The sequence below is a fragment of the Camellia sinensis genome, chromosome 7 (genome assembly GCF_055761805.1).
Source record: "Camellia sinensis isolate YWXY chromosome 7, ASM5576180v1, whole genome shotgun sequence".
In the NCBI taxonomy this organism is placed as follows: domain Eukaryota; kingdom Viridiplantae; phylum Streptophyta; class Magnoliopsida; order Ericales; family Theaceae; genus Camellia; species Camellia sinensis.
In genome coordinates this window covers 84,174,029-84,246,117 of record NC_138967.1, presented here as the reverse complement: position 1 = coordinate 84,246,117, position 72,089 = coordinate 84,174,029, and the positions used below count along the sequence as shown (strand labels likewise).

Sequence of the window (72,089 nt, the reverse complement as noted above, 5' to 3'; positions counted from 1 at the left end):
CCCAGGATGTTTAGGCTTGAAAAACTGTTGCTTTGGTCCAAAGACAAGGCAAGAGATGGGTAGGGTTTTGAGGCTCAAAGTTAAGGCATTCTGCTGAGGACTTCGCGCACTTGACAAGCATATACAAATTCATCATTGGGTGCGCAATCGATGGCGCCCAAGTAGTAAGGGCTGTCAAAAATAGGGTGTCTACAAACCCCTTTGCCTTTTGTTGTCCCTTATATCCCTCTAAACATTCTAGCTCCTCTACCTGAAGCTCCTCATCTACTTTTCCTCAATCTGAATCATGGTCTCTAAGTGAGCCACCGCCTTTATTAGGTGATTGTAATCCTTAATCATAGACCCAACTACCTTGAAAAGGAGCCCGATCCTCAATCTTTTCTCGAAATCAATGCAACAACATTCCTATGTCACAACGAGTTCCGATGCAAACCTCAAAAGACTTGTGAAAGCCACTTCAAACTCAACCATTGGTGTGTTCAACTGTTTGAGCTTCAAGAATTGCTCTCTCAATTTCTTCTTAGTTGTGGATGGAAAAAACTTATCTTGGAAGGCATTGACAAAAAACTCCCAAGTCATCCCAATATGACCCCTTGCATACTTTTACTATTGACCTACGTCGCCTTTAAGTTGGAAGGATGCTGAGGTCACCCTTAAATCGTCGCCGTCGATGCCAAGCATCTCAAACATCTTCACCATCTACTCTAGCCATTCATTAGCCTTTAATGGCTCTTTCGGATCCCCCATAAACTCATTCGAATTAGACCGAAAGAACTCCCTCTTCAAAAATGATGGCCCTGTCTCAACAACATGGGCCTGGACTTGATTCTCAGCCCTGAGAATGTCCATGGATTCCTGCAAGGCTCCTGTCATCTCTTAGGCTAAAGCGCCCATGGTTTGCTGACTTGTTGGCTCGGCCACGTTGGCCTGACCAACTCCCTCCTTGGTTTGCCACCTAGACCTTCCACGCCTACCACGTCCCAACATTGTAATAAAGGTAACACAATAATTTTGCACATTTAAAAATGTGCCGAAGCTAATTCACTCACGTCCTAATGCAATAGACAATGTAATAATTCATTCCACATAAGAACCGAGTCATATAATCTCAAATGAATTTCCTTTCAAGATAATAATTGTTTCGCGGCATTGCCAGAGTTCTAGTTAAAACTAGCAGTGATCAAGTGCTCTTCTAACTAAACATCTTGAAACTCGTAGACACAATCAATATCTAAGAAACTAAATTTCATACTTATTTAGCCACATAAACATGTTATCACAGAGCTTACAAGGTCAACTTTTACTACTATTTAGCGAGATGAACCCATTACGGTAAAAACCACATCCCACAATCTCAAAGTATTCAAACCCGGTTGCGCTAATACAAGTTGTAACGCCCCAAAAATTGTAATAACTCACTTCATAGTATTCAAAGAATAAAACAAAACTTATACAAAATTAACCCTTCTTTAATTCTCTTTTCTCATACAAAAGATGACATATGCATTTATATGTTCATAAATCTTAAATCTTGAATCTATGGCATATGCCATGATGATATAATGTGAAACAAAAGGAAGCAAGTGTGAGTTTATGCCCTAATGGCTACATCTTTCCAAGTCAATGCTTGGGTATAACAAAAGTGAGTTAAAATTAATACATAGAAAGCCCAAGGCTTGTACATAAAGTAATTACACCAAAGAAACAAAAAGAAGCTCTCAGCTCCAAGTCCTCCCAAGCTACATCCTTGGTGGAGGCATGTCATCAGCACTTGAAAGTTGTTTTCCACATAGGGTGAGCTAAAGCTCAGTAGAGACATTTTAACATAATACATGATACTTAACCAAGTCATATGGTAAATGCCCATGCATGCCTTTACCAAAACGTTTAACTTCCTTCTTCTCAAACAATGCCATGACATGATTATAATCAATTCATAAAACAATATCTTTAAAATAGAAAACAGGGCAGTGGATACATAACACTGGAAATCTCTAGGCACGTGTCTGCTAATAGACTATACGAACACTACCAAAGCCATTTTAACGGTACTAACCGGAAGGAACGACATTTAACCATGCGGGTTTTTGGACTTTCACCAAGGACACACCGGCCAACATAATAAAACCACAACTACACCCCCTAACCAGATTCACTAAGGTATTCACCTATTTTTCTCAAAAAAATAATACATTTCCAAAATATGTATGTAAAAAATGCTCAATGCAATGTGTATGAATAAAAAGTTTTCAATTAACTTATTCCTCATGAAATTTCTACAACAATCAAAGCTATCTTCCACCGATAGCCCAAAACATATATTTCTAAACAAAAGATAAATTTTCCAACAACAAGAAAAATCTCATTATTTCAATGTAGGAGTGATATTACATACTCAACTCCATCCTCATCATCATGTATATATATTCTCATTCTCACTTCAAATTTCAACCACTTTTCCTTGTTTTTAGTTTCCAAAATTCAATAATTTCCCAACCAAAGATCGATTCCTTTCAATAATGCATTTTAAGAAGAGATTTTCAAAATTTCAACACCATTAACATTTTAACCATCTCCACAACATTCCCCATGAATCAATTTGAAAACCCCTTTTTTATATTTCCAAAAATAACCCAAATCAAAACCCTAGGTTCAACCCATAACTCCCAAATCACTAGACCTTTTTAAAGAACAAACAACCAAGCTAAGAATCATACAAAAGGTTGAAGAAATCCTTACATCAGGTTTAGAAGAAGAGAAGAGCAAAAGTTGAAGTTTGACGGAGTCGAAAAAAGATCTTCTTCGATTAAAATGAACCCCTCTATGAGCTCTATCATTTTCTCCAAGGAACTATGGTGGAGAAATCAATGGATTTGAGTGGATGGAGGTGTTTATATAAGAACTAAAGAGAGAGAGAGTGAAGAAATTAGGGTTTGGAGTGTTTTAGAGAGAGAAATAAATGAAAAAGTGACTTAAAAATGCCCTTCCCCGATCTGACATATGCATAGACCACTCGAGCGACCAATCCATCGCTCAAGCTTAAGACACAAAAATGGAAGACCGCTCGAGCGACCAAACCACTACTCGAGTGCACAATGACCAATTCCTAAAAGTTTTGTAGACCTGCAAAAATACTAGGAGGTCTCAAAGACCGCTCGAGCGACCAAAGTATAACGAACAACAACTCACTTGAAAAACTAACTCCTAACCTGTTTCAAACACAACCAACAACTCCTAACAACCAAACTCAACTAACAACAAGATGAAGAGGATACAAACAACAACTAAAGATATGAAATTCTGGATCTAAGAAAATGAAAAATGGTTAGGTCTAAACCGGAACCATTATAAGTAGTGTGGTGGTATTAGTTAGTTGGGATTAAATCTATGAAATTATGTAAAAACCCTTATTGCATAAAAAAGATATTTTATTGTGTTTGATAAATAGAGGGCAAAATAGACATTTTGCTTCAATCCAAGGGGATTGGATTAGCAATCCTACCCCATCCAAGAGAATGCTAATCTTACCCCAAGTAGGATTGATAGTCCCTTAGCATATAGCACAACCAAACATGGGTTTGATGGAACCCACATGATTATGAACCCGATCCCACCACCTAAGAGGCCAAACAAACATGGCCTTAATTTATTACCTCTCATCATTATCGTTATTTCCTTCACCACTAAGTTATTAGCCATCTTTATAGATGCGATGAAAGAGAGGAAAAAGATGGGTATGGTAATAAAAGAAAATAAGAAAAGTATAGAGAGAAAAGAGTAAGCTAAATATGATAGCATGTTCGAAATTATGATATGCCAGAATGGAATCCAATTGAATCAACCACCAACGAATGCTTACGAATCCTTCCATGGACAATGATGATTAGTGTTTAGAGAAGGATTCACAGGTACTTGTTTTGAGCTTGATTCCAATGGATGGTACTTGTTTTGGGTTTGATTCAAATGGATTCCATTATGGTAAATCATAACATCAACAGATTATCAGTGTTCACAAAAGGATTCATAAGTACTTGTTTTGGGCATGATTCCAATGAATTACATTCTGGCAAATCATCAATGTCCAGAGAAGGATTCACAAATCAATAGTGTCCAGAAAAATACTCAAAGGTACTTGTATTGGGCATGATTTCAATTAAATCCATTTTGGTAGATCATCCGTGTTTAAAGAAAGATCCACATATACTTGTTTTGAATTTTTGAATTATAAAAGTTTGTTTTGCATGTTTTGAAATTATAAAAATGTAAAATAGATGAAAATATAAAATTAAATTTTTTTAAGTATAATGAAAAAAAAATTGATGTGAAAAAACACGAAAGTGGATGTTAATGAAACCTTTTAAATCACCACCTTCCTATAAAGCCCCCAAATCTTCAACTCATTTCAATCTCTCTTTCTCTCTCTCTCTCTTTCTCTTTCCTCACTCTTCTAACCCTCCAAACCCTTCTCTGATTTTCACTCTTTGTTTGAACTCGAAATTTTTTCAAGAATGGACTTAGAAGAATAGTACGATCCAAGCTATAACAATGAAGATGAAGATAGACGCTTGGGCATTAATCAGTGCTTATTTCGAAGAGAAGGGTCTGGTCTATCAACATTTCGATTCCTTTGATGACTTCATTCACAATGTAAGAAATTGTTGATGAGTCAGCCGACATCGAGATTCGACCTGAGTCCCAGCACAACTCTAGTCACAAGGGTGATTTCACTGAGATTCTACTATTAAATCACTAGGTTTATGTGTTCTATAGTTGAAAACCCAATTGGAAAAAATTGGAAATCGAATCAGATGAAATTGAAACAAAGCATTTATTATAGTTGATTACTGAGCATGATTGGATGAAGAAAAATAAATTTTTGAGTAAATCAACTTATGTGATTCTGTTGTTGATTGATTATCTGTAGTATAGGGTACAGAGTTTTTTGCCTTGTTTTTTGGAAGGGGGATTTACAATAGTTTTGTGATAGTTTGGCTGAAGTTGAACTCAAAATCAAAGTTTTATTGTGGTTTTGGAGGTAGTAGAGTTATTGGTTAGCAGCTGCAATAGGGTGGTGAAAATAAAGTTTTGTGATAATTTGATTGAAGCAGCAACTGAAGATTGAGGTATTTGTCATAATTTGGGTGGTTAGTGAAGATCAAATTTTGTTTTAATTTTGTTGAAATCGGCAAGTTAAAGTTTACTTTGATTTATGTTTTGTGTTCTTGGTTTCTTAATTTTGATTGCTGAAGATTGAAACACCAAATGGCATTGGTCTTATCAAAAAACCTCGTGGAAAGAATTGGTAATTGCTTGAATGAACTTTTTTTTTGGGTAAATAAGTCATAAGATAAAACAAGAAAATTTACAAGATTTTGAGGGGCATACCCCATGCCCTACCAAAGCTATACAAAGAAAACCAAATAAAACAAAACAGCTACAAAATAAAGAGGTTGGACCATACTAACGGAAACTAGGAGACAAAATAAAGAGGATGGACCATACAACCTGTTCCATGTCCATATTTAAACCCAAAATAGGGAGAATAAACAAGTTCAAAACCCCAAAACCATGCTCCGCAAACAAGCTTGCCTCCATAAACCATGCTTAGCAGCACACAAAAAGAACAAACCTATCCTTGTTATGTTTTCCATAGCAGCACATGCATATAGTCCCTACCCAAAGATAATATTTCCCTACACAACTTGTAGGGATAGGGAATCAAAACCAACAGCTACAATCATCTAGGACTACACAGCAAAAGACTCAATACAAATAAAAAAGAAAGGAACTATTACAATATTTAAACGAAAGACAAAGTATTTTCCAATTGGAGATTTTCCACTTAGACTGGCGCAACAGTGCAGCCTGGTCTTTGTGTCTCCATCACTCCCCGAAGCCTCCAGCTGGCCAGAACAAAGTTGCTATCCATGAGACTTCTTTCCCAACACAGATTAGAGTAACCTGGAAGTAACAATAGTACACATGTGAAACAAACAAATAAGCAACACCCATAACACAGATTATAACAAAGCTCACAGTTTAGGAGGGCTGAATCACTCAACCCACAATATTCACACACTTCAACAAAGAATAACAGTGTTAGGGGCTTGTTTAAAATCATGGTACAATGAGTGAAAAAAAAATTCTACATCAACACTCCAACAATTTATAACGCCCCTCACTCATCCCTCACCAACAACATCCCCTGTCACCAGCAATTATATAAACCTGCAATAGCACACAAGAAAAAACAATTACATTAGCACTCAATTTCTGGCTGCCATCACTTAACCCACTTTTGGAGAACTTGCAACTCTGATTTATGGGCTTCATCATTCTATACTTGCAAAACAGAGACACATTAACTAGAACAATCAAAACCATCTCACTATTGAAGCTCACCACACTCAACCCTAAATAGATGCTCACCTTACCTTGACCCACAGAAGGTACCACTCCCCTCAATGTTTAAGGATGGTTGTAGGCAACCTTCACTCTTGAAAAAACTAGCTATCAGTCTGAGACTGTTTGATATTTTTAGGGGCAAGAGCCCTATATCTGACCATACCAATAATGCTCTGTAGAATAACCTCTTCAGGTTTTCTCTCATTGCTAAATATTTTGCTATTTCTCTCCATCCAGATCTGGTACACAGTGCAACAGAAGCCAAGTCTCTTGATGATTGTAGCTAGAGATTTGCCCAAGCAATCTCTAGCCACAACCTCAATAAGACCCAACCAATTTGTGCTCTTCCAATTAGCAGTGCACTTGGTAAGCACAGCAGTCCAAACCTTAGAGGAGAAAGGGCATTGGAAGAACAGTTGATCATGGTCCTCCCCATTAGCACCACATAAGGGACAGACAGGGTTGGGGGTTAGTGCCAAATAAAGCAAGTCTGTCACCAGTGGTCAATCTCCCCCAAATAGCCATCTAAACAATGAAACCCACCCTAGGTGTAGTGTAAGGGCCCCACACTAGATTAGACCACTGGACAGTGGGCATTTAGATCTCCAAATATTCTAAGCAGAACCAATGCTGAATTTCCCATCCTTAGATGGGAGCCAAATAGTGTTATATTTACCCCCAAAAAATGGTTTAAGCTCAGGAGGTGTATGGGCTATGATCTCCCTCACCTCCCAGAAGAAACATTAGGCCAATTCCAGTCCCTCTCCCCCACAACAGAAACCACCTTGGCTTGCCCATTTAAAGCAGTGTCAACATGAGACTATTACCATACCTAGACCATAAGGACCTAAAAGAATGCCAATTATCATACCATGAAAAAATCCCTTCACCATTGCCAATCTTGCACTGAATTAATTGAAACAGGGACTCTCTTAAGGACAAAAGTTTCATCTAGACCCAAGAAGGGTTGCATGGTGTTTTAACTGCCCAAAAGCTATGGCCTTTTAACAAATAGGATTTAACCCACTGACACCACATGGATTGTTCCCCACCAACCACAAGAAACTAGATGTGTTTAGACACAGCAGCTTTATTCCATATTTCTATAGATTTGAAGCCTAAGCCCCCTTCACTCCTAGGAGCACAAACTCTATCCTAAGCAACCTTAGCCCCAGCTTTCTTAAGCTCTGGACCAGACCAAAGGAAAGATCTACAAAGAGCTTCAATCTCCTTAATGACTCTTTTGGGAACGATAAATAAGGAAGACCAGTGGACTTGCATGGAGAAAAGAATAGTACTGATCAGCTGGGCCCTCCCACCATAAGACAAAGCTTTATTAGTCTAAGAATTGATCCTATTAGTGATCCTAGTAACAAGAATATTACAATCAGTGGCTTTGAGTCTAGTGGTAATAAGAGGAACACCTAAGTACCTCACAAGTAGATGACCCTCCTGAAACTGAGTAATCCCCAAAATATCAAACCTAAGAGAGTAATCACATCCAGAGAAAAAGATATGACTCTTGTGAGGGTTTGGAGCTAACCCAGATAAAGTCTAAAATTCCATAAGGCCATCCTTAATAAGCCTAACAGAAGGAATATGCCCTTACAGAAAACCATGAGGTCGTCAGCAAAACAAAGATTGACAATCTTATTTTTCCCACATCTCCAATGGAATTTGAATTGAGGATCCTGGGATTTCTCATTAAGGATCCTAGCAAGCACTTCCATAACAATGACAAGAGATAAAGGGACAAAGGGTCACCCTGTCTCAGCCCCCTAGCCCCTGGGAAATACCCATGAAGACTACCATTAATGTAGATAGAGAAAGTAGCAGAAGAGACACAAGCTTGAATCCAACTGATCATTCTAGAAGGAAAGGACATAGCTTTAAGCATATCAAAGAGGAAATCCCACCTAACATTGTCATAAGCTTTCATAAGATCAACTTTCATAGTGCACTTAGGAGAGGGGGACATTTTATGGTACCCCCGCAAAAGCTCCTGAGAAAGGAAAATCTTATCAATAATTCTTCTCCTTTGGACAAAGGCAAATTGGACAGGATCAATAACACTAGGAAGCACACCTTTGATTCTATTAGCAATAATTTTGGCAATGCACTTGTAGATGGTGTTACAACACGATATGGGCCTATAGTTCCCTACTTTGGAAGGATTGGGGACTTTAGGCACCAAAGCAATGGTGGTACTATTAATCTCCTTAAGAAGCTCCCCAGAATTAAAGAAGGATTTAATGGCAAGGGTAACTTCAGAACCAACAACATCCCAAGCATTCTGAAAAAAAACTAGCAGAGTACCCATCAGGACCAAGAGCTTTGTTAGGATTAAGGGATTTGAAGACAGCTTTGATCTCCTCAATAGTCATATCTTTGGCCAAAGAATCAATTTCATCACTGGACAATCTCTTATTAATTAAGGAGTTAACTCTCTCAAACCTAGAATCCTCATGAGGGGGCCCAAACAAGTTGGAGAAATTGGTGACAAAAGCAGTATGAATATCAGGAGGATTAGTGAGCCTAACACCATTATCAAGGGTAACCCCACTGATTCTACCATTGTTCTGGTTATTTCTCATAGATCTGAAGAAGAAACTACTATTCCTATCTCTAAGGCTGAGTCATTGGATCCTAGATTTTTGGTGAGCTAAACTCTCTTCAGCTTTACACAGATCAATGTACTTCTTGCAAAGGGTTCTTTCAGAGGCTTGAAGACCAGGGTTCAAAGGGTCCCTATCAAGTTTGATTTGGGCACTCTCTAAATCAGATTTAGCACACAAGACCCTAGAGGATAGGTCACTAAACTCCCGCTTATTCAAACCTTTCAACAGAGGCTTCAGGGACCTAGGTTTACAGCAGATTCTAAACATAGGGAAACACTTCACATACTTGCACCAAACACCTCTAACCACAGGGATGAACTCCTTATGGTCAGCCCAAAAGTTAACAAACTTGAAAGGCTTCCTATAACTAGTCCCCTTAGGAGTAATACACAGGATAGCAGGGGAATGGTCAGAAAGCCCAGCAGGGCAGAAATTGACATGGGACGAAGGAAATGATTTAAACCAGCAATCATTCCCTAAGACTCTATCAATCTTAGAAGGAGTGCCAATCAGTTTGTTTATTGGCCCAAGTGAATTGACAACCACTGTAAGAAATGTCATCTAAAGAGGATTGGATAATAGAATGATTACACAACTCTTTGGCACTGGACCAAGTGTTAACACCCCCTATCTTCTTAGAAGGGTATCTAATAGCATTGAAGTCCCCAAGCCAGACAGTAGGAACATTGGACATATGGGAAGCAAGCTCAAAAAATTTGTCAAAAAGAGGGATTCTCAAAATATGTTCATTTTCAGCATACACAAAACCAGCAACAAAAGATGTATCATTTTCTAACAGGTCAATTTAGCAAAACATTGATTGATTAGATTAATATAACGAGTTAATAGCACAAAAAGTGGGATTCCAACACACCCAGATACGACTAGTGGAAACCATGTTGGAATTAGTTACAAAAGCCCAATTATTCTTAAAGACCTTCCCAAAAATACTTTGTTCATTAACATGTTTAACCTTAGTTTTCAAAATACCTAGGATTTTTAAATCTTCCTTTAAAACAAAATTCCTAATTTCTTTGTGTTTTAGAGGGCCATTTAACCCTCTAATGTTCCAAGATGAAATTTTAAAATCCATAGCAAAGTATGAAGGTCGCTATTAACCCAAAAAATCAATCTTTACATGTATTTCTTCCTCTGACTCCCAGAGGCTTTGCCTGCTACTTTCTTCTTTTTACTGCTTGATGCCATTGGTGTGAGATTTTGCACTTCTATTATTGTCACTGATTCCCCATCCTCGCCTGGAATTTCTTCAGCCATGGTTTCTCTTTCTACGTCTTCAATGATTTGACTAGCTTTAGGGCTAAGAACATTTGTTAGTCCCAAGACTCCATTATGCAGCTCCTTAATTGGGGCTTCTCGATCGACTCCTCGAGTAAGGCTTTCCCTCAGAGGTGGAATTGCTGGTGGATTTGGGTCCATTACCTGGTTGACTTCTGTGCGAAAACCCTCCATCTAAGATAGAAGATCTTGTTGATTGGGGTCTACGGCTAGGGTTTCCCCAATTTTCTTTTTACCTTTGGCCTTGACTGTTTGCCAATCATCCTCCTGTAAATTTTCTGCCTTTTGTTGCATCTGAACCAGGTGAGCCACCTAGTTAGCTACACATTTCTTAGTGTCATGTCCAAAAACTTTACAGTGCTCACATTTCACAGAAATGCCTTGGTATTCTACTTTGATCTCTACCACTTCATCCTCACACCTTACAAGAAAATTTTGTGAAAGAGCAGATTCCACATTCACCTCCACATAAACTCTAGCAAAAGATACCCTGGTACCAGTCGAAGTTAGGTGATCCATGAACAGGGGAATTCTTGTTTTACTGGCTATCCTACTAAGCCCTTCAAAGTCCTAATATTCCATAAGAACATTGTACAATTTTACCCACATAGGAATCTGGGATACATACTCCTTTGTTAGCTTCATTATTCTCTTCCACCTCTTTAGGAGTAGCAACTGGTTGCCCATGTACTAGGGTCCCCCTTCTAAGACTCTCTCACAAGAATCAGCATTGTCAAACATGAAAAACATAAAACCATCCCTATTTGCCAAGACTTCCTTCAAACCCATATTATTCCATTGGTTGGAGGCACTATTTCGAATATAGTTGAATGGCAGCTTTTTATCCAGAAAATAACCCACTAAGCAAGACTCCCATTTCTCCAAACCCTTACTACGTGAAGGCAAATCTACAACATTAGGGTTATCAGAAGGAGGAGGAGGAATATACCTCAATTTGATTGGTGATCTACTCGGTGTAGTGGCTACTTCAACCTAGCAGGCCTATGAGATGCTGCCTCAGTAGGGTTGCCCCTTCTCTCAGATTGATTCGGGGGAGCATTATAACCCCTACCTCCTCTACCACGACCACCACAACAGGCTCCGTAACCTCTTCTACCTCGATTATCTCTATTCGGTTGGCCTTGATCCTCCCCACTAACCATACGAACTTGGATGTCCTGAAACCCAAACGAAACAGGGTTACTAGACCCAGCCATTTGTGGAGCAAGCCCAGATAGATCTATCCCCTCAAGGCATGTTTACAGTTGCTCACTAACTGGAAGATAGCCCTCATGGGAAGACTAGATAAACCTCCGATCTTCAAAAGAGGACTGCCATCTGTCACTTCTTCAGAGCAGTGACCCACAGGTTCATCTTCAACCACATCACTCCATCTCCGGTTGCCTATATGGCTCAGAGAGGTATTAATAGCCTCCCCTGTTGTGGTACCCAGTGCCAATCCCACTCCAGATACGTCACGACTATATTTCTCCTTCATAAGGTGAAGACAATTTGTTAGATCTGCAATAGAAAATAGATCTTTATCATCCAAACCACTACTACGCTTAGCAATATCAACTAGATTGATGAGGTCGTGCTCTGAAATTTGTTTACCAGCCATGTTGCTTTGCCGTAAATTGCTTTCACCACCTGATTTAGGGATTGCAAAGCCCTGCCCCTCAGTTCCCGATAACTGGGTACCTAACTGGTGCAAAGAAGCCCCATCTTCCAACTTAGCTCCCGATAAACTAGCAGTGACAATTGCCATTTCAATGAGCTGATTGAAACCCTAGAAACAAGATGTTTCTAAAGAGAAGCCAGAGTTTCTCTCACTAACCCATGTGGAGCTCTAGTCTTTGGTTGAATGAACTCATTATTAAACATTTATCATAGTTAGATACTTACTTATTTTACATGGCTGGTAACGAGTAAGTTTTGTAATTGTATGATTGAGAGTTTGAGACATGAAAAGGCAGTATTTTAGGTGATTCTTGTGTGGATTAGTTGTTCATAATCATGGATTGATATGGTTGAAAGAAGAATTTGGGGCAATTTTTATGACTTTGTTACGATTGAACTTTGCTCTTGGATTGTAGTAATTACAAATTTACTTGTAGACCATTTATAAGATCAACTTTGGTCAGATTTACTTGAGCAAGTCAATGATGACCTAGTCGGATGGAGAAACTGCAACTTTGTTTCTGAAAACTGCGAGATTGAGGAATCTAACATATTCATCTTGCTTGCATGTGGACATGACAAAGAGAGTTATAAAAAAAGGACATGATAGTGAAGAAGTTACTGAAACTTAGGATTTCACTAAAGTTTTCATGGGGAAGGTATATGAATTGAACACCAAATCGATGAATTGATTATTTGAATTCCATAAATTGGCACTTCTGCTTCTTTGTTGACTTATGTTTTAAGGTTCCTATAATGCTCCGGTCAAATTATTGCACACTATATCAGAATTCAGAGAAGGATTTGACGGAGCTTGGAGAGTGTCCTTATGATCAAGGTGGGTACTTCTTCATCAATGGAAGTGAAAAGGTTCTAATTGCTCAAGAGAAGATGAGCACCAATCATGTCTATGTGTTTAAGAAGAGGCAGCCAAATTGGGAGAAGTTCAGTCAATGGCAGAGTCCCAAAATAGGCCACCTAGTACCATGTTTGTGTGGATGCTCTCTCGAACTAGTGTAAAAGGGGTAATGGCATCAAAAATGGTATTTGTGTGTGAATCCAGCGGCGCTCGACTCGTTTAATAAACGAGCCTAAAATTCAAGTTCAAATTTATTTATTTGTTTAATAAATCGAGTTGAGTTGAGTTCCTAACCAGCAGAGCCGCCAACAAGTTAAGCCGAGCTCACTGTAAGCAACCCTATCTCCATCAAAAATAGGGTGAATTAAAATAACAGTTCCTATAATTTGGCACTCATGTCACTTTAATCTCTGACTTTTCAATTGTGACACCTTTGACTATGAATTTTGAATCTTATTCTAAATAAGGACAATTGAAGATACCATTACTCAATTTCAAGGGCAAAATTGTCAATTTGATAAAATATAAAGTAATTTGATAAAAATAAATGTCAAAATAATATTTTAAATTTTTAAAAATTATTTCTACCCACCAAAGATAAAATTATGTAAAATTGATAAATCTTTTGCATATTTATTTTTTTACTAAATTAATTTTTATTATGTGTTTGGATGATGATCATATAATGGGTGGTTGTTTTTGTTGATACTTTTTATAGTTATCATGTAATAGATGGTTGTATTTGTTATTAAGAGATAATTTTGAATGATTATCATGTAATGGATGATTATTAGGCTTTTAATGTGTAATCGATATATTTAATATATAAAATATTTTTAATTTTGGATTTTTTAATTGATTGGATTGGCTTAATAATGATTTCAAAGTTGTCGTCATACTTGATTTTTGAAAAAATATAAACTAATTTAATAAAAAAAAACGCCCATTACATGATCATCATCCAAACATATAGTAAAAATTAATTTAGTAAAAAATAATAATAATAAAATGTAAAAATTTATCAATTTTACATAATTTTATTTTTGATGGATAAAAATAATTTTTAAAATTTTAAAAATATTTTTTTGGTATTTATTTTTGTCAAATTAATTTATATTTTATCAAATTGATGACTTTACTCTTGAAATTAAGCAATGATATTTTTAATTATCCTTATTTAAAATAATATTTAAAATTCAAAATCAAATATATTATAATTAAAAAATTAAAAACTAAAATAACACGAACCTCAAACTATACTCACCATTAATATAAAGGAAACTTACCAATAAGTCCCATATACAAAGTTCACAACCTATCTCATCCCAAAAAAATTTGCTTGTACCAATTAGTCCTATATATTTTTAATTGTTACAATTTTTTTTTTTTTTTACAGATGCTGTTACATCTCACTACCGTCGAACTTCCGTCAGACGGTCACTAGAGACTTGCTGGAATGTTCAACATCACCGAGAAGTTGCCGGAGTATCGCTGAAAGTCGCTAGAGTATCGCCGGGAAGTTGCCGGAAGTTCACCGGACTATTATGAACGCCAATGAAAGTCACCAGAATATCCAGAACGTTCACTGGACGTTAAAAACATCATTGGAGACTCACTAGAATGTCTAGAATATTGTCCGAAAAAAAAGAATAAATGGAGAAATTAGAGGGAAAAAACATAACAAAATGTGCTAAATATTGATAAACTAAAAGAAAAAAAAAATGTAATGACAAAAAATAACAATAATGGGAAAAACATATGTTATTTTTCAATTTATGTAGGGTTTAAGCAAATAATCTCCAATATTAATCAAATTGAAAAGCAAGTTTTGAAACTGTAAAATGTTATAGTTTCAGAGTAAAAATCTATTAAGTATTTATCCTTATTAATCAAACTGAAAAACATGTTACGAAATTGCAAAATTTTACAGTTCTAAAGAATGTTATGAAACTACAAAAGTTTACAGTTCTAAAGAATGTTATCAAACTGTAAAATTTTGCAGTTTGAAACCATGATTTATTCCAGCACAAAAAAAAATTGCAACTGTAAAATTTTACAATTTTCACCGCCTGTAACTAATACTCGAAAACAACTTATTCAGAATTTGAAAATTTTCTCCATTAAAAGAGAAAAATAGACTTGTATAGCAGAGAAAAGGTAGAAAATTTGAGAAATTGAAGGAAAGAATAGATTTAGAGATAATATTGTACTCCGGTAACTTTTTTTGGTTTAGATTTAGTCGGATCTCATGTAGACCTACTCATCAGATTTGAGTAGATCTAGTCATCTTCTTCACCGTTGGTGAGGATGAAGCCACGAGTTGATGTCGATGGTTGGTGGTTGCCAATGAACCCCAATCAATGGTGGTCGTCGGTCACTGGTGACTATATATTAGAAAGAATAAGAAATGTGTGATCACCAATCGTCGTCCATGACAAAGAAAATGAGAGGAAAACGCAGGGGGAAAAAAAAGAGAGGAAAACTTAAAGAATGAGGCAAAAAGCAGAAAGAGAGAGGAAAAATAATACTTTTGAATCTACTCAAAAAATTATTAGATCAAATAATATACACATATTTCAAACAGGAGCTATGGGTAATTTGCCCCTAATATAAGTCGCCCTTCAAAATATAAATAGATGTCATAGTTATTGATTTGGGGGAGTGTAACAAGCCCGCGGGGGACCTCGCTACAGCTCGGACTCGACTTTTGTCAGTCACGGTTCTAAGTCTGAACCAAAGAGTCCAAATCCGGCAAATCGTTTTGAGAAAAACAGATTTTGAAAGAAGTGCCAAACATGGACTGCTTTGCCAGATACAGAGTCGCCACCTAAATGTTTTTTAATGGGAAATTTAGGAAACCCTGACTCGTTGCCTAAGGCCACGTGTCCGTCATCACCAAAGTTGCCTCGGCTCGGGAACTTGGGTACGATTGGGGAAGGTCACTTCGTGAGCACCCCCGCTCGCCCGGTCATAGACCGGCCTCTACTAACCATGATATCAATTTTTGAAAACATTGTGAGTCCTTATTCCGGTTATTAGCCTAGGTTACTATGTGATGCGCACAGCATACAAGTATAGACTGGATCGCCTGAATTGGAACAAAACATTTCATGTTCGTTTTTTGAAAATGGTTTGCTACCCGCAGGTAGGCTTGAAACATTTGGTATTTATTCCAATCCAACTAACCCAACCTTCACCCACAGGCATTCAGGCAGTTATATCACATAAGCATTTAGCCTCATGGTAAGCATGCTATTTATGGCAGTCACTCACACGCATGCAGGGATGCTAAAGCATAAAGCTTACCGGGTACTCCAAGCCAAAATAGAAACTACATTAGAAATCACGCATGAATCCAAAGTATACAGAAATGCCTAATGCAACACATGCAAAAATGCAACTATAGCAGGCTCGGCTATTCTAAACATGGCATATGAAATGCTACAACTATCATGTATTCAACTTTGAAATTGAAAGTACAATGCAGTTAGTATGATGCGCCGAGCCCGGTGCATGCAAAACAGATGAATGAATGCAAACATGCTGTCATACTGTATGCTAATTTAAACATGCCCTAATCTAACCATCAAAAGTGGATAAATAAAAGGGAGAAAGACGTGGGGTTGGAAGACATACAACACACACACGTACACTTATTACAGTTGTGGCCCTCGCGCAGAGGGTCCGAATAAATAGACAATCCCGAAATAAAAGAATATTACAGTCCGAATAATACAGTCCGAATAATATACAAATTTCTAATTAATTAAGAAATTAACTAAGAAAGCGGTAAAACTGGCATGCAAGCCAGGGACTGCCTTGCTTCTGATGGATGATGCATGTCCGGGTTGTCTTGCGCGGAAATCCACTGGGATGCCCCGATTAGCCTCTGTTTAGCAGTTAACCTTGGAAAGCGTGCCAAGCTCCGAAAAGTTGCTGATTCTTCATTTTGCTGCAACAGAGAGCAGGAAAGGGGCATAGCAATGTATTTTCACATATATATGCATACCTCGATCCTCGTGCCACCAATCACGCATACCGAGGCATGATGACCGAGGAATCGAAATGCACAATTCAATATAGGATGAATGCACATGAAAACACAATAAAACCTAACTCCATCATGGATGATCCGGAGTGTCAATGACTGGGGAATTGAGACACATTCCGTCACTCGGAGTACGAAATGCACCTCGTTTCCCGTGCCCGGGCTAACTCTTATTCCGAACACGATGCAATATGCATGACATGCATGAGATGCGATTAAGGTACAATCCTAACATACACAATGCTATGGAATGACATGTCTCGAAATGCGTGCACACGAGTACGCAAACCGAGGCAATGGCAGAATGCGATCTAAGATACAACCTAGCATGCACTATGCTATGAAAATAAGATGCCTCGAAATGCGTGCACACGGGCACGCAAACCGAGGCGATGGTATACGCAATGTAAATGACATGGAAACATGATATAGGAGATGTAACATGGACTTACACTAACATGAGAGAGCCTCAGCCACACTCACATTGGATGCCGATGAATGAAAAATGAAGTGCCTCGAAATGCGTGCACACGGGCACGCAAACCGAGGCAATGGCATATGCAATGCAAATGACATGGAAACAAGATATGGGCTTATACCAACATGAGAGAGCCTCAGCCACACTCACATAGGATGCCGGTGGATGAAAATGAGGCGCCTCGAAATGCGTACACACGGGCACGCAAACCGAGGCGATGATATAATGCGATGCAAATGACATGAAATGGAAAGCAATCATTCTAATAGAATTTCAGCACTAAAATATGGGGGAAAACAGTCCCGAAATGAGGCAAAATGACACTAAATGCATGGAATTGTCCAGAAATGCGAATTTAGGCACCCGAAATGGCCTATAGCTATGCCAAACATGCACAATATGGACATGTAATGCAAAGACAGAAGCTAGGCAGTCCTAAAAAAGGCACTTTCACAGTTATAAATATGGCCAAACAGCAAGCGTAGGTAGGGCAAAAATGGCATGCAAGAATAGGGGCCAAGAGAGGGGTAATGAAGCAAGTGATATAAGCAAAATCCAAACTGAAAAATTTCCTTCTACAACATTGGAGAGGAACCAAAAATATGAATGTTTACAGTATATGACAAACCTCAAATCAATATATAAACATGCTAAAAAAAAAAGGCACAAGATTGAGGCTCAAAAGGTGCTATAACATGAAGTATACAAAATAATCACTAAACAGAAAAAAAATGTTAATGAAACATGAAGTATAGGCCAAAATAAGATTATCTCTAGGCCTGTAAAATGGCCAAAAACAAAAGCATGGTAGGCTGCCATTGCATGCAGAAATGGGGAATAAAATAGAGATATAACATGAAGTGGCATATGGGGGTCCCAAACCATGAAAGGACCTAAATGAAACATGAAGAATGGACCAAAATAAGCACTTTTTCAGAACTGTAAAATGGCCAAAAACAAAAGTATGGTAGGCTGCCATTGCATGCAAAAATGGGACCAAAAGGGGAGTATAAAGGTAAGTACAACATGGAAGTCCCAAATGGTGTTGAGCCCTTCTTCAATGTTGAAGAGGGGCTCAAAATAAGCCTAATATCAGTTTACAACATGCTCAAAAATAGATTACTCATGGGCCAAAAATAGCATGCAAGATTATGACATATAAGAGGATCAATGAAGCAAGTGCATCATGGAGGGCTCAAACAGGGTTGAGCCCTTAATCAAAAGTGAAGATGAGCTCAAAAGAGGGCCCCTTTCAGTTAGGGCCGGAGTTTGAAACAAAAATCATATAGGGCTTACAAATGGATCAAGAAAAAGGGTCAAAGAGGAGAAATGTTACTCACCCTTGAAGAGTCAAGCTTTTGTTGCTTCTTGGACCAATTTGTAGCTCCTTTAGCCTTTGAGAAGCCCTCCTTGTTGCTGGAAATGAAGTGGTGATGGTAGAGCTTGGTGGTGTAGAAGAAATGGTGATTAGAGACTTGGAAGTTTTTTAGGAAATGAGAGGGATAGAGAGGGATTTGTCTATGGAAGCTTGAAGACCATTTTTTCTAACCCCTATATGTGATACCACCAGCTGGTTATAAGGGCCAAAAAGGGGGTGTAAAGGTGGGGGAAAAGGAGGGCAACTTTCCCCCACAAAATATCCCCCGGATATTGATATTTTCTGGGGGATAAAGCTCTACAGCTGTAAAGTGAACAGTGCAAGGATCTCGGCCGGCAAGTTACTTTGGTTGCAGGTGGCCGACCGGCCACACCCCCTAGCCGGCCGGCTAGGGGTCAAAAGGGTCAAGCAGATTTAGTGGCCGGCCACCATTTTTTAGGGTCCTCCCATGTGTGTACATCACAAATATGTGGTTCAAAGTTCAAGAATGTGGGTCCAAGGGGTTCAACATTAGCCCGGAAAGAGGGGTTCAAAAGGGTCAAGCAACATTAGTGGCCGGCCACCATTTTTTAGGGTCCTCCCATGTGTGTACATCACAAATATGTGGTTGAAAGTTCAAGAAAGTGGGTCCAAGGTGTTCAACATTAGCCCGGAAGGAGGGGTTCAAAAGGGTCAAATTGAATTAATGGCCGGCCACCACTTTTTAGGATCCTCCCAAGTGTGTACATCACAAATATGTGGTTGAAAGTTCAAGAAAGTGGGTCCAAGGTGTTCAACATTAGCCCGGAAGTGTGAAAAACGGGCGCCGGAGGGCGTCGGAGGATGTATAACTGGTTGCTGCAACAATTACTGGCCTTTCACCCTTCAGTGACCTCCCCGGTGATAAAACAGAGGTACCTGCCAAAAATGAACGAAAACCGTTGCAAAACGAATGCTCGGGGACCAAAACGCGCAGTTCGAGGTCCCGAAAATGGGCTGTTAAGCACCGAAAGTGGCATTCGCCCACGAAGTGGGTTTCTCAGACCCCAGTGTCCCTCAAAAGGGATTAAATAAGATGTATGCTAAAAATCAGAACAAACGGAGATGGTTAGGCGGTCCCGAACCGAGGCACACGGCCAACGATCCCGAAAAACCGGAAACCGGACTCTGAAATGGGCAAAATGGCCTACGACCACAAAATGTAGCCTACGGACATTGAGAGATGGTCTACGGGACCTCTCCCTTCCCTCAGGAAAAGAAACCGAGAAAATCGAGCCTGGTTCGCAAACCGAGGCAAAGTACAAAAGAGGGTTCGAAAGTCCGGAGGCAGGGCTCACGGCCGCAACTCTGAAACTTCTGAGCGAGCACATTATGCAACATCACCAAGCGCTCAATCAGTGACGTCTGAGTCTTAAGGTTGGTCAAAAATGGGGTGTCTACAGGGAGCTTCTATTTACACACACCAAATCCCTCTTTGCACATCCTTCTCACTACACACACCAAAAAAATTAATTCCTAATTATTTTACTCACTACACACACATTTCATTCCACATCTACACACATACACACACACACCCCAGACCCTCAAACCCAGCTCTTCCAACGGTCCACACCCATTGAGGCTGCATCTCTCACATTGCTCTACCAACGGTGCAAATACACCCATTGAAGCTGCGCTACATCTCTTACATTACCCTTTTTCACACATTACCCATCTCTCCCCGTAGCTCCCTGCTTCACACAGCTTTCATCCCTAAAGCTGTATCCATCAAGAAGTGCCGATTTTCCAGCACATTTTCATCCCCAAAGAAGCATTAAATTCTAACACATTTTCAATCCTCATTCGTAGTTAGGTTAGTTTACTTTTCAATCCTCGTTCCTATTTGAATTTGTAATGTAGAGTTTTGTATTAAACCATTTTCAAAACGAACAAGTTGTTCGGAACTGGTTTTTCGAAAGTAAACAATTTGTTCGGACGTAGAAATCCGAAAATAATCATTAATTTCAACAGTAGATTTCCAAAAATTTTTCATTGTTTCGACAATCACCTTCCGAAAATTTTGAATTTGGACAACACTCAACTTCCGAAATTAAGTTTGTGTTTCGGTTTTCAACTTCTGAATAGAATATGTAGTTTCGGTTTTGAACTTCTGAATAGTTTTTTGTTTCTTTCTTTTTTTCTTTTTTTTCTTTCCCCCCTTCTTTTGTATATTCTTGTTTCAAGAGAGCTTCTATTTCCACATCCCCATTCCCCATTCCCCTCTTTACACACACTTAATAAAAATTATTTTTATTATAATTTTATTTTCAAGTGAAATTACTATTATAGACATTAAATAAACACATTCGGAAGTTGAATGTCGAAAAAATAAAAAAAAATTCGGAACTTTACTTCCGAACAAGTTGTTTATTTTCGGAATGCTACTTCCGAACCAATTGTTTATTTTTAGAATTCTACTTCTGAACCAATTATTTATTGAAAAAGATGTGTAAAGAGGGGAATGGGTGTGTGCAAATAGAAGCTTCGTTGTTTCAATTGTATAGTCATTAAACATATTATTTTTTGCAGATAATATGGATTCTGAATGTCAACAACGTATCCCACCTACTGCTTCAAATAGACGACATCGTGAATTGGATGTTGACCATGAATGGAGACGAGGGCGTAGGCGAGGACGAGGTCAAGGTCGTGGTCGAGGTCGTGATCTAGTTTCGGTAGAATATGATATCCCCAGTGCCAGTCAAAGTCGAAGCCAAAGCCAAAGACGAGTTCAAGGTGATGATATGCCTGACATTGCTGTGAAGGATGCCTCTTTACCCGATTCTCCTACTGTCTAGGATGAGGACCTTACTCATGCTTTTCTAGGTGGACCGACTGATCCATCAATACTGAGGAGTTTCAATAGTCATGTCGCTGCAGTTGTTTGGCACATGGAGGTAAACATTCCTGAGTAGAAGAAAATTCATTTGTATATGAATTATTTTTTTTCTGTGTGCTGTATGGTAGTTTTTAATGAGATATTATTTGTGTTATTGGAACAAGGGCCCCTAAAGTGTCATAATCACTCTTCGAAGATCCTTGCATGGCCATGGTGGTCAGTAGACACAACACTAGATTCAAAGCCATTATTGAGCAGTCTGGGCTGTCACAGTTAGCTCGTTGTACTTATTGGTTCGTCAATAAGCTTCTAATCTCCAGTTTTGTTAAGAGATGGCAACTTGAGACAAACACATTTCACATGACAGTTGGTGAGATGACCTTGACCCTGGATGATGTTGGCACTATTCTTGGCCTTCCCATTGTAGGCAAATCAGTCAGCGTATCAGATGTGACAAATCATCATGGAGTTACACTACTGGTTTATGGCTTGGAGATTACTGAACGTGTAGTACATGAAGAGATTTCTACTTCTGGTGGGAATTCAGTCAAACTTGAGTGGTTGCGAAGTCAGTTTGCTGGTGTCACAGATTCAGACCCAGAGGAGGCTATACAGTATGCTGCTACAGCTTATTTGTTGTTTCTGTTAGGATGTACGCTCTTCAGTGACAAGAGTGGCGGCAGGGTTCCTGTTGTTTACCTTGGCTTATTGATGGATTTGGGATCCATTTATACTTATGCCTGAGGTGCTACTGCATTAGCATTTTTATACAGATAGTTAAGGTATGCTAGCCGGTCCGGTGTTAAGCAGATGGGTGGTTATATGACTCTTTTGGAGGCATGGATTTATGAGAACTTCCAAGCATTCTGACCTCACCAGAACATGGGCTACAATGAAAACATGCCACACATGTACCATTGGGCATCTAAGAGAGAGGCGGGTTCCTCCATTGATCATTTGAAATCTATTCGAGCGGAACTTGACAGTTTGGTGGCGACTGATGTAAGTTTACTCGTCCTCAGATAATTTTAACACTTTCCATTTATCTTACCCTTTATATACTTTAATTCGAAAACACTCTACGTTTACAGGTTATTTGGGATCCATACCACAGTTGCAGAGACCGGCATCCATACAACTCGGTTACATTCTACCATGGATGCTTAAAGTGCTTAGACATGGTTGAACCCTATCATCTAGATAGAGTTCTGAGGCAGTTTGGCAGGGTTCAAACCATCCCAGATGCACCGCTAGCTCCCAGTCGTGGTGCTTGAGGCAACATATCTGCACGATATACAGTCATGTATAGATACTTGGATAGAATCTGGGAGGCTTGGGATAACCATGTGTTATCTGAGCAGCGGAGGAGCATACTAGTTCGTCAGCCTTGGGAATGTGTACTGGGTTACATGGATTGGTATAAGAATATCACTCATCTATATGTTGAGCACACTGATGAAATGCGTGTCCATGACCATCAGGATTTCAGCCAACATGCCGATTTAATATATTATCCTCTTTTATGCATTTGTAACTTATTTTTTATTTTCTAATATGTTCCCTAACATGTGATATTCTTTTCAAATGCAGTGTATTGTACATGCACTGCAGATTTCACATCCTATTATTGAGGCTGGTTATGAGGAGGGGATTCGGCATCCTCATCGACTTTATCAGGCTATCGAGACTATGATGCATGTCCTTGAAGGTCAGCACATTGACGAAACTGGACCTAGTTTTGCTGGACCTAGTTATACTGGAGGTCGCTTTTCATCTTTGACATTGACATACAGTCGTAGGCCTAGGAGTACGTATACAACAGATTCGTAACATATTATTTGTTAGTTGATGTAATTTTTGTGGTGTTTTTTGTAAGATGATATTGTTGTAATGGTAACAGTGGTTAATATTTTCTTATTAGAATGGAATGGCAACAATGGTTGATACCATTGAAAATGAAATTTTATTATTAGAATGGAATGGTAACAATGGTTGTCGATTTTATAAATGATATTTTCTTATTACAATGGAATGGTAACAATGGTCGATAACATTCAATCCATGCCACAGAACACATCAACATCAAAAACACATCCATTAATTTCTTCCATAATTCTAACATTTTCAAATACATACATGTGTCATGCGACATCAACAACATCAAATGTCTCTCGAGTAGCTACATTATCATGAATAATGTCCTTGAAATGTTGAATGCAACGCACATATCCATCACCCCAGTCGACAGCGCAAGAGTGACAGTATTTTCACCAATCAGTGGCTATAGGAGGAACTGGATGGTCTGGTTGCAACAAAACCTGCACCAAATATCAATTGAGTTAGTGGTCATACCTCATAACTTTTTGTACATGCATAAATTGATAAGCTTCTACTATACCTGGACGAAATGATTTCCGTTGACAAACCCAATGGCAATCTCACGTCTATCAAGTTGAGGTACTGGCACTGTTTTAAGAGGTAAATAGGCGAGACATTGCTGTAATGACAAGTGGTATAACACAATATTGTAGCACGATGCAACAAGATGCCCCATGTCTGGCATAATCATCCAATGTAAGTATCCAGTACTATCTTCAAAGTATGACAATATGCTTGTCAATTCTTGAAACCTTTCGTAGGACCCATAAAGTGTAATGTATTCCTCTTTGTGTGTGTGCAGCTCACCCAACAGATCACGCCTAACCTGAGCCCAATCATCTTCTGTATGACCAATTGAAGTAGCTATAGCCCTGAAACCACAATTCCCATCTGCAGCTACATCCTTGACAAACTTAATGTATGGTTTCAACCTAGAAAGGAAAGCATCAGCATATGCACCAGGTTTCACTGTTCTAGTAATGTATACCTTCCCTTTCGCATTCACCTTCTCCTTTCCCTTAACAGGTCACTTCTTCTTGGTTTCCAAAGTAGAAGCTAATGTAGTGATTTGAGTGTCCCTAGGTGAGAAGGAATCATGTCCAGATTGCACCAACTCAAATGTACACGGGTCACAACAGGTAGAAACATTGATCTTCTTATGATCCCGAGGACGTGTTTTGGACTTCACCTCCGGCTCAACAAGAAAAGTGCTTCCCGGATATACAATCTCTTTCAACTTCTTCAAAAGCTCCAACCGCATGGTTCTATCACTTTCATTAAACTTGTGCACAAACAACTCTACTTCTGCATGACAACTCACCTCTGTTTCCTCTTCTTTCTTGCATATGGAGATATGAAGTTGCCTCCACTGTGAGTGTATGGTAGCAAGTGGTATAGGATGATCTTGTCTGATGTAGTCAGCAATCTCATGGGCACAAGGTAAACCACGAGTGTGGCGAAGGATGCATCCACAAGCTTTAACATCAATACTAATGGAATTGGCTCTCTTACTCTCTACAAGCAAATACTCCAATGTAGAGATAGACACATTAACCCGTAGCTCCCTGAACTGAGAAGGTTTAAATTGATGTTGCACAACAGTTAGACTTTTCTCAAATGAAGCCTTGATATCAATGTGTTGCAACTCAAGCAGACTGTGTATTTTCTCAAATGATGCCTGAAATGAGACTTGACATGAACCCAATTGTCTTTTAAGTTTTGCATGTGCACTCTCAGCCCTGTTCAATTCAATGTAAGTCAAATTAAAATCAAGTAGATGGCACTTATTAATAACATATTGAACAAAAGTAATCTTACCGGTTCGTTGTAACATTGCCACAATGCATACACATGTCTGTCCATGCCGCCATAAATTTCTCCTTGTAAGGAACCAACCAAGTATCCATGGCGTATTTGACTGCATCAGGATAACTACTGAATTCCTTAAGTAATGATTTAAGACGCTCATCGTATTGAATTTCAAAAGATGAATACACTAAAGAGTTCCACTCATGGTTGAACTTCTCCCATTCCTGCTGTGTCTCAAACATTTTCTTACATTTGGTCAATACATTCTTACTGATATGCCAACGACATAATAAATGTCTGCCACTTGGGAATATCTTCTATATGGCACTCATCAAGGCTACCTCTCTGCCAGTAACAATAATTGTTGGCACAACAAAACCATCCATGTGTAGACGTCCCCGAACACCCCGGGAGGATAAGTCCCGTTCTGTTCGCTTTGGGCTCACTACAGTTCGGACTCTCAAATTGTCGCGGTTCTTAATCTGAACCAAAGAGTCCAAATCTGGCAAATCGTTTTGGAAAACAGATTTTTAGAAAGAAGTGCCAAACATGGACTGCTTTGCCAGATACAGAGTCGCCACCTAAATATTTTATTTTGAGAAATTTAGGAAACCCTGACTCGGTGCCAAAGGCCACGTGTCCGTCATCACCAAAGTTGCCTCGGCTCGAGAACTTGGGTACGATTGGGGAAGGTCAGCTATGAGCATCCCCTCTCGCCCGATCAAAAATCGGCCTCTACTAACCGTGATATCTTGTTTTGAAAGCATTATGTGTTCTTATTCCGGTTATTAGCCTAAAATTACTATGTTATGCGCACAGCAAACAAGTATAGACCAAATCGCCTAAATTGGAACAAAACATTGCATGTTTGTTTTGAAAATAGTTTGCTAATCGCAAGTAGGCTAAAATGCAGGTTTTGCCACCCTCAAGTGGGCTTTAGAAAAGATGGTTTTGCCACTATCTAGTGGGCTTAAAACTCACAGTTTTAATGCATTATTCCAATTTAGGTAATTCAACCTCCATCCACAGGCATTCAAGCAGTTATATCACATAAGCAAATAGCCTCATGGTAAGCATGCTGTCATGGCAACACTCACACGCGTGCAAGGATGCTAAAGCATAAGAACTTACCGAGTACTCCAAGCCAAAACAGAAACTAGTTAGTAATCATATGCATGATCCTAGTTCATGTTAAGATGGCTAATACAACACATGCAAAATGCAACTAAGATAGGCTCGGCTAATCTATAATGACATGTGAAATGCTACAACTAACACGTATTCAATTTGGAATTGAAATACAAATACAGTTAGAATGATGCGCCGAGCCCGGTGCATGCAAAACGAATGAATGGATGCAAACATACTATCGTACTGTATGCTAATTGAAACATGCCCTAGACTAACCATCGAAAGCTAGTAAATAAAAGGGAAGAAAGACGTGGGGTTGGGAGACATACACACACTCACGCACACTTATTACGCAATTGCCCTCATTCGGAGGGTTTGAATAAATATTACACAACCAAATGAATACCGCTAAATTAATTATTACAGAATTCCTAACAAATTCACAAATTAAATGTAGAAGGAAGGTGGCCGCAGCCCTGCCTTGGAATGTGTGAATGATGCATGCTTGACTTGTCTCGCTCGGAAACTCGCTACCATAGCACTGCTGCCTCTGTTTTCACTGCCTTGCTCCTCTGAAAATTCTGAAAGTCTCCAGACCCCTTATGAATCATCCTCTGAGTGCTCTGGGATGTCACCGGCCAGAATTAAAGTTCACCGGCCATGGTAATGCTTATCGGCCAACTGTTGTACCACCGACTAGCCACTGATGGTCGGTCGGCATTGTAGGTGGCCAGCCGGCCATTGCTTCTTGCAGAATCCTGCAGTTGACAGCAGCAGAGGGCAAGCAGTGTATGACATAGAATTTTCAAGCAAATGTGAGCATGGCCACACTCCCTATCATGCAATGGACTCAAGGGAGCATGACCCTCGACCCTCGGGCCATCAACTACGCAATTCGATGCATGATGGCCTAAGAAGCCAAGTTAGCAACTTAATGTAGATGCATGCAACAAACAAATGAGTGCTAACACCCTATCATGTTGAGATCAAGGGTATTGGCGACCGAGGGTTGAGACGTGTTTCGTCACTTCGGGTACGAACATACCTCTCCCCTCATGCTTGGTTTGACACCCCAAACTAAGCGATGCAATGCATGTATGCCATATACAATGCAAAGTGATGCAACTCATGCAAGGCTACACTAATGCAATATGAACATGTCAAGCATACAACAAGACTATATAATGCAACTTAGCTAAGTAACATGCAAACATGATGCAATATAAGCATGCAACCAATGCAATGCAACATGTCAAACATGCAAAGTATGCAAGGATGGACTTATACTGAAATGAGAAGGCCTCAGCCCACCCCAAAACAGTGGCCAAAAATGCCCAAAAATGGAGGTGCCTACATGCAAAACAAATATGCAAACCAAAGGGCCTAAAGCTAAGGTATGGAAGGCAATTTTCAAGAGCACCCAAAAAAGGGTAAGCATGGATATTAAGACCTACAAAATCAGAGATATGGTATGGTAGAATAAGCCCCAAAATCTACATAAATGGCATCCCAAATGACTCAAGCAAAGAGGCATACACCAAAGCCAAAACATGGAGCATAAGATTACACCTCTTTAAGGCATTGAAAGGAGAACAAATCCAAGTATGCAAGCATCAAACATGGACTGAAATGGCATGGCAAATGATTCCAAATCACCAAAAATAGACCAAATGAGGCATGCTTATGGCTTACACACTCAAGGCTCACAAGCCAAAACACATAGAAACTATACCAAACATGGCAAACATGGTCAAATCAGCACCCAACAGTCCTTGATCATGGCAAAATAATGCTAAAACCTTCATGCAGTTAAGCTAGAACATGCAAGCATCATGGCTTAAATGCAAGGCACATTTCTAGGCAAAATGGGGGAATGCAAGGCCAGTACAATATGCATGTAAAGGGCCATAAATCCGACCAAAGACAGAGGCAACATATGACCAAATAATATCCAAGAACCTCTGAAATGGGACCAAAAACAACCAAGCACATATGCTACCCTTATGGGCCAAAACATGGACAAATGAGACACAAAGGGGAGAGGGGTGTCTCTCCCCTATGCAAGACTTCAAACCCCCTTCTTTACCACTGAAAATCCACTAGATTTCAGTGGTGAGAAGGCCAATACACCAAAGTAACCAAGGCTTAACAATGGAAGCACAAAAAGGGCCAAACAAGACCTTAGAGGGAGAGGTCGACCCCCAACACCAAAACAACCTTAATGAAGTATCTTAAGCATGCAAATACAAGACTTTTTTTAGTTATACACAAAGTCTAAATCAGTAAACAAGATAGGTTAAAGACTAGTGCAAGATTGGGGAATCTAAAGCAAAAGTGTTACCCTTGAAAAACACTTCAAGAACAGCAAGCTTAGCATCTTTTTCATGATCAAAACCACCTTAAAACTTCAAGAACAAACTCTCAAGACCTCCCAAGTCGAAGTGTGGTGTGATGGTGTGTATTTTAGTGCAAAAGTAACAACAAATCACCCTTTTAGGCCCTTAAACACACACAAATGAAGAGAGAGAGGGAGATATAGAGAGAGAAGATGTATATCAGATATATATATATGTATTTTGCTCTGGTTTTTGCTGAACCCATCAAAGGAGAAGAGGGGTCTCTTATATAGACAATGCAAAGACTAAGCTTCCAAGGGAAGCTATTCAAAAAGGGTCAAGGCTTCTAAGGGAAGCTAAGCTAAGGGTGCAAGGCTTCCTTAGGAAGCTGGGACAGGTGTCCAAGCTTCTTGAGGAAGCTAAGACAAAGGTCCAAGCTTCCTCAAGAAGCTAGACCAAAAAGGGACAAAAGGGGCAAAACAGCCACACTCGTGCATGGGGAGGAGGGTTCGTGCATTCCAGCTGGCACAACTGGCTTGCACCATGCCTGAAAAAGGCAAAAATGTGGCACTGGCCAGAAAAGGAGGCCATCGGCCAAACAGATGGTCGGCTGACCACACTAAGGGCCGACCGGCCAATGATATATTTCACCAATGCCCGGTAGCAAGAATACACGGCCAATGGCCTCAATCCAAGGCCGGTGGATGTCAGGGGTAGCTAACAAGCTACTCTCTACCCTCAGGTACAAAACACACAAGTCCTTGGTGCAAAACCAAGCATAGAACAAGCAAGTCGAGAGATCCTGAGGCAAGACGCGTAGCCGAGACCTCCGGGAACTCAAAACAAACACGAATATGGATGATCACTGAGTGTTCAAACGATGACGTCCAAGTCTTGAGGACGGTAAAAAATGGGGTGTCTACACCATGACATCACGCAATGTAGCTAACACTCACGCATAGTTATCGACCTTCTCATACTGTAAGTATGCGAAAGCTACAGAGAAAGTCATTTCAGTTGATGTCACTCCCACAATTTCAAGAAGAGGAAGACGATATCTGTTGGTTTTATATGTGCAATCCATAATTAATATATGTGGGAAAGACCGAAATAAGTCAAAACTGGTAGGATGTGCCCAAAACAAGTCTGTCACAGTCATCGTGGACTCTTCAGACCGATGGCGCTCAATGTAATTATACTTGGCCAATTCACCCAATAAGTGTTGCATCTGTGATCTTCCAGCTCTCTTTACCACCCTGTTTCGATGACGTACATTGTAAATGGTTTTAAGTGTGCTTACATTGAGGGCATCTCGCAGTTTCAAGGTTACTAGGATTTCGTTTGGCCGAACCATGCTCTTTGACATATCCATTAACAATGCTTTCTCATCCTTTGATAGCCTCCCCGCATATGGATGTCCTTCAAGGTGCTCCGCAGGTGGATGGTTATGTAATCCGCATATTACGGTCAATGTCCATTCATCATGTGTGGTAAACCTGTGAGCCCTCATATCAAAAGGACAACCACACTTCTTCGTACCAATTATTCTTGATGTATTGTTGCCATCATGTTTTAACTTCTTTGTCGCTTTATATTGGCCACTCCTTTCATAAGCAAGATACATCTTGGGTCTTTTTTTCCCTCCACCATAGTCTGATGTTTTGATTACAATTACCAAACCATTTCTCTTTCTAACTTCACGTACCCAGTTGAGCAATTCATCCTTACTTTTGAATACCTACAAAGTCAAATAAATATTATTAAACATTTACATTTGTTGAGCAATTCGAAACATAATTATTATAATTTTGTAGAGTGAACTTGTTCAGTTGTGAATTGAGTAGTGTTATCCAGCACAAAATCCGCGCAAACCTGACTTCCTTGAGTTGACACATATTTCTACATGTTTTGTATAACATTACAAATTTTTAATGGCATTATAAATATTACTTTGCAATTCGAAACTGTAAATTTGGTATGCAGTTTGCAAATTTGGAATATAAAATGGGAAATTTTTTTTTTTACTTCATTCGGAAGTAGTTGTCCGAATTCATTTTAAAATTTCGGAAGTTGAATGTTGTAAAGTTAACTTATTTCGGACAACAACTTCCGAAATTAAATACTTTTTTTGGACAACAACTTCCGAAATTAAATACTTATTTCGGTAGTAGATTTTTGAACAAAATAATATAATTCGACTCTGGTTATCCGAACGATGCTGTAAAAAAAAAAAGAAGAGAAACTCACATTTCCTTCGCTATGTTTCTCATAAACATTTATTTGCTGATTTTCAGAAGACAAATCCTCCATAACAATGATGAATGAGGAAGAAGCTACGAATGAGGAAGGTTGATGCTTTCCCTTCTAGCTTAATGTATGATGAATGAGTGCACTGAGAAGCTACGAACTTGGAGCTTAATGGAAGAAGCTTCGAACTTGGAAGAAGCTACGAATGAGTGAATGAGTGCTTTCACTTCTAGCTCAATGGAAGAAGCTACAAACTTGGAGCTTCAACAAATGTGAAGTCTAGATGGATGTGTGCATTGAGACGTTTTGAATTGGGTATGATGTCTAAAATAGTAATATCACTTAGGGATAAAATTGCAATAAAATTAAGAGTGTTGCTATTAGCACCTACCGAAATTCTTTGGACCCCCCATTTCTTTGGACCCCAACCCTAAACCCTAAATTTTAATAATATTTTTTTGGACACCCCACTTATTACCAAGTCTACCCATATTCATAATATTTTCACAATGAAATGCACACCACCTAATTTTTCATCCATTTCCTTCCCTAACTCACTCAATCTTCAGAGTTTGGAGCTTTGGTCCACTATAAAATTCTTGGACCCCAACCCTCCATCACTCTCGTCACCGTCTCAACTGTCAACGGCGCATTCCGACGACTCTCATCTTCTCTGAACGCTCTCCGTATTGCTAAATCAGTAACCTCTCCTATCCTCTCATCATCATCTTCTTCGTTGCTTTTTGTATCTTCGTCATCGCTGAGATCGATCGAAGATACTCCAATTTCTACGAGATTTGCATAACCATTTGCAAGATGAGGAATAACAGAATCATCGTTTGAATCGCTATCAGAATTCTGAATGTAGCCCAAAACAATTTGTTCACCACTGTGTAGTCGAAAAAAATGTATTTTGTTCAGAATTGTTTTGTTGAACAATAATGATCCTGTCAGCACTGTATATCCAAACAAAATTTGTTCATCACTGTGTAACTTGAATCCATTCCAATTCACAACTTAAAATAACATGAATTAAATCCATTCAAAATACATAACTTAAATCCATTCCAATTCACTATTTTCCATTCTAAGTTAGTTTAACAAAGAAAATTACATAACTAACTATCTGCATTAATGTTCGGAACCTATGTATTGAATGAAAGGATTATATTCAGTACTGTATTACCGAACATAATTCTAACAGTTAGCAAACCAGTACTGAACAGCTCGAATGAAACAAGAACAACCGAAAATGACCGAGAATATTAATACAAGACAGATAGACTTATTAACGGAACGCCGGTCTCACTAGAATTGTTGTCCTCGTCCTCCAATACTCTACACAGTGAAATAAGTGATGAAGTATACGTTATACTTGAAGCAAAACTTTCAAGTTCAATAGCGTTGATGATGGTGACGAAGATGACACATTCAAGATTTAAGATGATTATAAAAAATAATAGATTTAGAATTTATATTAGTTAGTTATGAAAAGTAATAAATTTAGGTTTTGCAAATATGGAATACATATAATTGGAGTTGGGAGTGGAGATGGGGTGGATGTCCAATATTATAGAGTATTAGTTCTAATTGATAGGGGAGTGTTTCATTTAATAATATCTTTTAATATAATTTTATTTTTAGATATTATTGTAATAAAAAAAAAATTATAAAATAAAAAATTTTGACAAGTGATAATAGCAACGCTCAAAATTAAATATCATTAAGCTTGTGTAGAGGAGGTTTGGTGCGTGGAGATAGAAACTCCGTTGATTTGGGGATCATTGTTTATTTGGTGCTTCCCCCTTTCTGCTTCGTCTGTGCTGTTTTTTTTATTTTTATTTTTTTCTTTTCTGATAAGGTGACTCTAAGAAAAATACTACAGAGGATCCGAACAAATTGTAGTTTTGGTTGATACACAGAGAGAGAGAGGGAGAGGGAGAGGGAGAGGGAGAGAGAGAGAGAGAATGAGTGGGAATGTAAACTCAGTGTTCTACGCAAAGACATACCATCCGATTCAGGCAGGAAGCATTGACGGCACTGACATCCTCCCTCATGACAACGCCGTTTACAGAGCTCTCCTCTGTTCCCAAGCTGGCCTCTGTACGTCTTCCTTTCCATTCCATTCCACACATATCTCTTTTATCTTCTTCTTCTGAATAATTAATTATCCACTTCTCAATTCTTCGGGTCTATTATTTCTAGCCTAGCCTACAAAACTACTAATAATTGGGGTATTCTTCTCAGACGACCCCTTTGGCGATCCAAAGCTCATTGGAGACCCTTATTGCACTATCTTCGTCGGTCGCCTTTCTCACCTCACCACTGAACAAACCCTTCGCAAGGTAAGCTCTCATTTACTTCACTTTTCACCTCCTTTGTTTGGCTTCCGGGAAATAGAATCCCTGGAAATTTGATTTGGAAAACTCAAAGACACTGCAAGCTTTTCATTTTCATTTAATTTCTTATTTATTTATTTATTTATATGTTTTGTTTACTACTCCCACAATCAAATGAGGGTTTATATGGAATCTTCATTGGTTTTTATTTTTATTTATTTTTTGTGTGTTTCAGGCTATGAGCAAATATGGAAAGGTTAAGAACTTGCGATTGGTCAGACACATTGGTATAATTCCTTTTTTTTTTTTTTGTCATTGTATACGTTCTTGTTCCAATAATAGCTATCTTAGCAATTAGAATTTCATATACACCTGTTGACTATAATTGTTTGAATTTCATCTGTAAGAGTTATTTGCTATGTGGTTTTCTATTTAGAATCCTTTCTACTGTTTATGCATTTTTTCCCCCTCGGTTGGCAACCTTAGCCAGGAGCAAATCATATTGGGGTGTTATTTACTCGTTTTGGAAGTGCTTTCTCTTCAATCAATATTTTAAGTTATTCAATCTGAATTTTATTTTAAATTCTTATCCGTCAAATACAAGTTTCCTTCAAGTAAATATATGGTACCTTCCAGACTCTGGAATTTTGATGTAAATTGAACGCAAAAATCAGTTAGAAAAAGAAAAGAGAAGAAAAGAAGAGATGGAGAGGAGAACGTAATACAAAAATAAGGTTGTCGAATGAGATGCACTTTTCATCCCTAGACCCAGGTATTTATATTAAATAGTTTGAGAAATAACAAGAGTGCCATTAATGAAATAACATTAACTAATATAAACTTTAACGCTCCCCCTCAAGTTAGTGCGTATATGTCTTTCATGCCCAACTTGCATACAAGAGAATGAGAACACCTACTAGCATGGTCTTTGGTAAGGACATTTGCAAGTTGATCTCCGGATTTCACAGGCGGCATACAAATTAGACCTTTCTTCAACTTTTCCTTAATAAAATGGTGATCAATCTCGACATGTTTGATTTGATCATAATCAATATCAATAGCAGCCTTATTGTCATAGTATAGTTTCATAGGATCATCACACACCAATCCCAAGTATTTCAACAGAGTTTGAAGCCACAGAAGCTCACAAACTCCTTGTGCCATAGTTCTATATTCAACTTCTGCACTATACCTAGCAACAACAACTTGCTTCTTGCTTCTTGCTTCTCCATGTAACAAGGTTCACTTTGACAAAGTGCAATAACCCAAGTTTGAACGCCAATCATCTATAGATCCTCTCCAATCTGCATCATTAAAGGCTTCAACTTTCAAATCTCCCTGATTGGAAAATAATATCCTTTGTTTTGTTTTTGAGCATTAACAAAAATTTTATTGAAAAAGAAAAGTGAAAGAGGACAGGAAGTCCTCATACAAAGAAAGAGAAAGAGAAAGATCAAAACAAAATCACAAAACTCCTAGCTCTAGGGATGGCAAACAGTAGCCCAATCGCTAGAGATCAAGAACAAAGGGATTGGAGGGGATACAAATGCCCAAAATGAAGCCAAATATTTCGCCATATCCCACAAAGCCTCGACACTTCCATCAAAGATTCTAACATTGCCCTCAAACCTTATAGCCCAGAAAATAGCAAAAACAATGCTTGTCCACATTGTTTTTGTTCTCTTGGTTATCCCAAACCCTTTGAACCTAATAAGAAGCATTTGAATGCAGTCCCGTGGAATAACCTACTGCTAGAGTCGACTTGAGATATCTCAAAGTTTAAAAAAACTACCTCTAGGTGAGTCTTGTGAGGATTGTGCATGAATTGATTCACAACACTCATTGCATAGGCAATATTAGGTCATGTGCGAGATAAGTAAATAAGCTTTCCTACCAACTTTTGATAACACTCCTTATTTGTGGAATTACCCTTTTCACCTTTAACCTGATGGTTGACCTTAGTAGGAGTAGCCGCTGGTCTACATCCTAACATACTCGTGCATCCTAACATACTCGTGGGTCCCTTTGTCTTAACCCCCTAGACCCTTTGAAATAACCACAAAGGCCTGTAAGTTTCTGAATGAATTTATATATTCAATCAGATTTATATAGTAATTCTAGACCTAAGAATAAACCTAATATTCTTACAATCAATCTAATATTCATGCAATCAATATAATATATTTACACAATTAACATAATATTCTCACACCCTTGTTCAAACTCAAGGTGCTTTAGTAGAAAACGGTGAGAGTTTGTCTAGAAGAAACTGAAACTGATTAGCGGTGTGAGTCTTGGTAAAGAAATCAGCAAGTTGCAGTGTTGAAGAGACGAAAGGAAGCACGATGGAGCTAGATTACAGATGTTGACGAACAAACTAACAATCATTCTCAATGTGCTTCGTCCGCTCATGGAAGACAGTGTTATGGGCGATCTGAATAGCATTACGGTTGTCACAGTATAGGGAGGTCGGAGATAATTGAGGTACACGAAAATCAATCAAGAGACATCAAGGCCAAACAATCTCAGTAGTGGCATGGGTTACGGTATTCAGCTTCGGCAGTGGAACGAGTAACGACAGTCTTTTTTTTTTTGCAAGAAATCACGAAGAAACATGTGGAAGCCAGAAGTGGACTTGCGGTTAGTGACATCACTAGCCCAATCAAAATCAGCATAGGTTGCCAAGTCTAAGGAAGAAGTAGAAGTCAACAACAAGTCATAGCAAAGAATCTTAATCAAAACAGCCTAATGTGTAGAACGAGGAGTAGAAACGAATTGGCTAACCACAAGAACAACATAGGCAAGATTAGGGCGAGTAACCGTTAGATAGACTAAGCAACCCACAAGCACTCGATATAAAGTAGGATTATCCAGAGGGACACTATTAGTAGTGTTAAGGTTCACATTAAAAGAATTCTTGTCAAGGCACTGAAGATCTAGATTTAAAGGATCCTTGTCAAAGTTGACTTGGATGAAATCCAATTCATTTTTTGATACAATTGGCCCTAACAGATGTCACTGAACTCCTTTTTATTAAGCAGTTTCAAATCAAGTTTAATGGCTCTGACCTTATTGTGTATCCTAAACATCATCAAGCCCTGCACATAGACACCAAACACCCTCAACCAAAGAAGGGAAGTTAGTATGGTCCAAGAAGCATGGACATGGACACGGACACTTGGACACATAAATTTTTAAAAAATACAGGACACGACACGTTGGGGACACGTTCAAAACATATATTTTTATATTTTTTATAATATGTATATTTTTAAATATTTAATATATATTTTATGTAAAATATTTAATTTTATAAAATCTATCAACCTTAGGTATGCTATTTTAGTAAAAAATAAAAAATTTTAGGTTGTGTTTGGTGAAGCTCTCAAATCATAATTTCACCTCTCCATTTGCACCCTCCTTTTGGATGGAGTTTTGAAAATGTGATTCCACCACACATTTCAAAACATATTTCTGTTTCACGTTTGGCATATCTCTCTCTTTCGTCTTTTCCATTTTGAAAAGCAGTGGAGTTTTTGAATTTTGTGTCTACTCGGTCATCTTCCCGGATGTCCCCTTGAACGTCCGGCCGATTGACCAGAACAGTGTAAATTTTTTTTTTTTTTTTTTTTTTTTTTTTTTTTTGCAATTGCCAATCGCCACCTGTTATTTGGGAGAAAAAAAAAATTATATTTGTTTTTGATATTTTTTAAATATAGAATTTATTTTTTTACACCAAAATGACAATTTTTTTTTTAAAAATTGAATGTTGAAAAGAGTTTGGTTATGAGTTTTGAATAGAATTTGCAATAGAGTTTTGAGTTGTGCGTTTAGTTATGAGTTATAACTTTTTGAATTAAGTTCTGAAGACTCTTTTCAAAATTCATAATCAAACAAATTTTCTTAATTCATATGTCGCATCAAAAATTCAAAATTCAATTCAAAAATCTTTTTAAAACTCATAACCAATCAAATTCTTTTTTCAAATCATAATTCCAAAACTCATAAACTTAAAATACAACTATATTCTTAAATCACAATTCTAAAACTCTACTAAACGCAATCTTAATTTTTTTTTGAAAAGAATAGTACTCAGTGTGTTCCTGGCGTGTCTTCAACATGTCTCTTGTGTGTCCTCAGCGTGTCCAAATTGTCTCAGCATGTCCAACTCTTTCTAGCATGTTCGACACGTGTCCGGAGCGTGCCCAGCACGTGTCCTGTATGTGATCTCTGGAGAGGTGTCCGTGCTTCATAGAGTTTGGTCAATCCAATCAAAGAATTTAAAAGTTTCCTAGGATTATCACCCTTAAGAGGAACATAGGTTACACTGGGAGAGTGGTCAGAGGTACTAGGAGTGAAAATTTGAATGAGAGTTTGGAAAGGAAGTCATCTGACTCTCATTAACCATAACCCTATCAATTTTGGAAGTGATGTACTTCCAACTACCTTGTTTGTTAGCCAGGTAAATTGGCATCCACCATAGTTAAGGTCATCAAGCTCAGAAATAGTAACACATGTATTAATTTCTTCTTTACAAGAAGACCAATTAGAATCTCCACTCACCATAAGGAAACCTGATAGCATTAAAGTCACCCAAGAAAATGCAAGGAAAATTGCTAATGTTAAGAGCAATATTGTCAGATTTATTCCAAAGAGGTTTTCTAAGACTATTGGTATTATTCGCATAAACAGAAGAGGCAAAAAAAAAAAGATGTGAAGAAGTAAAAATCCCCATCAAAGACATGGATTTTGCAAAAAATAAATTGGTCTGACTGATCAACGGCATCAATGTTACAAAAATCTAGGTTCCAGCAACCCATGCCCAACCTAGGGCAGCATTGTCATTGTTGGTATGACTTTTCCAGTGTTTGACCACACGATTCAAAATGTTTTTATGCTTGTTAGAAAGGACTTTGGTCTCCAGCTGGTCCACAATATCGATGCCCTCATTACAGAAAATATTTGCAACTTCCCTTTGCTTAGTGAGATCATTTAGACCCCTAACATTCCATGCACAGATTTTTAATGTCATTGAGAAATAAAAAACAACCAATTTACTATGCACAAAGGTGCTCTATTGTTACTTAAAATTAGTTAAAAGAAATTACCTCTTTTTCTTCCTTTGACTGCTAGATGACTTACTAGCATTGATGTAGCATAGCATTGGATTTTGAAAACAGAGGTTATTTGATGATGGCCTAAACAGTGAGTAATTTTGATTTTTAAGGGTTAAATTGAAGGCTAATAGGTAAGGGAAGGGGTTAGGGTTGATTTTTGGGTGATTGAATAGGGTTTTCAGGTTGAAAAGTGCACTTTTAGAGGGTTGTGAGCAGTAATTCGAGAATAGTAACTAGGGTACGTGCACAAAGAAGAAAAAAGAGAAGATAGATTTATGAATTACTCCTAGAATCCCTTAGGCATCACACCTAGGGTTAGGGTTGCATCACACAAACCTAAAAGAAGCTTCAAAAGCTCTAAAAACTTTATATTGAACTAGGAGATTTTTTAAACCAATTAGAATTCTAAAATAGGAAACTACAATATTTTGACTTCCAAAATCTAAGACCAAATAAGAAACATAAATAAAACTAATTAAATAGCATGACTCACGAGAGAATCCATGGGCGACCACAACCCATGTCAACAAATATTACCAAAATACCCTTGACCTAAAAATCCTAGAAAATATAAACTAATCATAAAATAAGACTAATAATAGTAGAAACATGATTATGAATGGTTTCTATCGGTTTTTCTTTGAAATCATGCTAGTTTCCAAATATCACCACTTCTTTGAATTGATCTAAATAGGCTTTTAGAATGGTTTCTTTGATATTCCCATCAACAATCTCGATACCTTTCTCTGTAACCTCTTTTCCCAACACAAGATCATTTTTTGATTTATTTTTGGCCACTTCATAGATTATGATTGAAGCAAATTCACTAGGTGACTGTGTGGGCACTACATCAAAGACCTTGGGTTGCAATTTCGTGACCTCTAAAGGCATAGTAAGTTCTGGACCAGCAGCGCGCTGGTTTAATTCTTTAGTCCCTACAGTTTGTTTGCAATCCAAATCTTCTATTTGGATCCCATCCTCTTCTTGAGTAATAATTAGATATGCTTGGGGTGCTTTTGAACTGCTAATAGGAGCCTTTTTACCCTCATTAGCCTTGTCATTAATCACTTTGGCTTGGTTTCCATTATGTTCCTCCACTTGTAACTCTAACAGCTTAGAGTTTTGATGTTCAACAACATTCATTACCTTCAATGGTTCATTAGAGGACTTAGGTACCAAGTTAGGTACCTCCAAGGGCATTATTAGGTGCAGGACTTGGTGTAGTTACCTTGACACAAATATCATTCAGTTCCTTACTTTTAACTTTTTGTGCTTCAAGTGGTGTAGGATATCATGTGCATAGCATGTGATAGTTAGTGGAGGGAAATTGGATATTGAAAAGGCATACGACAACGTAAATTGTTGTGGATCGGGAGGTCGCAGTTGCGTCTTGTTTGTGGTGGTTTGGGATATAAACTTGGAAGGAGGACTAGCTTTGGCAAAGCTAGGAGGGGAAGGACTTGACCTAAATCCATTTCGAAACCCTCCTTGGGAGTATTGTTCCATCTGGGAAGCACTACGCTTTGTTGTTTCTCCATAGCTAAGCCTCAATTATAGGCCTCGGAAACATTCCACAATGTATGCAAGGCAAGAACATCTTGGATAGAAGGCTTCAAGACCCTCACATAACAAGCCACTCGTTGTTCTTCACTCTCATTTATATCAACCCGAACAATGAGTTGATAGAAAGACTCCGTGTATTCACTCACACTTCCAACTTGCTTGAGGATATGAAAGTTTTGGTATACACTTTGAAGATAGTTGAACGGTAGGAAATGCTCTTTCTACTTTTTCATTTTCTCCCAATCATGGATTTTCTCTTTCCCACATCGCCGATGACTAAGTTGAAGTTTTCACACCCTTCCTTTTAGTCGGATTGTAACTAGCTTGACTTTGTTCTCATTGGAAACCTCTCCATAGTCAAAGATACGCTTAATAGTATTGAGCCAATCTTTGAACTTGTTGGGATTATGAACTTAGGGGTCAAAGTGATACTTCTTAATAATTTAGAGGGCCCATTTATAGATTTTTATGGTTTATGGGGTCAAAATGATGCTTTTCAATAATTTAGGGGGTGTTCTTGTAAATAACCCTAAAATTAAATGAAGCAGTGCAACATTCTACTCTGAATATGAAAATGTAATTCTAACTCAAAAATGAATTCGAGTGTCATAAACTAACAAGTATTTCATGGATTTAAATAAAAACAATTTAAATCATGCTTTTCATACCAAATCATGCCATTAACTCATGAAATCAATTGATTAAATTGAAATAAATCCTATAATGTTGTTCTAAGAAGAAAATGAGTGTCACGACCCCATTCCACCTCTAGTAGAATGGTGCCATGATGGCCAGTAATCCGAGATTACCAAAGACTAACTTACAAAGTCTCACACACAATCAGAGTATACATATGGGGCTTTCATGTGCGGAAGCAATAAATTTAAATTCAAGTAGTCCATAAGAGCTATGCATAGATCAAAGGAAATGACATACATCTTAACATGGTCTTACAACTTGATTACAATAAAATAAGTACATAATACATCTTGATCAAAAGGCTTCTCAAGCCGACATATACAAAGAAACATGAAATACAAAGCTAAGAAGCATGATCTTCAAGATGCTAGCAAAAACATGAATCCAAAACATCTTGCAAAACACATCTAGGCATCACCGCCTTCTTGCTCGTCACCTACATATATATAAGGAGATGGTGAGCTTGGATACTCAGTGAATGATAGTAGTAATAAAGGTTTGCATGAATGTTATTCAAGATTTTCAACAAAACAATACATAGCATAGTTTGTACAAAATCAAGGGATGAACCAAGTTCATCTATCAAGTCTTTCAAAGCTTCAAGGAATGCTTACTAGCATCACTATAATACAAGGGATAACATTCCGAACAAAACCCACGCGGTAAACCGTCGGTGGCAAGACAAAGGGAGATATCTCAAACAAGGGTGCTAGTTGCATTATAGTCCCTTAGCACTAAGGACTTTCAAAACAAGGGTACTAGTTGCATTATAGTCCCCTAGCACTAAAGACTTTCAAAACAAGGGTGCTAGTTGCATTATAGTCCCCTAGCACTAAGGACATTCCAATAATGTAATCAAAACAAATATAATACTTGATACAAAAATTAGGAATAATCATTCATGCTTGATCAAATATTTTTCCAAAGCAAAGCAAAGTTTTATCAAAACTTTATAACATAGCTTTATTAAAAATACCATTCACATAACTCCTCGTGTGCAGGGATTAAAGCAAGGGTTCCAAGCCCTACAAGCACATAATAAATCCCATTGAATGCTCTTCAAGAAGTCAAGGAGAGATGCTCAAAGATGGATATGAAATGCATTCCTAAAACAAGTTTTACATGAGTGTAGATGATCGCGGCATTTCTTTCAAAACTAAGTCAAGACAAAGAAAAACATGTGTTGGGGGTTAAAACACTGTTTTTCATCTCGGAAAATATGCTGGGCACCAACCAGGTCTTAGCCGAGGTCCCACACCTCTTGGCCGAGGTGTGGTCCCGATGACCACACTCAGGGAAATGAAGTCTGGAAATTTTGGGTTTCTTTTGAAGAACAAGACGAACAAGAACATGAAGAACATGGATACTAAAATCATAACTTCATTCAAAATTTGAGATTTTATGAGATGAGTTCGAAAACATGGACCTGGGTACCCATACTTGAAGATCTTATGAAAACAAACACAAAAACATGGATCTTGATACAACTTTTGGATCAAAACATGGTTTTCTTTCAAGAACACAAGAACATCATTTTCTCTTTTTAAAATCAAACTTTAAATCAATGCATGGCTTATGAATCATGCTAGATCATGCAATGCGATTAGATCAACATAAAGAACAACAAGAATAGATCAAGAATCTAACCTCAAAACACGGATCTAACGGTTCAAGGTGTGAAGATCAAGCTTGGAAACCCACTCTCACTCTAAGAACTCTTCCTAGAGCTTCTCTCTCTACCATGCAAAAGATATGACACACAATGATATGTTTTCTCCCCCTGCCGGCTGACTTAACCCTTTGCTGGGACACGTGGCGATGACTGGTTGGCTCTCCTCAAAAGGTGACTGACTGACAAGACAAGAGCATGACAAAGTGTATATAACAAGTAAGGTGGCAAGGGCACTCTGACAAGGCAAAGATCTCGCGTTAAAGCATCGGCTTCGGCAAGTAAGGTCTCCATGATCTCGGTTAGGAAGGATAACACTTGGCTTAACTGTGCCACACCTCGGCCTAGATGTGCCACACCTCCGTCTAGGTAATTCCAGTCCAAGAACGAGACCACTAGGTGCAGGGATCAAAGATCTAGGACGTCTAGATGAACACCTCGGCCTAAATGATGACATCTTGGCCGATGTGCCAGGGTGAAGGTGGAGGTCAGCTAAGGTGGTTCCAAGATGGATCCTAAGTATAAGAGGTTCGAAAGTGTGACCTAGGCTTAGGATGACCTCGGCTTAACACACCAAGCAAGGAACAAAGCATACAAGCAAGGAACAAAGCATACAAGCAACATTTAGACAAAACAAATCAAAGTCTGTAAATGTAAACTTAATCAAGACAAAGATTATGCAAATGTACGTGAACATGACTAAGATAAAAGTGAGGGTCGTTATAATGAGAGAACCCTTACCTTGTATTGAAGTTTTAACTAGTAAAGAGGTAGAATGAGGTAGAGAGGTGAAGAGAAGCTTCAAGAAAGCTTGAAGAGCACTTCAAGTTCTTCAACTTTATCTTCAAAACCATATCCATTGTGTGTTCCAAGCTCTCACAAAACTACTCAATGTTTAACAACTGTGAAACTAGGGTTAACCCCAAGGGGTTGGCTTGGTGGCAAGGCCTTGGGTCTTGGGCGTGTGCTCCCTCCAAGGCTCAGGGATCAAAGCTTCTTAGGTGCTAACAATTCTTTGGGGCTATTAGATTCGAGGGAAAACCCTTGAATTAACTGTGGTGCACTTGCGGAAAACTTCTTGCCGATGGCCTGTGCATCCTTGGAAATTAGTCGAGCTTGGATCCTGTCACCCCAGTGCCAATAAAAAAAATAGTGAAACTAGGGTTAGGGTTTCAAGTGCTCCAAGTGAAGAAGATGAAGAAAATAAGAGAGAGAGAGAGAGAGAGAGAGAGAGAGAGAGAGAGAGAGAGAGAGAGATGGTTCTAATCAAGTCTTGAAGTGAGATTCAATCTAAGCCACACATTTCAAACAAAATAACATTATATATATATATATATATAACATCACTTATATAGGTGCAAGGAAGGTTAGCACACCAATTATTGCAAGACATTCTACTTTGGTGAATGGTGTAAGGTACTCAAAGAAAGTGTAAGTTTTGTACCCAGCTAAAGAGGAAAGAAAGGGCAAAAAGGGGCAAAGAGCATGGCTGGGTGGTTTGACCTCCTTTTGGATCCCAATTATATTCAAAATGCTACATTAAGGGTTTTGGGCTTCCCTTCCAAACCCTAGCTCAAAACTGTATAGTTTGGATATAGAAATTATATGTTTTCTGTACTATAATCCACAAAATTCACAGGGATAAGTAAATAAAATACACAAATCACATAGAATCAATAATTACTGGGCCCAAAGAGTCCATCTTTGAAACTCAACTCGGATTGGGCCAGTGTGCACGCATGAGGCAAGCAATGCACCATAACTCTTAATTCTCCCATGTCTCTAAATTAAAAAATAACACTATATAAACATAAAAATATCTAGTATCAGGCTCGGTGAGTCCGTCTCTCAAATCTCATGCTAGTTCAGACCTGAGTGCATACAAAACAAGGCAGTTGTCGCCTTGCTTTTCACAAGCGAGGTACTTCTAATTTAATAGGATTGACCCTATGATCATACCAACATCTTACATTGGGCTCAGAGAGTTTGTCTTTCGGGTCCTGAGTCAGCTCAAGAATCGACGCACGCAAATTGAGACAATTAGATGCACAAAGAATTTACCAACAGAGGTTTAAACTAAAGTGAATAAGTGAAACTTGTGGGCTTAATTATAAGTAATTAAACTTAATTAAGGCTCAATTACAATAATAAAAATTTTAAATTTTGCTGAGTCATTAGATATATTAAATAGTTTTGGAAATTACAAGAGTGCCATTAATGAAATAACATAGACCAATATACACTCAACACAATCACTCAAGCAAATTCTAGATGTTGGGAAGTGTGGAGCAGTGATACAGACCAATCTCCAGGTTTCAATGCATGTAGTGCTTGCCCATAAACTCAGACCTACCTTGTCATGCCTAGCACCTGAGCTTTTACTATTGCATAGGGTAGTGGCCCTCTAACGCTATATAACTGAAGGAATAATATTATTTTCTTTGATTTCCAAACTTCGACTCTTTGTTTTTTCTCTTAATATTTTTCCTATCATAAACATGTTAATTGTATTTTTTATCACTTTACCAAGAATGTGTCTGTCAACTTACGTGGTTAGTTGATTTATGCCCTGTTATGCTCCAGTATTTTATGACACGTTCCTGCACTCAAATACGTCACCTTGTGTTATTTTTAGATGTTACAAAACTACTCTACAAATATTATTGTTTGAACTTGGTAAGGCCTTGATAGACTTGGTATTCTAAATAGAGCTAGGTCATGAAATTCAATGCGATTCCTAAAGAAAAATTCATGTGAGTGTTATTGAGAATACTGGAAGTAGTATTAACTTAAATTTTGGACACTGCATTTTAAAATTAGTTGTTTATAAAGGTCAAGATGGAATAACGGCTAATAACATCCTTGATGTAAAGCATTGTATGGGGAAGAGAACAGACAAGAGAAGAACACAAGGCTCACAACCCGAATAACAAGGCCACAACCTTAACACTCAATTTTGGAGGGTGTTTGGGGTTTGTTTTTTTTCTTGGTTTCAGGCTTTTTACGAAAAGATGTACAGAAAAGTAGAGACAATGATGTGACAACTTGTAGTGACTTTTTTGCTTTTTTTTTCCTTTTTTTTGCTTTTTGACTTTTTTTAATAATGTAAATATCCATAATACAATGCGAGGCCCAATATTTATAGGCGAATAACCCTTATCAAAATAGGAATTTAACTCACAGAGAAAGAAACTAGAATCCCTAAAAATATATGAAACCAAATATTACTAATATCCTAATTAAACTATAATTAAAAAAGAAAATAAATATAAATACTAAAGACATAAAATTATAGAATTGTAAATAAATTTTCATGCCATGGTGCACATGTTCTGCATCAATACTTGTTTGGTTTTATCATTGCATGCAGTTTTTGTATTCCATGGAAATTGTCTGGCCTTGTAAATCTTCATTTTAAATACCTTTATGGACATCTAATTTGGCTTTGTTGGTTCTGATTTTGTAGTAACTGGTGCCTCCTGCGGTTATGCCTTCGTTGAATTTGAAACGGAAAGAGAGATGCGGCATGCATATGAGGTGAAAATTAGAAGAGAAAGCAATTTTCTAGTGTAACACCAAATGTCACGGTTTTTCCCTCTTGGAGCATTATTAAGGTTGGCTGGTGTTCAATGTGTTGACTGTTGACGTGTATGTGTGCATGTAACTTTAATCAACTAGGGAAAACTAATTTTGATGACATATTAAAGAAAAGTTGAGGCTGTAAAAGAAATATGGGGAGCTTCTAACAAGCTAATTGTGAATTATAGGGAGCCATAAGACAGTATAACAAAGTCATTAATACTTAATTATCCTTTCTGTAGATAAAAAACAATAAAAAATAAATTATAGATAAATATAAATTTCGTACCCTTCAGATTAATTAGCTTTTGGCTTTCTAGTACTGTTCCTTGGGACATTATTAAGTACTTGTTAATGTCTTTTAGTGAAAGAGAAGGCCAAAAAGCTGACAGTGCTCAGGGATGCAATGTGTAATTTAGGGTGACATGGCACTTATGCATCTTAGCTCCCATTTGGATGGTTTGCATTGAAAAATGCTTCTAATTTGGGTCAACTATGTAGAAGGTCTAATTAAAAGGATGAAAAGAATGATTTGGCTTACCTATGAATGAGGTAGAGGCCATGTATAAATAAGGAAATAATATAAATAAGGAAACAATACTAAATTAGTGATTGGCACAATCGCAGATTATATGCATAATACTAAAAATAAAGAGATTCTATGTACTCTAATTTTTATATTCAACACTCTCCCTCAAGCTGGTGTGAAGATATTCAACAATCGCAGTGTGCCAATGGATGACTGGAGTAACGTTGGTCTGGCAGACTTTGTGAACATATCTAATAATTGTTGAGAGAAAGAGACAAAGAATGGACTCACAATACCAGTCCGAACCTTTTCTCAAATGAAATGAATATCAACCTCTATATGCTTAGTACGCTCATAAAGGACAGAATCAGAGGACAGTATAATAGCAAACTTGTTGTCACAAAATAAGGAGGCACTCCTTAAAACCCAACTTTGCTAGAATAGAACGAAGCCATAGAATCTCACATGTTCCTTGTGTCATAGCTCGATTCTCAGCTTCTGCAGAAGATCTAGAAACAATTGCTTGCTTTTTACTCTTCCATGATATAAGATGATCACCATAAAAAGTACAGAAACCAGAAGTAGAACGCCGATCAGTTTTAGATCTTGCATAGTCAGCATTAGTGAAACAAGAGAGCCCAGATTGAGCGGCTATAAAGAATAATCCCAAGCCATGAGAGGTCTTCAAATATCTCAAAATGTGATGAACTACATCAAGATGTTTTGTACGAGGTGCATGCATGAATTGACTAACAACACTGATTGCAAATGTCAAGTCAGGTCTAGTGTTGGTTAAATAAATTAGATGTCCAACAAGACGCTGATATATGCTTGGGCCCTCTAACAACTCGCCAGACTCTAATGTGAGCTTGACATTGGGATCTATAGGAGTAGAAGCAGGTTTACACCCTAATATATCAGTATCCTGAAGTAAGTCAAGAGTGTACTTTTTTTGAGATAAGGAAATTCTCTGCCGTGAACGAGCCACCTCAATCCCAAGAAAATACTTGAGACTTCCCAAATCCTTAATATCAAAGGTGTGTCCCAAATCCTTTTTTACTTGATCAATGCCCTATAGAATCATCAGTTGTGAGAATAATATCATCCACATAAACCAACAAGACTATACACTGACCGGTTGAATTACGACGGATGAAACAAGTATGGTCGGAGTGGCATTGAACAAACCCTATGGAGATGATGACAAAACTGAAACAACCAAACCAAACTCGTGGAGATTGTTTCAAGCCATACAAAGACTTGCGCAATCGAGACCCTGTCATATGAAAGATATTGGGAATTGGGATGATTAGTACTATTCAAATAACCCCAACTGTTTGGGGGATGTCAATCTCGAGGGGATTATGATGAGGCGGTGGAGGGGCTGTACCTGAAGAACGGAGAGGCGGCAGGAGGGAGCTGAGAGCGAGGGCAACGAGTATACCTACAATTGGGGGTGGGGTGGGGTGGGGTGGGGTGTGGTGAAGGAGGCAAAGGTGGAGAATAAGGAGAGAGGACAACCTCATCCGTAACCTCGTCCAAAATATGAGTAGGGCGAACACTAGAAGGAACGGGAGTGGAAGCCTGCAAAGTAGGGTTAGTACTAAACAAAGGGAGATCCTCACAAAAAGTAACATCCAAAGTGTGGTGAAAGTGACGAGACACAGGATCAAAACACCTATACCCTTTTGACATGGAAGACTACCCCAAAAAGACAACAAATAGACCTGTCATCTAACTTGGTACGAACGGGACTCCGATCCTGAACAAAACAGGTACATCCAAAGACACGGGGTAGGAGAGGAAATGGAGTAGTGTGGGGCATAAGAACATGAAACGGAGTAAGACCCTGCAACACATGACTAGGGGTCCTATTAATAAGATAGACAGCGGTGAGGACAACTATATGCCAATAAGACTTAGGGACACTCATACCACGAAGGAGACACCGCACAATAGACATAATATGATGATTTTTACGTTTAGTTACACCATTTTACTCAGGAGTTCATGGACACGTAAGTTGTTGAATAATACTAGTACGATTAAGATGGGAGCGAAAAGCATTGGAAATATATTCTCCACCATTATCAGAATGGATATTCATGATAATTGTACGAAACTGAGTCTTAACCATTTGCAAAAACTAAACAAAAATGGGAAACACGTCAGACTTACAACGAAGCAAATATACCCAAGTGCATCTAGTGTGGTCATCAATAAAGGTGACATAATATCAATGGCCAGAAAAAGCAGGAACAAAAGACGGATCCCAAATATCAGAATGTATAAGGTCAAAAGCACTAGGGACACGAGTCATATGAGGTATGTAACTAGTACGAGTATGTTTAGATAATTCACAAACCACACAATGAAACTTAAAATCTTTGCAAGCTTTATTTAATAAAAGAAAAAGTTGACATAAGTATTGAAAATTGACATGACCCATACGTGCATGCCACAATTCTAAAGTTTGAACATTAAAAACACAAGATATAGAAGCAAACAAAACAGATGCCTGGAAACTAGCTAAAGTAGAAGGAAGTTGGTCTGGTGGATCCCCAAAGTAGTAAAGTCCATCGCGCTCATATTTCCTGCCAAAAATCCTTTTCGAACTCAGGTCCTATAACAGACACGACAAGGTAAGAAAATAATAGCACAATTGAAGGACTTGGCAAGCCGACTAATGGATAGTAGATTATATGCAAAATAAGGAATATGCAAAACAGAGGATAGAGTAATATTAGGAAATAAAGACACTTGACCCTTATGACGAATTGAGGATAAAGACCTATCAACAAGACAAACAGATTGGTCTATAGTAGTAGGAAATGGAGATGAAAGAAGGGAAAATTCACCTGTCATATGATCATTAGTCCTAGAATCCAGAACCAATGATGGACCAGTAGACCGAACATGAAAAACAGTAGAAGTACCTGTAGCGAGAGTTGTAGTAGTAGTAGTAGTAGTAGTAGTAGTAGTAAAGGAGGATGAGCCAGAAGAACTAGTAGTCAAAGTCCCAAGTTGAGTTTGAAGCTGGCCAATTTGAGTCTGTAACTGCTGTAAAATAGGAATATTTGGAAACCTAGAAGCATGAGAGGCCTCCACTAAAGCAGTAGTGCGAGGTGTGCTAGAACCACGAGGGCGAGAAGATCGTTGCCTTAACTCAGGATGAAGTTTGAAGCAGCGAGCCTTGACATGACTAGGAGCGCCACAATGATGACAGGCAATTGAACCAGTGGAATCCCGGGAACTAGAGTTTGCGGCAAAGGCCATCTGTTCAAACAAGATATGAGTCACTAGAGTAGTGGTTTGTGAAACCAAATGCTGATGACGCTCATCACTATCAATGGTGACACAGGCCTCATAGAGGAATGGCATGGACAACGTGTTTAAAATCTGAGTTCGAAGAGATTCAAATTCAGAGTTTAAACCCATCAGAAATTGTTAATGTGTTGCCAGGCAAGGCGGTTGGACACGAGTGGTGACGTCTGCTGGTAACTTAGTCAAGGGCTCATATTGAGCCAATTCCTTCCAACGAGCCTAAAGGTATCCAAAAAATTCTGACACAGAGAGACCCAAAGCAGACTGGGAGGCACGAGCAATGTCTTGATAGAGCTCAAAGATGAGAGCATCATTATAAGCATGGGAATACATCTAAGACAAGGCACGCCAAAGACTCAAAATAGTGTCACAATAAAGAAACATCTGGTAAATATGGTCTTCCATGGAGTTGAACATCCATCTTAGAATAGTGTAATTATCTGTATTCCACTTGGCACGTGTAGGATCAGTCGTTGCAGGCTGAATAGAAGATGAGAGCCAATGGGTCTTTCCCTTTTCCCTTCCCCTTAAATAGATTTTAAGGGAGCGGCCCCAAGCGGCAAAATGTTTCCCATTCAACAGCACACTCGTAATGCAATGAACAAGAGTGTGATGAGAAAGAGAAAAATCAGAAGTCACTGATACAGGTTTGGCGGGCATATTGGAATCAACATGGGATGGGGTAGTCATAGTGGATTAATAAGGGCTAGAAAACACAAAATCACAGTAACATAATCTAGAAAAATACAAAAAATCGGAAAAAGCTCAACGGTTAATCCAAATAAATGTTACCGAACAAATTTGGTAGTCTACTAAATAAAAAAGGCCAAAAAGTGCTTAATTCATCAGCACCACACCCTAGAAAGGGGAAAAAACAGGGATTGAATTGCCCTAGAAGAGTTGCTGAAGCATCTATGGCCAGGAAACACCCTGGTCGACAGCACTAGGGCAGCCTACCGAGGGGTGTAGGGGGTTGGGTAGGTGGTTTTGGGGGGTCTAGGCTGGTTGGATGGGGCTGTCGGGTGAAATAAAGGGCTAGAAGAGGACTGTCAACACTCAAAGAGGAAGGAAGAAGATGTGACAGTGGCTGGCCAGAGAACTAGGTTTCTGTGCACTGGCTCTGATACCAAAAAGGATGAAAAGAATGATTTGGCTTACCCATGAATGAGGTAGATGCCATGTATATATAATAGATTTATGATATAATTTAAAAAACAATACTAAATCAATAATTGACACAATCACAGATTATATATATAATACTAAAAATAAAGAGATTCTATGTACTCTAATTTCTATATTCAACATAATTTTGGTTTCTTTTGATGATTGTTTTAATACCATGCGACTTTGATAAAAGAATAATCTCAATGCATTAATCCATAACCTCTATATTGCAAGAGTTAAATTATATTACTTTAGTAAATAACAAAACCTAATAACCCTAATAACGAGTGTCATGACCTCGAACCCGCCCCTAGAGATTTAGGTCATGATCGGCTAGTAATCGTAGATTACCTATGGCCTCTATAACAAATACAAATTGTTTATTAATAAACGAGGCTTAGCGGAAGCAATTAACAATAATAAATTGAGTCCATTGAGCTGTGCTTATATAGTATATACCCATTTGCATCCCACAGTTCGTTTGCCCTTAGGTAACTCTATCAATTCCCAAGTGTCATTCTTATGAAGTGCTTTCATCTCTTCAATCATGGCATGTTTCCACTCATGGGTGGTAAGAGCATCTTGAAAATGATTAGGTATACTAACAGAGGAAATTTTTGACACAACGACTCTATATAAGGGAGACAAATTAGAATGGGATACAAAATTAGAGATAGGATGTTGAGCACAAGACCTCACACCGTTCCGGTGGGCAATAGGAATATCAAGATTTGAGTATTCATATTCAGGGTTATCAGAGTGATCTGGACTCTTATCATTTGAAGTAGATGACAGTGAAAGATCAAGAGAAGTGGTCTCTTGGATCCAAGTAAGCTTGTCTTTCTTTGTTCCTGACATAAACTTTTCCTTGCTCCTTGAGTGTATCAACTTCTGTATTCCCAATAGTTGGTTCACATTGTGGTTCACATGCTATATCCTCAACAACTGGTAAGGATTCAGAAATAGGTAATACTCCTATGCCAGGAATCTCTTCACACCAAGGTGTCCCTTGAAGGGATGATTGGGAAATTGGAGAGGGCAAGAAGTAGGACTATGACTCAAAGAATGTGACATCCATGGATATAAACAATTTACAAGGAGTGCGAGGGGTTTTGGTGATTCTTGCATTTCACAGCCCCATTTTGCTGAGAGGTTTTGGTGCTAGATGTCTGATGAATAATGCCATGAGCGTTGAAATATTTCCCTAACACCGAATCAATGTACTCACCCCCATTATGAAAATGCAGAATTTTGACAATCCCAAATTGAGTGCGAATCATCTAATGAAAGTTTGGAAATACAGAGAAAACCTCACTCTTTTCTTTTAGTACATGCACCCAAGTAGTGCAAGAAAAATCGTCAATGAAGGTGACAAACCATTTATGGCCTTTTAATAAAACAACATGAGAAGGACCACAAACATCAGAATGAATCAATGAAAAAGGAATGAAACTTTTATTAATACTTGGAGCAAAAGAAGCTCGGTGTTGTTTGCCAAGTTAAAACATTATTGTTATAAAAGAAGAAGGAAACAAATGCTTAAGTAATAAAAAAGATGGATGTCCCAGACACCGACGCCAAAGCCAAATGTCATAATTAGTGGTTGGAGATTGGATGGTATGATGTGCCAAGTGATCTGCCTAATCTAAGATATAGAGAGCATTCTTTGCTCTACCACTGCCAATCATTCTCCTCATAATAAGGTCTTGAAAAGACAAGAAAAAAAGGTTACACAACAATTCAAGTCTTGAGTAAGACAACTCAATGATAGAATATTAATAGAGAAACTGGGAACATGTAAAACTGATGACAAAGATAAAGATGTGGCATGGATTAAACCTTTCTTAGATATAGAAGAAATGGTACCATCATCAATCCTAACTTTGTCCTGACCTGAAGAGGGCTTATATTCCGAGAAAAGATCAGAAGATCCAGTCATATGATCCGAGGCATCAGAATCAATTATCCAAGGCAAAGATTTATGAGATAGGAAAGCACTTGTAGAAGAGGAAGATGCACTGGAAGGAGCAGTGGAAGTCCGGTGGTCTATCAAGTGATGCAGAGCATCCTCAAATTCAGAAAAAGAAATACCCTATACATCATCAGTAGACTGAACAGCTGGAGCAGAGTCGTGTATCAACTGCACCAGAATGATGGGTACGTAGGTTAAACCCACATCCTCGATCCTGTCCAGATTGACCCCCTGGACCACCAAAGCAGTCACCATGACCCCCAGATATAGTACCTTAAAGCTTCCAACATGTCTCACGAGTGTGTTTAGGCCGGCAACAGTAGTCACAAAACAAATGATCCTTCTCAGAAGGATGGCATGAACCACGAGACAGAGGTAGGAGGAAGCATAGCTGAACGACAACTCTCCTCATTCTGTATATAAGCGAACTCTTCCTGAAGGGAAGGAAGAAATTCATGCCATGAAAGCAACTCCTAACAGGATCAAACTCCACATTAAGGCCTTCCAGAAACTTGAAGACTCTTTCCTGTTTAATAAATTTGCGGTACCCCACAGAATCCGTTGGACAAATTGGTTTGTAGTCTTGAAGGTGATCTAGATGTTTTCAGCCATTACTAAGGAAAGTGAAGTACTGAAGGATGGTCATCTCTCCCTATACCGAGTGCTCAATCGAGTGGCGCAACTTAAAAGTCCGTGAGAAATTTCCTTTCTGGGAGTAAGTAGTGGCCACAACATCCCAAACATTCTGGGCCGTCTCCATAGACAAGTAGCCCTCACCAATATCAGGAACCATGTAATGGATGAGTCATCCCATAATCAAAGAATTGGTAATCTCCCATTGGTCATAACCAGGATTAGTGATATCTGGTGTTTGGACTCTCCTGTCAACATAACCTATCTTCCCCTTATTCTTCAGAAAAAGTGTCCAACACTACGACCACACAAGGTAATTTTGGCCGTTAAATAGAGAGGTGGTGATTTTGAGGTTAGGATTCTGGTTCTTAGATGTAGTTGTCATAATGTGACTCCCCTTTAGGTGGGTGACATGTAGTGGTAGATTCACTAGACGGGTCAGCCATTTATACTCTATTTTCATAACCAAAAACTGCACTAATCACAACTATTGCAAGATGGAATGGACTGAACTGGAACAAGCAATATCAAACACAGACCACTATGGGAGCATAACAATGAGATTAATGGGGCCATATAATGACCCAAAGAATTAAATCAAATAAAGAGGACTGAACCCCCAATCAAAACAAGGGCTGAACTATTCTCAAGAAGAAAGGAATAACTTGCTTGAAGTGAGGAATAGAGTTGTAGATGGACCAACCAAACCATATAGTGCTCCGGATGATGAACAACCCTCAAAAAAACATCTATAATTGCTGGAAAAACACAGAGAGGCTGCGGCTGTTGTCGGGTGGGGTTTAAGCCTTTTTACCATTATGTGCTTTTCTACTTAATAATGTGAAGTTCTTAGACTTACTCATTTTCATTCTTCTTTTTTATTGATGTGTTTAATCTGAGTTGTTGTACTCAATCCTTTTAATTTAGGGTAAATTACAAATACACCCCCTGATTGTATGGTTTGGAAAATTACAAATGCCCCCTAGTCAGAACTTTTTATTCGACAAAATTAATTAAAAAAATAAAATTCATAATTGCTATTCTATATTATAATTAAATTACATGAATTATTTATTGAAATATAATTATGACATTATTAAAAACTGTTAATTGACTTGATGATTTATTAATAAAAAGGGGCCATCTGTCATGAAATTAGAAACTTCAAGGGGCAGTATGTAATTTCTAGAACTAGATGGGCAATTCGTATTTTAAGCAAACCTCAGGGGTGTATGTGATTTATCCTTTAATTTATCCATTATGATGATTTTATTTTGTAGGTTAGTTTCTATTACATAGCTTGACCTTGTGTAATGATAATGGCAGTTATATTGCACAGAGATATGCCAGTTAATATTTCTTAGTTTTTAGCTATTTTCATTCGATGACATTACTCGCTATAACAGGATTTCTCATAATTGCTATAAATAACAGGTACACAGCTCTTACTGCTGTGAGGGATACCAGTCATTTTTCTTAATCTCTCGTTTCACTTCACCCCCCCCCCCCGATTCTTCCCGTTTCGCTTTTATTGATGATACAGTTAGCATATATTTTTCCTATTGGCTAGATATGTTGATTGTGGCAACTGAATTGGGTGTATATGGCTCCTGAGTGTGGGGTCATGCAATCTGATAATTGGGATTCTTGTTTCTTTTCATGTGCAAATAACTTGCTGCTTTTTATCCTCCATTGTGCAGGATGCTCACCATTCCCTTATTGATGATTCTGAAATTCTAGTTGATTATAACAGACAACAGTTGATGCCAGGGTGGATCCCAAGAAGGCTAGGTTAGTTAAAAACCTTTTGTCCTTGAAACTTTATCATTTGCTTAGATCAGTTTTGATGTCATGTTTGTTGACAGGAGGTGGCCTTGGTGGTAAGAAGGAATCAGGACAGCTTCGCTTTGGTGGACGAGAAAGACCATTTCGAGCTCCCCTGTATGCATCCATTCTTTTCTATAGTTCATTGAATTATTGGATGATTATGCTTTGCAACATTTCTAAGTCCATATTTGAAATATTGTATGTTGTTCATTTTTGTGCCAAGCAGGGGCACAATACTAGTACAGGAAAAGTATATTGAAGTTAAAAGTTTAAGCTCTGTGCTCAAAAGAAGAATCCCCTATAAAATCTGTAGGGTTGTGTTTGGATTATGGATTCAAGTAGGGATTTGGAAAGGGAAAGGAAAAACTTCAAAGAAATTTGATCCTAGAAATTTTCATGATATCCAAAATTGGAATATACTCGACATGTTGCTATTTAGTTCATGGGGTAGCTTCTCAACCTCCTCAAATGTATATCTTCTCCTATTCATCCAAATACTTGGATATGCCATAATGGTGCCACTTTCCAAGCTAACCTAGTGGTGTAGGACCAAGAGCTAGAAAGAAGAAGAATAAAGAAGAACAAGAATCGTGGATTTCCAATCCCAAAATACTCCCAATATCAAAACTCGATTCAGTATTACTCATCAAAGTCTAGCTCCAAACATTACATAAAGCCATATTTATAGGCATTGTAGAAAACCCTAATTAGCATTACTAAAAATAAAATCCTACCATAATTAAACTCTTAAATGAATTAAAACTTATAAAATAAATAAAATAATCTTTAGTTGTGTCTTCCGTTCCTCATCATTTCTCCCTGACTAAAAAGAACTCTCCTCCGGAGAGTTATGAAGATAAAAGTACTTGATGAGATGAAACTTGTGCTGGAGAAATAGTTTTGTAACCCATACAGCATGTGAGCAATGAAGTACTTCCCCAAGCCAAATAATAGTACCAAAAGTCTGCACTTGGAGGAAGATGCACTGGCGAGCAACACACTGATGTCGACAAATTGTCTAGGCTGGAAGAAACGTAAGACCTTGCGTTGCTGGTAGAACATGGACTACTCTTGTAGAAGTATCAAAGAACACAGCAAGAGGCTCCAAGGTGCCCCGATAAGATAATCATATGAAAAATTGAACCAATATTAACATTTAATGATTAGTCTATAAAACATGCATTTGGTCCAGATACAAGAATGGCTAGACCATGTACATTCATGTTAATGTGTAATATGTGGATGGAGGAGCTTGAGATACAGTAGAAACAACAATCCCTTGACTACGAAAATAATCAATAAAATTCACAAGAGAACTTGTGTTAGTAAGAAGAGAATCATGGAAAACCCCATAGGGGTTGGCCGAGCCGTAAAGACTTGAGGATAAAATCTAAAGTCTTGAGTTTGAGTCACTCGGAAAGGCCACTGGCGGTTTCCCCGGTCGTTAACTTCAAGACCCAAGGATTAGCTGAGGGAGCAAGCTGGCCCAGACATTTAATTATCAAAAAAGGAAAAGAAAAGAGAATCATGGAAAGACTTAGAATTAACAGGTGGAGGAGAGGAATGATCAACATGACTAAGTGAACTCTCTACATTACACAAAGGCTTAGGAGTGCTAACTTAGGAGAAGTAGACTCTAGAGTTGGATTGTAGAGTTCCATATCAAGGAGAGCTGTTTGAGGCAAAGTAGAGTCCAAGGGAGAAGAAGGCCTAACATTTGGCTCAGGTTCTTTATTCACTTTAGGATGTTGAAAACCCGAATAAAAAATGTCAGTATGGTAAGGCCTTGCATCTTAGGGGTGTATTCTCCCAAAGGTTTAGGGATCAAAATCTCTTAGGTGCTAACAATTCCTTGGGGCTATTGGACTGGGGAGAAAGCCCTTGAATTAACTATGGTACACTTGCGGGAAACTTGCTGAGGGCCTGTGCACTCCTGGGGATTAGTCGGGCTTATATCCACCCCAGTGGCAATCAAAAAAAAAAAAGATTTAATGTGTTGATGACTAGATGAAGTGACTACACATTTTCCTAAGATTAACTCACTTTGGCTCAGAGGGGACAAATATGGATTACTTAAGATAGGAGAGGAAGACCCAACAGTTCCCTTTTCGGAGGATTCTTCACATTTACTAGGTTCTGGAGTTGAGGATTTTCTTTTAGGTCTTACATCTCTTGCTGTAGGCTTAACAACTTTATTTTCTAGTGACCATCCCTAACAATATAGCTATTCTTCCTAACAAAGTATTGGGTATCTACATCATAAATCCAAGGCCGATCGAGGAGCACATGACCTACATTTATGGGTAAGACATCACATCATTTTTGTTGAATGACAACCCAACTGAATGGGCACTAGACAATAGGGATGTGCACAGGTTGAGTTGGATCGGTTGTACTGTTAATCCGTCACCCGACCTGATTAGATTGGGTGAGAAAAGAGTCACCCGTTTCCGACCAATGTATGGTTCAAAATTTCTCAAATCGGGTTAATCAAGTTGGCGGTCAGATTGGACGAAACAAAACTCCATTTGACAACCAAAAGAGAGAAGAAAAAATCTATATTCATTCATCACCATATTACAGATTTGACTTTGGTGGTTGAATGTCACGATCCCATCTCTCCCCAAACAGGATAGTGTAGCGATAGGTCAGTAGTCATGGACTACCAAAGGCTTGACTTTTAAAACAAGTTGGACTGCTAAAATAATTAGGGCAAATTTTCCATTGACAAGTGCGGAAGTCATTATTTTCTTATATTGAGTCTATTTAAAACATCGTGCATAACTAGATGTAATGAAAGCATACATTCCTCTGGATTATTATTTTGCTATATTACATGATCTATACGACAAAAGTAAAATACAACACTTATGACAAATCTTTACAAATCCAGCACAAACATACAAGACCGGCTTCTGTTCAAACTTCTCGTCATAACCCGGCTCTTCGTCACCTACATATATATATAAGGGAGAGGGGTGAGGCATTGACCAGTGAATAGTAATATAGTAAAGCAGTAAATAAATGAACATCAGTAAGCTTTATAAAACAAATTACAAGAATCATAGTTTGAGCATAGCTTAACATGAGTATAACACTACAAGACTTGGATTTCAAACAAGATACATAGAGATGAACATTTGAAGGATTCTTGAGCATCAAGGTGTTATTGGCATGAGTCCTGCAATAACTAGGACATAACAAGATGTTATTGGCACGAGTCCTCTAATAACTAGGGCATATTCCAAGGGTGTCATCTTCATACATGATACAAGAGTATATGATGTTCATTCATGATAAAACATTAATATAGCTTTCATAAACATTAATATAACAAGGGGTGACTATTGGTTCTATGGTTAAGATTTGGCCTAATAACCTTGAAGTTATGGGTTCATGTCTTGAGACCATCACTTTGTGCATTATGCCAAAGGTTAGGTGTGTACTCAATTTTTCCCCTCCCAAACACACATTAATGTGTACAAATTGGGCCTTTTTTATTTTTATTTTTAAATGTAGCATAGATTTTGTATTTGAAATCATAGCTTTACTACACTACTACTCACAAATGGCTCTTGAACAAGGGTTTCTCCTCCAACTTGCTTGACCTATACAAAACATGAACGAGACATTGAAAACATCTTAACTTGCAAGTCCTTAAACTAACTTAAGGGTTCTAAGTTAGCTTAACATTTTCTAAAGGATTTCTAGTTCCAACTACAGTCTTTTCTAAATGTTGACAAGTGTAAATCATGTACCAAAGACGAAGGGTCCTAAGTATTCTATAACAATTTCATACGTTTTGCATTGAAAAATATCATGTTTAGATGTTTAAGGTTTGAGGAAATAGGAAGAAATGAAAGAAAACTAAGTTAGGAAAGGAATTAGCATGAAATGGTTAAGAAGAAAGTAAGCATCTTTCACTAATTTAAACGTATATCTTTGTATACTCGGAATTTGGATGTGAAACCACCACCATTAGAAACTATACTTCCGAGACTTGAATTTAGACTCAAAAATCACTAAAAACAGAGTCCAGATGAAAAAGATATGCTCATTCGGAGTTGCGTGGCATGAAAGACATGAAAGTGGGCAGAAACAGAGGTGACGCACGTGTGGGGCCTTGGGCCTTACGTGCTGCCAGCTGCAGAATGTTTTGGTTGCTGGCAAAGTTGGGCCGTACGTGCGGGAGTTATGGCCGCACGTGGGGATGGCTGCTTCAGTGCAGTCCGAAATTCTTCTCTTGTTCTTGCGTAGCTCTTTTCAATTTCGTGGCTTGGGGCTTTGAAAGTTCATTGAAAAACATTTAAAACTAATAGGAAAACATGGAAACATGACTCTTTTCAAAGCTACAAGATCAAAACATAGTTTGTTTTCAAGATTTAAGAATCAAAACACAAGATTTGTTGAAGAATTTTTGAACCCTGACTGTTACCCAAACCTTTCTGTTTCTTTATTCAAAGCATAAATTCAAACTTGTAAAACTCTTGGAAATCAAATAAAAACATGAGGGTTTAGCTTCCTACACAACAAGAACATCAAAATCATGATTAAAATAGCAAGAATTCTCATTACCTAGCTTGTTCTTTCTCTTGTTCGTCTTTTCTTTTTTCCTTCTTCCATAACTTCATTATTAACCCAAATTAACACTTAATTTCTCAATTTTAAGTGTTAGGAGGGATTATTACGAGAATTAGGGCTTAAATCTTACCTTAGAATAATCAAAGGATGAATTTTGATGAATTTTTTGAAGCTCTCCCCTCTTCTCTTCTTCTTTCTTATTTCTTTTCCTTCCTTCTCATTTCTTCTAACTCTATCTCCTCCAGCAGATTTTTTTCTTCTCTTGAATTCCTTGATTTGGTCTTCTTTAAAGGTAAGACAAAAGGTAGCAAAGAGGTGGGACAAAAAGGGAGGTGTATGCATCACCTACTTGTTTGCTTTATCAAATTCCGTAATCTTCATCATTAGTTTAATTAATTAATCTTAGTTATAGTTAATCAAGATTATGTTAGCATATTATATTAGCCGAAAGTTTCACTAAGGTCTGTCTGTAATCATTTTGTGCCCTCAGGAATTATCTTGTAATTGACTTTCTTGTAAACCCTAATCTTCATTTATAAATAGGGGGTGATATTCTATCATACCCTAAGCTGGTTACTCAAGCTTCATGGTATCAGAGCAGCACCTCTAGGGTTTCGGCTCACCCTCGTTGGTAGACCTTTCCACCAACGACACTCTAGGGTTCGAAGCTTACTTGGGTGGATCATCACTCAGCCGTCAGCTCGTCTTCCTCACCTCGTCGATCTCCTCAGCTCGCCTTCCTCGCCTTCCTCTGTCGTCTCCCTCACCTCGTTGATCTCCTCGCCTTCCTCTGTCGATCGTCACTCAGCCGTCAGCTCCTCAGCTCGTCGATCTCCTCCAGTCATTAGGTGCTCGTCGTCATCATCCTCAGCCTCTGTCTCACTGTGGTATGATCTCAGCCTTGGTATATATAAATATATATATATATATATATATATATCCTAATATATATATAAATATAGCCTGTTATATATATTTATATATAAATACATGTATACATAAATAAATCAATATATATATATATATATATATAAAAAAAAAACAAAACAAAAACAAAAAAAAAATAAAATAAAATAAAATATGATTTCTTAATTTTGTTATGTCTTTATAGTGGTCATTGTGCCTGTTATCTCACTACCACCTTCTGGGTTTGTGATTTCCACTAGTTTTGTTGCGGGTTTGGTAGTATTGTATCCATGACAGATTCCACCAGTGTGTCCCCTTCTTCTCAAACACCAAAGAGTGAGAGTCCCATTCTACCTACTACCATGACTGAGAACCCCAACCCTAGTCTGAAAATCACCACCTCTCTATTTAATGGTCAGAACTACCTAGCATGGTCTCAAAGTTTGACTATGTTTTTGAAAAGCAGAGGGAAGATGGGGTATGTTGATGGCAGGATACAGGCACCTAGTACCACTGACTCAGGTTATGACCAATGGGAGATTACCAACTCTTTGATTATGAGTTGGCTTATCCATTCGATGGTTCCAGAACTTGGTGAGGGCTACTTGTCTATGGAGACTGCCCAGGACGTTTGGGAGGCTGTGGCTGTTACCTATTCCCGCAAAGGAAATTTTTCACAAGCATTTGAGTTGCGCCGATCTATTGAGAGCTCACTTCAGGGGGAGCAGACTGTTCTTCAGTACTTCACTTTCCTCACCAACGGCTGGAAACGCCTTGACCACCTGGAAGACTATAAGCCCGTTTGCCCTGCTGATTCTGTCGGGTACAAGAAGTTCATCACACGGGAACAGGTCTTTAAATTTTTGGCCGGCCTAAATGTGGAGTATGATCCAGTTAGGGGTCGAGTTCTGAGTATGGACACTCTTCCTTCACTTCAGGAGGCATTTGCCTATGTACAAAATGAGGAGAGTCGTCGGTCTGCTATGATGTCCCCTGTCTCTACTGACCGTTCCGCATTATTGTCTACTCCTCGAGATGGCCTCAGCCTGCCTCCTCCGTCTGCTGCTAAGGAGTCTGTATTCTGTGATTATTGCAAGAAGCTGCGGCATACTCGTGAGACGTGTTGGAAGCTTCATGGGACTCCATCCGGGGGTCGAGGTGATCGGTCTGGTTCTCGAGGAGGTCGGTCAGGCCAATCTCGAGGACGTGGTTCCTATTCCCGGGCTCATCAGTCTAGTGCCGTTGATACCCTTGATTCTAATTCTACTTCTGTTACCCAAGCTTCTGATACTGAGCTGGAGGATGCTTTGCGCCAATTGTTGGACCGTCGATCTTCTACTGCTCTCAGTACCGCTTCCTCGTCCTTTGCCCGCTTAGGTAACTTAGCTTCTTCTCCTTGTGCTTTCCTGTGTCATACAACTTTGCCTTGGATTATTGATTTTGGTGCCTCAGATCATATGTCTGGCTCCTCTGATCTTTTCTCTGTCTATAAGCCCTCTTCAGGTCAGGACAAAGTTAGGATTGCCGATGGTACTGTTTCTTCCATTTCTGAAAAAGGTTTAGTCCAAGTCACTCCTACCATACATCTATCTTCTGTTCTCCATGTTCCCAAGTTTTCTGTTAATCTGTTATCCTTAAGTCGTCTTACCCAGGATTTGAATTGTAGTGTGACGTTTTTTTCTGATCATTGTCTTTTTCAGGACCTTGTCACGGGGAGGACGATTGGCAGTGGTAGTGCAGAAAATGGTCTCTACTTCCTAGATCAACCGGACAAACTTGCTTATTCTTCCACCACGTCTTCTACTACCCCCGCTGATTTATGGCTGTGGCATCGGCGTCTTGGGCATCCCTCATTTCATTTACTTAAGCATTTATTTCCTTCTAGTTTCGCAAATCATCATGTGTCTGACTTTCTTTGTGAGTCTTGTCAACTTGGCAAACAACATAGAGCTTCTTTTGCTCCCAGTTTGAATAAAAGTTTCGTTCCTTTTTCATTAATACATTCTGATGTTTGGGGTCCCTCTCGTGTTCTGTCTGTGAAAGGTCATCGCTAGTTTGTTACATTTATTGATGATTTTTCTCGTGCTACTTGGGTGTATCTCATGAAAGATAAGAGTGAGGTTTTCTCTGTGTTTCGCACTTTTTATAAGATGATTTGTACTCAGTTTGGGGCCACTATCAAAATATTTCGTTCTGATAATGGCGGGGAATACATAGATTCTGGGTTAGGACAATATTTCTCTACTCATGGCATTATCCATCAGACCTCTTGCAGCAATACCTCTCAACAAAATGGGGTGGCCGAACGCAAGAATCGGCATCTTCTTGACATGGCTCGGTGCATGTGTTTTTTTATGAATGTGCCTCGGCCCTATTGGGGCGACGCTGTTCTCACCGCTGCCCATCTTATTAATCGTCTCTCTACCCAGGTCTTGGACAAACAGGCTCCGCTTCACGTCCTCCTCGGTTCTCCGTCCTTGTTTTCTATTCCTCCCAAAATATTTGGTTGTGTCTGTTTTGTCCATAATCACTCTCCCTCTCGTGGTAAGTTGGACCCTCGCTCCCTCAAATGTGTTTTCCTTGGTTACTCTCCTACTCAAAAGGGGTATAAATGTTACCACCCTTCTTCTCGTAAGTGGTTTGTGTCCATGGATGTAACTTTCTTTGAGTCCCAGTCCTATTTCTTGTCCTCTCCGGTGTCACCGTCCTCATTTCTGGGGGAGCCTTGGTGTGAAGTGAGTCCTGTGCCTCCTATGGTGGAACCAGTTCCTGTGCCTCCTATGGTGGAACCAGTTGTTCTTGCACCACCCTCTACTACTGTGCTTCCTATGGTGGAACCAGTTGTTCTTGCACCCCCCTCTTCTACTGGGACTATAGAACCCACTGGCACCAAGAATAAGGACGGGCATGTTTATGTCCGGGACATAGATAGAAAACAAGTTAACTGGATACACGGGACCGTTTCTGCTACTCCACTGCCATCTCCTGCTTCTGATGAGAGTCTAGGTAACTTTGAATCTCTTGAGTCCATTGATCTTGATGTTCCTATTGCCAAGAGGAAGGGTGTGAGATCTTGTACTCAACATCCTATCTCACAGTTTGTATCATACTCTCATTTGTCATCCTCATATAAAGCGTTTGTGTCCAATATTTCCTCTGTTAGCATTCCTAACCATTTTCAGGATGCTCTTGCTACCTCTGAGTGGAAACTAGCCATGATTGAGGAAATGAAAGCACTTAGGAAGAATGGCACTTGGGAATTGACTGAGTTACCTACGGGCAAACGACCTGTGGGATGTAAATGGGTATATACTGTGAAACACAAAGCAGATGGGTCTATTGAGCGTTACAAGGCAAGACTTGTGGCAAAAGGGTTTACTCAGACATATGGCATTGATTATCAGGAGACCTTCGCACCAGTGGCTAAAATGAATTCAGTCAGAGTACTTCTCTTTCTAGCAGCTAATCTAGATTGGCCGCTTTATCAATTTGATGTCAAGAATGCTTTTCTCCATGGTGACCTCAAAGAAGAAGTATATATGGACATTCCTCCGGGTTTTGAGGATCATCAAACAGAAGGCAAAGTATGCAAACTACGGAAGTCATTATATGGTCTCAAACAGTCTCCAAGGGCTTGGTTTGAAAGATTCACTCAGGCTATGTTTAAATATGGCTTTAAACAAAGTCAGGCAGATCACACATTGTTTGTGAAACATTCCTCACGCGGTAAGACTACAACACTTATTGTTTATGCAGATGACATAGTTCTTACAGGCAATGATAGTGGGGAAATACCTCTGTTGAAGAAATATTTAGCTAAAGAATTTGAAATCAAAGACTCGGGAAGCTTGATGTATTTTCTGGGAATTGAAGTTGCTCGCTCTAAGGATGGGATATTTATCTCACAGAGAAAATATGTGCTTGACCTGTTGAAGGAAACTGGGATGCTTGGCTGTAAGGCATGTGCCACCCCACTGGAACCCAATCAGAAATTGGGGGATGATGAAGGAGGAGAAGTTGTGGATAGGGGGAGCTATCAACGATTAGTGGGTAAGCTCATTTACCTATCTCACTCCCGTCCTGATATTGCTGTTGCTGTCAGTGTAGTTAGTCAGTTTATGCATGCTCCTCATCAGATTCACTTTGATGCTGTCATGAGAATCTTGAGGTATTTGAAGTCTGCTCCTGGTAAGGGTCTGTATTTTTCAAAGTATGATCATTGTCGTGTAGAAGCCTATACAGATGCTGACTGGGCTGGGTCAGTAACTGATAGGAGATCAACTTCAGGGTATTGCACATTTGTTGGCGGCAACCTAGTTACTTGGAGGAGTAAGAAACAGAATGTGGTTGCCAGGTCAAGTGCAGAAGCTGAGTTTAGAGCTATGGCACAAGGTGTGTGTGAACTTTTATGGATCAAATTATTGTTGCGTGATCTAGGTATTGATCAGACGGACTCCATGCGGTTATACTGTGATAATAAGGCCGCCATCAACATCGCTCACAATCCAGTTCAACATGACAGGACAAAACATGTTGAGATTGATCGCCACTTCATTAAGGAGAAACTCACTAGCGGTACCATTTGTACTCCTTTTGTCCAGTCTGGTGAACAACTTGCTGACATTCTCACCAAGGGGATTGGGAATAAACCATTTCATGACATATTAGGCAAGCTGGGCATGAGAGATATCTTCGCACCAACTTGAGGGGGAGTGTTAGCATATTATATTAGCCGAAAGTTTCACTAAGGTCTGTCTGTAATCATTTTGTGCCCTCAGGGATTATCTTGTAATTGACTTTCTTGTAAACCCTAATCTTCATTTATAAATAGGGGGTGATATTCTATCATACCCTAAGCTGGTTACTCAAGCTTCAGATTATTCTTCTAATTAATCGAGGTTTGACTTAATCTGACTTAGCTTAATTAATGGTAATCCCGCATAGTTTCTAATGAAATGTTAATTAAATTGTATTCATTAGATTAAGATAATTAAGCTCCTCGCTTAAGGTTTCTTAGGTGATCTAAATATTCAATATTCACTTCAAAATCAATTCCCTAACTCTATGTCATTTATCAACTTCCACACCAAGGTTATACTTCCAAATTATCTTAGGTTTTTCATCAATCATAAGTATCCTTAAGTCCCTTCTTCGAGTGTACATTCTCCCTCAAAGTTTTCTAACTACTCGTTACTATGCCTTAACCTTAAGTATTTGTGTAATGAAATGGTTAATTTGGCTTAGGGTATTCAAGGATGGATAATATTATGGTTATGGCACGTGGCATTCTATGGGGTGTTACATTGAATTATCCCAATCATCTCATCAACAAATCTAAAAAAAACTAAAAAATCATCTCACTTTGGTCTCTATTTGTGGAATAATTATCTCATGAACAATAAATCTGGAAAAAAAAAAATTGCAAAGGTGAAGGAAAGAGGGAGCAGAGATTCAATGCCCCTGTGTCCATGTGAAAAGAGGGAGACGATGAGAGGTTTGAAAAAGAGAGATGCAGACGAGAGAGTGGGGTGAGAGACTGAAATGAGAGGCTGGGTGAGAGAGGGAGAAACGACAAAGAGGAGAGAGAGAGAGAGAGAGACAAGAGGGTGAGGCTATGTGTGAGATAGAGAGAGAAAGAAGAGCTGGTGGGGTTCAGTAGAATATGAAAGAGGGAGAGAGGACAGAAAGTAGAAGAAGATGAGCAGATTGGGAGATATGGGTGAGGGTGAAATCTTGGGAGATGAAAGGTTTGGTAGGTGAGCATCAGATCTTTTTTTTGACTATAGAGAAAGTCAAATCTTGGGAAGGTAAAAATCTGGAGAATGACAGAGTTATGTTTGATGAAAAGGTGTTTTGAGAAGATAAAATATTAGTAACTAAAATGAAATTTATTTGAAAATGAATTGAAGTTATGCACGTATATAACATTTTTGGTCGGGTTGGGTTATATTGATTTTTTCTATTTAAACCAATATCCGATCGAGATTTGGAAAAAAATCATCACTAGCAACCTTAGCCGACCACGTGGATGGGCGAAACTGCCCATTTGCAATCTGGTTGGGTCGGTTAGATCGGGTCTTCAGGTAGTTTGGATTTTTGCACATCCCTACTAGACAATACTCAGAAACAAGCAAAGATGTCTTATCTATCCATGCAATCTTATATAGTTGAGGATGAAGTTTTGGATTAAGGTTGAACGTTGCGATGTGTCACGACCTTGGTTATTTTCAAGCACTCCGTGCAACACTACACTCACAAGCTTGGCTAGTGATACTAAGTCAACCTAACCCTTAGTGAACAAGAGGGAAGATTAGCGGACACAAGAGGGTTTGAGAGAATACTCTTGTATTACGAGTACACAGAGATCTTACACTCAAAGTTGGATGTCAAGTGGGTTGTGAGGCAAATGAGCCTTCAACTCTTATATAGGCAACCTAGCCCTCTAGGAACTATCTTGGACCCTTATTTATTATGGTGTGGAGAAGCTTGATGGAGCCTTCTACCACCTTACTAGAATAATCTAGAACCTATTCTAGAATCAAAGAAAAACTATTTGTCATTGAAGTAGAGCGATAAAAATATATACACACAGACTATTTCTTCATTTTATATGCGTATTTTCATATTTTGTTTGACTTGAGATTCAGTAATCTTTTGATATGTACATTCTAGACTTATGTACAAATGTTCCTTCATTCTCTTAAGTCTTCGAAGAAGCTCTAGAATCTTCTTTTGGCCTCCAATCCTTTAACCCTTCTCTTATTAGGCAACTTTATGTAGGCAACTCAGAGAGATGTGCCACTCTCCCCCACCTATGCTTGCGACGCCTTTGTCGCGTCTTCTTTGCTGAAGCTGCTAGTCTTCTCCTTGACTTGTCTCTCATTGGATTTGTCTTGTCCACTCGCCTTGTCAATGGTTTAGCAACTGTGCATGTTGGTGGATTGTTCTTTGTGGAGTCGGTTGTCTTAGTGTACAAAGGGAGTGAATTTTGCCCAATGGCTGGCTCAAATAGGCTCCCATTGATGGATTGTTCTTAGTTTGTTCGTTTGCTTTTTCTCTCTCTCTTTTTTCTTTTTTTTTTTTTCTTCTCATTTTTGTCCCGTGTGTGTTGGGGGTGAAAACCAAGCTTCATTTATGAAGATAAAAGGAAGAAAGAAAATTGTGAAGCCCATTGCTACCAACTAACATCTTGGTCTATGCTCGTTTTTAAAAACTGGGACTAATGTAACATGTATATCTCTTCCATAATCAGGCGACCAATCCCCTGGGATGATTTGAAAAAACTTGGGATCCCGCCTCCTCCGGAAGGACGATACATGTCACGCTTTCAGGTACACCTTTCTTCCCAAATCATTTATTGGCTATGGCAACAAACTGTAGCAAAAACATTACTAATGCTCTTGAACATTTTAGCTCCCTCAAATGAACTGCATCGTTGCTTGCTTGTGCTGTGTGTGGGCACAAGTGAACACCTGAACTTTTGCTGCAAAATTTCATGAGTTTTCAATGAATTCATGACATTTTTGGAAATGCCCCTATTTTTCTGGCCTTTGTTGCTATCACTAGTAGTTGAATTTGTTCACGGCAATTTCTGATTAATTTTGTATTCTAAAACTAGCTTCTTGTTAAAACCTGACCTTGAATTCATTACAAAGCCCTTTTTGTAAATGAGACAAATTTTCATTGTTTGTTAATGGCTGGCTGTAGGTTGCATCACCACCTCGAAGAAAAAGGAGCTATGTGGACAAAGATGAACAAACTCACAGGCGCCACAGACATAGTAAACATTCTGGTCGACATGAGAGAAGGTCCGCTAGCCGTGATCCCACTTCCGATGACTAGCTTGTATAAACTTGTGATGTGTAAGCCTTGATTAATGGTGTTATGCAGCAGGGAGGGACGTAGAATCATTTTTCATTTTCTTTTTTGAGGAAAAAAAAATGCCAAATATGACCAAATACTTTAGCTCATTTTGCTGAGTTCTGGATGCATCATATGTAATTCTATTTTCAAGTAGAGGGAAAAGAAAAGTGAAGAGATTTGTGGGGGGAAAACAAAAACACTGATATTTTATTTACAAATGCTTACATAAATCTAAGATCTAAACACACTCTAAGACCATCTCTAGTATATCTTCTTGTTTCAAACTTGCCAATATCGTATTTTAGCATTCTATATTGTCAAAATGTCATATTTTAATAGATACATTTGAGCAGTACATATGTTATTATTTAGCTTGATCACTATATAATTTAATTTCTACCATATGATACGATCGTGTGCATCTAATTAGATGTATTCACAAAGTTGTTAAATTTAACTTCAATTAAAAACAACATACTCTAATAATTAATATTTATAAAACTTTCAATTCATTAATTTAATTCGAGTTTACATGAAATAAATCAATTAAAACACATAATCATGGAGAAGGAAAAATAACATAGTATTGAATATTTGTCGTCAAGACAAGGAAAGCAAAATTGTCATTAAATTGTATTTTGAATATTTTTTAATAAGATAGTTAATATTTTTTTTAAAAAAATATTATTTTTATATTAATTTATTGAATATGTATTTTAAAAAATGAATGTGGCATAGATACTTTTTGGGGACAATATTATAAAATAATATTATAAAATTTTAAGAGTTAGTTAAACACGCATCATGTTAAAATTGGCCAATTTCCTTGTTTGGGGCATTTTCAAAATTTTAGTCCCACTTTAGGGTGTGTTTTTATCTTTATTCTCAAAGTAGGGTAAAACAGTTTTAGAAATACCGTTTTTTAGAAAACGGCTTTTGAAAAGTCGTGTTTTGGAATTAAAATAATAATAAAAATTGAACATAGAAACCGGCTTTTCTAAAGCCGTTTTTAATTAAGTTTTTCATTAATTCTAAATTAATTAAAAATAGTTTTCGTAAAATCGTTTTCACATTAATTTTTTTTAATTTATATTTTCAACATAAATATTTTTTGACCAAAAATATTTTTAATAAAAAACAGTTTTAGAAAAGTCGTTTTAGAAAATGGTATTAGAAAAGTCGTTTTAGAAAACGGTTTTGGTAAAATTGGTTTTACATTAATTTTTAATTTTTTTTAATTTATATTTTCAACTTAAATATTTTTTGACCAAAAATATTTTTAATAAAAAACAGTGTTAGAAAAGTCGTTTTAGAAAACGGTTTTGGTAAAAACCGGTTTTACATTAATTTTTAATTTTTTTAATTTACATTTTCAACTTAAATATTTTTTACCAAAAATATTTTTAATAAAAAGCCGTTTTAGAAAAGTCGTTTTTACATTAATTTTTTTTAATTTATATTTTAAACACAAATATTTTTAATAAAAAAATGGTTTTAAAATTTTTTTTAAAATTATTTTTTCTCATGTGGGAAGGTTGGACATGGGAATCAAAAAATGAGTAAGAAAGCAGCAATTTCAATGCATTTAAAGATGGGTTTCTTTAGAAAATTACAGGACAAATAAAAATAAAAATTAAAACGTAATGCTTGCTTTGAGTTTTCTAAAACATTTTTTAGAAAATTTTATTTTCTTATTTTTCGTATTTTTTTTATTTTTGTTGATTTTTTTTAATATTTTAAGTTTTTAAACACACCTAGCATAAATACACTAAATACCAAAAATACAAAAAAAAAAAAAAAAAAAAAACGAAAACTCATTACATTTTTAATATTTTTGTGTATTTATTAATTTTTGAAAATATTTTTTTACAAATATTTTACTTTTTAAACACATCTAAGTAAAATGCATCTAAAAAATTTTTAAAAAAATGCTTAAAATTTTAAAAATATTCACTAAAAACAAAAAACTCAGTTTTCAAAAAACTTAATTCAGAAAACAGAAACCTAGGGTTTGTTTGGTTTGTATCTCAAGATATAATTTTTGAGAAATTTTTTTAAAATTTTTTGTAGTTCAAATTTTTTGAAAAAAAATTTCCAAAATCACTTTTCAAAATTTTCCAAAATTTCGAAGTGTTTACAAAACCCACCCTAGAGTGGGAATAAATATTTTGTGTTTTAAATATTTATTTATTTTTTTAATGTGCACTATATTTCGGGGCTTTTCCCATATTAAGCCAATTTATCATCTTAATTCCCAAACTAGGCCTAGTTTGGACGGAATTCCCAAACTAGGCTAAAGTGCTATTACAAAACACGCTTTCACTGTTTGGGGCCGAAAATTTGATGAACATTGAAAGCGCTATTAGAAATCATGCTTTTAATTAAGAAAGCGTGGATGCAAACCACGCTTTTAACATAATTTTTTTTAAAATTAAGAAAGCGCTATTGGTAGTGTAGTTTTTTGTAAGAATGAGAACATTATTTGTTATATTCACTGAATAATGGTTACATTATTGGGTTCTCACGATTGAGAAAATGAACAAGTTAAGAGAATGTGTATTTCTCCTAAAATAAATTTTGTCAACATTTTTGTAATAAAACTTAATACATAATATAAGAAGTCACTAATTTACTAAATACTCATACAGGCATGAAAACAATATAACTGAAGTTGCAAATGTAACAGTTTTCAGTTACATAGGTAGTACAGACATAAGTCTCCCACAAAAATACATTCTGGACACTATGAACTGAACACACAATACATATATCCTAGACACCCTGAACTGAACACAATACATAAACATAACAGTTAGACATACAAATATTAGGTAGATAATCTGACAAACTCATTACGGAAACACTTAGTCTGACACAGACATTACATATTAATGCAAGTTGTTATATTGCCGAAGTGTAGACATTAACACCTAATTCGCGCTTAAATCGGTAGGTGGCTCAGAGTTTGAATAATCCGAAAGCTCAACGTCAGAGACAAGTTCAGGATTCTCCATGATACCCTTGGTAGCCGCAACATTTGGTTCGGTTCTGTTCTGTTCTTCTGGGCATCCTTCTTAACTATGTGTAGCTGCATATCGCGGGCTAACCTACGGCGCATTTGAGAAATCTCACGCTGTAGTCTTTCACATAGTCGATCAACATTATCAGGATCTTCCTTTTGGATCTCAACAGAACGTGCTTTTGGCACCTTCAGTCGATTTTCCCGACATAATCTTTCCATTTGCACTCGCTCTATAAATAGTGCGGGCCACTTCAGAAGTTTAGCGTTTGTTAAACC

The 72,089-nt window shown here is 38.1% G+C and overlaps 2 protein-coding genes across 3 annotated transcripts; one reads left to right on the top strand and one right to left on the bottom strand.

Annotated features, from left to right (window-relative positions):
• Nucleotides 1-23,889: 23,889 nt before the first annotated feature.
• LOC114319843 (uncharacterized) lies at nt 23,890-25,551 on the bottom strand. The gene is made up of 4 exons (XM_082880858.1): nt 25,319-25,551; nt 24,532-25,239; nt 24,021-24,432; nt 23,890-23,940 (listed from the first exon to the last, which is right to left on the bottom strand). The coding sequence occupies exons 1-4, from the start codon at nt 25,549-25,551 to the stop codon at nt 23,890-23,892; spliced, it is 1,404 nt and encodes a 467-aa protein (XP_082736984.1).
• A 7,194-nt stretch (nt 25,552-32,745) lies between these two features.
• Nucleotides 32,746-69,049, top strand: LOC114319820 (RNA-binding (RRM/RBD/RNP motifs) family protein). 2 transcript variants are annotated; one of them, XM_082878368.1, is made up of 8 exons: nt 32,746-33,126; nt 33,271-33,368; nt 33,598-33,649; nt 45,877-45,947; nt 55,315-55,405; nt 55,480-55,555; nt 68,181-68,259; nt 68,636-69,049. In XM_082878368.1, the coding sequence occupies exons 1-8, from the start codon at nt 32,991-32,993 to the stop codon at nt 68,768-68,770; spliced, it is 738 nt and encodes a 245-aa protein (XP_082734494.1). In that variant the 5' UTR covers nt 32,746-32,990; the 3' UTR covers nt 68,771-69,049. The 2 variants fall into 2 exon arrangements, with proteins under 2 accessions (XP_082734494.1, XP_082734495.1); XM_082878369.1 differs by lacking the exon at nt 68,181-68,259 and having other exon boundaries at nt 32,751-33,126.
• Nucleotides 69,050-72,089: the final 3,040 nt, after the last annotated feature.

What these genes read in the sequence shown, in the direction of transcription:
- LOC114319843 (XM_082880858.1), bottom strand. Translation starts at nt 25,551, where the DNA reads ATGTTTGAGACACAGCAGGAATGGGAGAAGTTCAACCATGAGTGGAAC. An exon ending in GGCAATGTTACAACGAACCG is followed by an intron (nt 25,240 to 25,318) that starts GTAAGATTACTT and finishes TGAATTGAACAG; the next exon opens with GGCTGAGAGTGCACATGCAA. An exon ending in ACTTTGGAAACCAAGAAGAA is followed by an intron (nt 24,433 to 24,531) that starts GTGACCTGTTAA and finishes TTTCCTTTCTAG; the next exon opens with GTTGAAACCATACATTAAGT.
- LOC114319820 (XM_082878368.1), top strand. Translation starts at nt 32,991, where the DNA reads ATGAGTGGGAATGTAAACTCAGTGTTCTACGCAAAGACATACCATCCG. An exon ending in CTGTTCCCAAGCTGGCCTCT is followed by an intron (nt 33,127 to 33,270) that starts GTACGTCTTCCT and finishes TATTCTTCTCAG; the next exon opens with ACGACCCCTTTGGCGATCCA. An exon ending in GCGATTGGTCAGACACATTG is followed by an intron (nt 33,650 to 45,876) that starts GTATAATTCCTT and finishes CTGATTTTGTAG; the next exon opens with TAACTGGTGCCTCCTGCGGT.